Source organism: Lissotriton helveticus, chromosome 7, assembly GCF_964261635.1.
Source record: "Lissotriton helveticus chromosome 7, aLisHel1.1, whole genome shotgun sequence".
Classification (NCBI taxonomy): domain Eukaryota; kingdom Metazoa; phylum Chordata; class Amphibia; order Caudata; family Salamandridae; genus Lissotriton; species Lissotriton helveticus.
The window spans coordinates 1,921,440,174-1,921,512,262 of NC_136068.1; the positions used below are offsets into that span (position 1 = coordinate 1,921,440,174).

The 72,089-nt window shown below is 46.9% G+C and overlaps 1 long non-coding RNA gene across 1 annotated transcript; it reads right to left on the reverse strand.

The window, feature by feature from the left end:
* Positions 1-33,083: 33,083 nt before the first annotated feature.
* LOC144767872 (uncharacterized) lies at positions 33,084-47,063 on the reverse strand. The gene is made up of 3 exons (XR_013598368.1): positions 46,952-47,063; positions 37,133-37,389; positions 33,084-33,180 (listed from the first exon to the last, which is right to left on the reverse strand). It is a non-coding gene; the product is annotated as an uncharacterized LOC144767872 (long non-coding RNA).
* Positions 47,064-72,089: the final 25,026 nt, after the last annotated feature.

Genomic DNA, 72,089 nt, shown 5'->3' on the forward strand with positions numbered 1-72,089 from the left:
AGATGTAGGTGAGCCATAAATTACCGAATTCCACCAAAATTCGGTATTTATGAATCGGTATTTAGCATGGATTGAAAGCAGGTGGTAATCAGGTGCAGCCTATAAAAAAGGGCCCCAAAATGCAACACTGGAACCAGAATGGCGGCTTTCCACGTCATAGCAAGACGGCTAAGGCTACAGGCAGCAGGTGAGAGGGAATGGAGAATGGAGGAGCAGGTCTACAGGCAGAGGATTACACTCTTCCAATTGACAGAGCCAGAGATACTGCAAAGATACAGACTGCACCCCCAAACCATAATGGACCTGATCAGGGACCTGCACCCACTCCTGGACCACCCAAGACCAAGGGCCCACGCCATCCCACCCCATGTCCAGGTGCTCTGTAGCATACACCTCCTTGCATCTGGGAGCCTCCCGAGGGTTTTGGTTCTGCGTTAGGTGGGGTGTCCCAGAGCTGCCTGTCGCGTTTTTTCAGAAAGTTCCTGGATGCCATGATTCAAAGAATGGAGCATTACATCCACTTCCCAGACACTAATGCGGACTTGCTCAGGACCAAGACTGACTTTTACCTCATGGCATATTTCCCACACGTGATTGACTGCATTGATGGGACTGAAATCCCCATTTGCCCCCCAGCTGCCACTGAGTACATATACAGGAACAGGAAGTCATCACACACAATTAATGTACAAGCAATCTGTGATGCCAAGTACATGATCACAGATATAGTGGCCAGATACCCAGGAAGCACCCACAACTCATACATATTCCAACAGTGGGATCTATACCCGCCTGACAGCGGGTGAATTCGGGGAAGGACACCTGCTAGGTAAATAAATGGGTGACACTCCCTTGATAGATGATGCAGACGTATGTCAATGTGTGCCTCTGAGTAATGTATTTTTTTCTTTCACATTAGGGGATAGTGCATATGCACTCCGTTCCTTTGTCCTGACACCCTACCTCAACCCCACAACCCCCAGCCAGAGACGATACAATGTGGCACATAAATCCACCCGGAACATCGTGGAGCGCACCCTTGGGCTCCTGAAGAGCCGGTTCCGCTGCCTCCACAAAAGTGGGGGGGGGGCACGGCAGTACTCACCTGTAACATGCTGTAAGATCATTGCAACCTGTGCAATGTTGCACAACCTCGCAACTAAGAGGGGCACAGAGGTTGAATTGGAGGACTATGAAGACCTTGACGATGAGCAGGCACTACCAGCAGCCAACACAGTAGGAGTACCAACACCCACAGACGGAAGACAGAGACGGGCAGAAATCACACACAACTACTTCTGAGTAAGTATAGAGACAAAGCATGTGTTGTACTTCAATGCACATAGTTTATTTGGCACTACGTTGAAATGACATAGCCACAAATGACACATACTAGTGTGCCTAGCACTACTGGGTGGACGGGGGTTACCTCACCCTCACATGTCCATCTGCATATGGCAGACTCACTGCTTGCGCCCATGAACAGCCCCGCGTGATGCCTGAGGTTGGCTTAGTTCCAAGTCTGCTGTGCCAGCGCCGGCACTCTGGCGTCTGCTGCTCCTCCTTACTTCAGGGTCAGGGGTGCTGCACCTGCTACTAGTGGTATCTGTGTCCCCGATACCTTCTGCTCATGTGGTGGCTGACTGGTTAGTCAGCAGCACTTCCATTGCTGTAGTGACTCTCTCCATCCCCCTTGTGAGATCAGTACAGCAGTGCACCAGCCCCTACTGCATCGCAACTGAACGGCGACACAGCAGTGAAGTCGCAGTTGCAAGATGGTGCATGCCCCTTGTCTGCTGGTGCATTCGATGGCTCTCCCTGCGCCTTTGTGCACGGTCCTCACGTAGTTCCTCACAGAGTGTCATCACACACTGAGACATGTCCCTGACTCCATCGGCCATGTCCTTCATGCTGTCTGCCATTGATGCTATTCCCTTGTTCATGTCAGTGAAATTTGTGTTCAAAAGGCGCATTTGTCTGTGCACTGAACTAATACCTTTTGCCTGCAGGCGCTGCACCTTGACCATTGTGGTCTCAAGACTACGGAAGACATCCTCATCACGGCCACTGACGCTTGCCTCCCGGACCCTACGACGTCTTGTTCCTCCGGATCGGCTGACAGGAGTGGATGAATGACATGGTGCACTTCCTGCCATTGGCTGTCTTGACTCCTCACACTCCCTTTCCTCATCGGAGGATGTTTGTAGGATCCTTTGCGGGGGACCCTCATGCCTCACGGGCCTGCAGATGTCTGACACCTCTGTGTCTGCTGGTGTGTCTGGTCGTTGTGACTCATGTTGTGGTGAGTCAAGGAGCACTGGAGATGCTTCAAGTTGCTTGGTGTCGTCTGCCTCTGGTGTGTCAGCTGCTTGTGTGCAGGGTGCTGTAGGTCTTGCAGTGCTGGGCCCGGCATCCCTGCCTTCTTGCTCACTCCTATCCCTTTGGGTATGTGTCTTCTCCCTCACCTGCAGTGACTTGCGTGATGTCTCTCCTGTGGACAGATATGGACAGTGTCTTAGTGGTGATTTCACCGTGCAATTCACTATTAAATCACATTATTATATCACTATTTCCTGCTCCTCCCATGTCTCTGATTGAATTGTGTGGCATGCCTGACATCATTTCATGTTGACTGCTCTGATGGGTATTCTTATGACTACCACTCCCATAATGCATTGCAGGTGAATACTGAAGTCAGTACTGGATTTTCTCAACACATAGCCACATTGGGGGAGGGACACAGGCAGGGGGTGAGGAATGATGGACATGTCCCTTACCTTTCTTAGCTGCAGCTCGGGCTGAGCTGTCTGCATCACCAATCCCCACAACACACTCTGGCTCCAGTGTGGACTCCACAAGCTCTTCCAGGTCCGTGAGAGCAGGTGCCCTGTTCTTCCCTCCACCTGTAGCATTGGCCTCCTTACTTCTTGCTGCCAATTTTTCTTAGTAATGATCCTTAGATCGTACAATCTCTTCTTGAGATCGTCCACTTCCCTGGTGGTCACTCCTGTTGCGTTTACTTTGGTCTGGATCACCAGCCAGGTGTTCCTCTTAACAGCCTCTGGTACCTGCAGGGACTGCTTTCCAAAGATTTTTGGGTAGTGCTTGACGACCTCCTCCACCAGCACCTGAAGTTCATCAGTACTGAACTTAATCTTCCTCTTCCTCTCTGCACCTTCCCTCTGAGAGTCTTGGGGGTCCATTTGTTTGTCCTGCAGGGCTCAGCTTCACAACAGCCTGTCTCTGTGTAACTGCTCTCCTGTGTGATCAGGTACACTGCACCGGCATGGGTGTGGCCACTTCCTGGTTGTGGGGTGGGGTGGAGGCACAGGATTGGTGTATTGCTCTGTTGGTTGGCTGAGGGGCGGGGTGGAGACACATGATTGGTTGATACTTCAACTGCCTGATATTTTGTATCCCCGACTCGGTATTTACCGAATCGGTATTTAGCGAATCGGTAAATACCGAATCGGTTGATTCAATGCATTCCTATGGGCCTCCGGGCCCATAGGATTGCATGTGAATTACCGAATCGGTATTTGCCGTATCGGTAAATACCGATTCGGTAAATACCGAGTCGGGGTTTCCGAATTTTACCGAATCGGTATTTTTTACCGATTTTTGACCTACATCTCATTTCCCTTTTCTAAAATACCGATTCGGTAAAAATCGGTATTTTAGAGTCGGTAAAAATGAGTTACCTACATCTGGCCCCTAAAGTTAGGACTCCTAAGTTCTGTGAATACCAAAATGAGTAAGTGCCTTCTGTGAATACCAAAATGAGTAAGTGCCTTCTGTGAATGCCAAAATGGTATCAAGTTTAGGATTTTGTTTTAAGTTAGTTCTGTGAATCAGGCCCATTATGTACATTACAGAGTACCATACAGAGAAAAGCAATCAGACACACTTATGTCCCGTGTGTAGTTTGTCCATATTATTACAACAACCATGTGTGAGACAAATGTATGTCAACTTCACTCTAAAAAACTATCAGAAGAACATGTCCATGAGCTGTCAAACTAATTCTGATAGTAAGTAAATCACAGAAGAGCAGTGGCGCGGTGTTGATATTTCGGTGTTGAGTATGTTGGACCATCATCAGGATCAACTGCTTTTGCGAAGTTTGAGGTCCATAAAGTAGTCTCATTCCTCTGGAGGTGAGAAATGGACCAGATTGGATCCATTAACACTAGTTAAACATGATCAACAACAGCAGAGTCCTAAGTTCTATTTTGGCCAAGCATCAGCTCTAGTATGGTGGAAGATCTTTCACCAGTTGGCAGCCGTCAATCAAAGGCACCAGCTCTCCTTCCTCAAAGTTGAAGAAGAGGACTGATGCCCTTACAGTCAGTCACTGCTGCGGTTTCAGAGCTCTGTGCGCCCCCTGCCTCTTCCAACCAGGGGCGGCTCTAGGCTCATGCCGGCCCTGGGCAGGGAGCGTACGTAGGTAGGGCCCCCCCGGAGGAACGCAGGCGCGGAGGCCAGTGAAGAGGGGGGGTCAGGGTGTTTGGAAGTGGAACAGAGCCCGAGGCCGCCAAATACCTGCCAGGGTCCGCCGCGCAAATATGTATCTATCCTCAGAGGATTATTATATACTTGTGGGACACCCCCGCGTCGCACGGCCACCAGCTGCTGCGTGCGCCCCTCCGCTGTGCCCTGCCTCACTGCCGGCTGACCCTGCTGTTTTTCAGTCACTTGTGCTTGTTTCTGCTGTGTTGTTTTCTTGCCCGCGTTCTGCGTTGTTTTGACCCTAATTTGTGCTTGTTCCGCTGTTTTGTTTTCTTGCCCGCGTTCTGCGTTGTTTTTGACCCTAATTTGTGCTTGTTCCGCTGTTTTGTTTTCTTGCCCGCGTTCTGCGTTGTTTTGACCCTAATTTGTGCTTGTTCCGCTGTTTTGTTTTCTTGCCCGCGTTCTGCGTTGTTTTGACCCTTATTTGTGCTTGTTCCGCTGTTTTGTTTTCTTGCCCGCGTTCTGCGTTGTTTTGACCCTATTTTGTGCTTGCTCTCAAGTTCAGGCCATCCCCCGTCCCGTTTCCCGCCTCCCTCGCCGCCCCCGCTTCCCGCCACCACCGCCGACCCCGCCCCTTCTTTCCTTCTGTTCCCTCCCCGCTCCCGCCTCCCAGCTGCCCCGCCCACCCGCGCACTTCGCCTTAAATGGCAACCGTGCGACACAGGTAAGTGTGACCCACTTGTGGGACACCCCCGCGTCGCACGGCCACCAGCTGCTGCGTGCGCCCCTCCGCTGTGCCCTGCCTCACTGCCGGCTGACCCTGCTGTTTTTCAGTCACTTGTGCTTGTTTCTGCTGTGTTGTTTTCTTGCCCGCGTTCTGCGTTGTTTTGACCCTAATTTGTGCTTGTTCCGCTGTTTTGTTTTCTTGCCCGCGTTCTGCGTTGTTTTTGACCCTAATTTGTGCTTGTTCCGCTGTTTTGTTTTCTTGCCCGCGTTCTGCGTTGTTTTGACCCTAATTTGTGCTTGTTCCGCTGTTTTGTTTTCTTGCCCGCGTTCTGCGTTGTTTTGACCCTATTTTGTGCTTGCTCTCAAGTTCAGGCCATCCCCCGTCCCGTTTCCCGCCTCCCTCGCCGCCCCCGCTTCCCGCCACCACCGCCGACCCCGCCCCTTCTTTCCTTCTGTTCCCTCCCCGCTCCCGCCTCCCAGCTGCCCCGCCCACCCGCGCACTTCGCCTTAAATGGCGACCGTGCGAACGCGCAGCGTTGACGCGCAGCGGGCGCGCCGATTGTGCGCCGAAGGCGCGCCAAAGGTAAGCCCGTCTGCGCCCGTCCGCGACCGGACCGCGCCCAGCGCCAGGACCCCTGGCCCCCACCGATGGAAGCTGTCCCGATTAACCTACAGCGCCGCCGATCTCACCGCACTCAACACCGGCCGCATCCCAGGATGTCACCGAGCCGCCCCAAGGCACACCCACGGACCCTTCAGCTGCCACGCCTGCAAGTTCACCTGCACCCGGGCCTGCCTCGCACCAGCACCCGCCAAGTCGAACACCAGCAGCACCCACCTCAAGTGCATCCTGCTCAACACCCGCTCCGTCCACAGACACGCCGTAGAACTCTGGAACCTCCTCGACACCACCGCCCCTGACGTTGCCTTCCTCACCGAGACCTGGATGAACGCCTCCTCAGCCCCAGACATCGCCATCGCCATCCCGGAGGGCTACAAGATCATCCGGAGGGACCGCACCGCCAACAAGACTGGAGGAGGCATCGCCATCATCCACAGAGACACCATCCGCATCACGACCAACACCGACGACACCCTAAGCACCGCTGAACACCTGCACTTCCAGATCCACACCAACCCAAACACCACCCTCAGAGGCACCCTGATCTACCGACCCCCGGGACCTCGCACACGATTCAGCGAGGACATCGCCGACTTCGTCAGCCCGCATGCCCTCCCCTCCGCCGACTACGTCCTCCTGGGGGACCTCAACTTCCACCTGGAGAACAACAGCGACCGCAACACCATCAGCCTGCTCGACAACCTCGCCAACCTCGGACTCAAGCAGCTGGTGTCCACCCCCACCCACCTCGCCGGACACACACTCGACGCCGTCTTCTCATCCAGCAAAGACGTCACCTTCAGCCACGCAACAGGACTCCACTGGACGGACCACAGCTGCGTCCACTTCACCTTCCGAAAAACGACGACCCACCACCACCAGCAACAGGTTGCTCGAAGAAGCTGGAACAAGATCTCAGCCGACCAGCTCACCGCTTCCCTGAGCCAGCACCCTCCCGCCAGCTCAGCGACCCCCAGCCAAGCCGCCGACAACCTCACGAAGTGGATCAACAACTGCGCGGACGAACTCGCCCCTCTGAGAACACCACCCAGCAGACCCTGCAGCAGAAAAACACCATGGTTCACCGACGAACTCAAGAGCTCCAAGAAGAACTGTCGAGTCCTAGAGAAAGTCTGGAGAAGGGAACCAACCACGGACAACATGACCACCCTCAAGCTCGCCACCCGGAAACACCACCAACTGATCCGCGCCACCAAGAAAAATACATACAAAGATCGACTGGACAACAACGCACACAACTGCAAGGAACTTTTCAACATCGTGAAAGAGCTCTCCAACCCCAACGCCGGAAACAATGACATCACCCCGTCGCAAGACCTCTGCAACTCCCTCGCGGCCTACTTCCACAACAAGATCACGGACATTCACAACAGCTTCAACAACCAACCAACGCAAGCCACAACAGCAACAACGCCACCCACCACGACCCTCCGCACCTGGACCCCGATCAGCACCGAAGACACCATCCGCACCATGAACTCCATCCACTCCGGATCTCCGACTGACCCCTGCCCTCACCACGTCTTCAACAAGGCCGACGCGGTCATCGCACCCCACCTGCGGGACATCATCAACACCTCCTTCGACACCGTCACCTTCCCTGAGAGCTGGAAACACGCCGAACTCAGCGCTCTTCTCAAGAAACCCACAGCAGACCCCACCGACCTCAAGAATTACCGTCCCATCTCGCTCCTCCCGTTCCCGGCCAAAGTCATCGAGAAGACCGTCAACAAACAGCTGGCCGCCTTCCTCGAGACGAATGGATCCCTCGACCCCTCACAGTCGGGCTTCCGAGCGAACCACAGCACCGAGACCGCCCTCATCGCTGCCACCGATGACCTTCGAACGCTGATGGACAACGGAGAAACAGCGGCACTCATCCTCCTGGACCTCTCCGCGGCTTTCGACACTGTCTGCCACCGCACCCTAGTACAGCGCCTCGGCAACATCGGAATCCAGGACAAGGCACTGGAGTGGATCACCTCCTTCCTCGACGGAAGAACACAGAGAGTCCGCCTACCACCGTACAAGTCAGAGGCCACCAAAGTCATCTGCGGCGTCCCTCAAGGATCCTCACTGAGCCCCACCCTCTTCAACGTCTACATGAGCCCCCTCGCGGCCATCGCACGCCAACACAACCTCAACATAATCTCCTACGCCGACGACACCCAGCTGATCCTCTCCCTGACCAACGACCCCGCCACCGCCAGAGCCAACCTGCACGAAGGGATGAGAGATGTAGCCGAATGGATGACGACCAGCCGCCTGAAACTGAACTCGGACAAGACGGAGGTCCTCATCCTGGGCTCCTCGCCCTCCGCCTGGGACGACTCCTGGTGGCCCCCCGCCCTGGGCACCGCACCCAAACCGACGGACCACGCACGCAACCTGGGCTTCATCCTGGACTCCTCCCTCTCCATGACCAGACAAGTCAACGCCACCTCCTCATCTTGCTTCAACATCCTGCGCATGCTACGCAAGATCTTCCGATGGATCCCCACCGAGACGCGGCAGACGGTCACCCAAGCCCTCGTCACCAGCCGACTGGACTACGGCAACGCCCTCTACGCCGGAACCACCGCCAAGCTCCAGAAGAGACTCCAGCGGATCCAGAACGCCTCGGCCAGACTCATCCTCGACATCCCCCGACGTAGCCACATCTCCGGACACCTGAGAGATCTGCACTGGCTCCCGGTCAACAAGAGAATCACCTTCCGTCTCCTCACCCACGCACACAAAGCCCTACACGACCAAGGCCCGAGCTACCTCAACAACCGGATCAACTTCTACACTCCCAAGCGCCTCCTCAGATCAACCAACCACGCCCTCGCCGCCGTCCCCCGCATCCGAAGAGCGACAACAGGAGGAAGGTCCTTCTCCTACCTGGCCGCCAAGACCTGGAACTCACTCCCGACCAACCTGCGCCTGACCCAGGACCACCTCTCCTTCAGGAAAAAGCTCAAGACCTGGCTGTTCGAGCAGTAGCGGCACCCCCCCCCCCTCCCAGCGCCTTGAGACCCTACGGGTGAGTAGTGCGCTCTATAAATGACCTGATTGATTGATTGATTATATTAAGGATATATATTGGCGTGGCAGGCCCCTGGGGTTTGGCGGCCTTGCGCAGGTGCACAGCTTGCACATGCCTAAGGCCGCCTGTTGGAAATGGGATCCCTGGCTGGCCAGGGCTGTCGCCAAAGTCAGTCAGAGACCACCACTCCCAAGTCAGGGCAAGGGAGTTACACGCCAAGATAACCCCTGCTCACCCTCTAGGTAACGTGGCGTGAGCAGCAAGGCTAAACTTGGAGGCGATGTAAGTTAAGTATTTGCGCACGCACCCCAGCAACAACACCCAGGCCCACCACAAAGGAAACTCCACACAAGGTTATATAAAAATAGCCTTTGTATTACACCACAACACATTAGCGCCTTGAGACCCTACGGGTGAGTAGTGCGCTCTATAAATGTCTTGATTGATTAGATAAAACACACACTTTACAATGTGCCAGAGGCACGGGCAGAATTTACAGGGGATATGTACAAGACAGGGCCACCTGGACCACTGTCAGGAATCAGCACTTTTAGAAGTAACAGTAACAATACAATACTTGTAGGCCTAGAACTTTGAACATAGAGCCTATCGGACAGTACCTTCCGTCTTGGTTGCGCAGGATAATGCGAGTGATCTCCTTAGTAGGCTTTAGCGGGCGACCGGCTAGCTACAAGCGTTTCTCTGGGGCGACCAATGTGTGCGGCTCAGAAGAGGAGGGGGAGGCAGGATGCGGGCGGCCCAGCGAAGCTCAGGGGAGAGCGGCGCGGCTCGAGGCTTGGACGGGCGGCCGGGCACGAGCTGCCGAGGGGAGTGAGCGAGGCACACTTCAGCGAGGCCCCAGGGGCCCAGGGAGATCAGACAAGTCCCAGCAATTTGTCAGGGAAGGCACAATAGAGTCCACTGGTCCTGGGACTCTGGTCAGGGGGCGAGCTCAGTATCAAGCCCTTGGAATATCACTTAGACCATAACAGAAAATCACTGTAGCACAATATAAAAATAGAGCACACACCCAGTAACTACTGGTAACCAGGACCTCACTAGCACCACCTGTACTAGGAAGAAAACAACCACCTAAGTATCACAATACCTGTAGGGGTGTAAGAACATAACACATGATGCAATGCATACATTCAGAGGTGTAAGGAAGGAGGCACATGATGCATTATCAACACATTCAGAAGTGCAGTGCAGGAGAACACATGATGAATAATCTACCCATTCAGAGGTGTAAGAGACACACATGACGCATCAACACACGTTCAGCGGTGTAAGGAACAAGGCACATGATGCATCAACAACACATTCAGAGGTGCAGAACACAGGGTGCGCAAAACATGCTACACCCAAAAGCAATAGGACATAGATCATAACAGCATCTAAACCTCAGTTAGCGCATAAATCACCTTTAGCGCAGAACTCACAAAGTCCAGGTTGCGCCACTTGCGCCGGAACCTAAACGTAGCAGCTGCCCACTACTTGCTGGGCAGCTGAGGGACAGAACAGAGGGCCTAAACGCTGCAGCTGGCACTAAGTGCTGCGCAGCTGGGGAAAGGCCAGGGATGAAGGAGTGCGCCTCACTCCTAAAGTCCAGAGTACATGTCCCTAGGAAGCAAAATACCTAAACGGTGCAGCTGCCCACTAATTGCTGGGCAGCTGGGGAACAAATCTCGCCTGGGGCTCTCACTAGCCCCTCAGAAACACTGCGCCACATTGAGCCATCTGGCTCTCGAAATAACTGGGCACCTGAGCCTCTCGGGGCTCAGGACACACTGCTGGCGTGGAGCCTCATGGGCTCGAAGAACTGGGGTGCCCCCTGAGCCTCTCGGGCTCTTACGGAGTATAGCCAACGTTGGAGCCTCTCTGGGCTCGTGAACACGGTGGGGGTATTTGCTGGAGTCCCCCCTCTGGGGACTCGATCTGGCCAGGGATGGGCCAAGAGCCTCTCAGGGCTCGGAAGCAATGTGGGGCCCAAGAGCCTCTCTGGGCTCGTGGGCAACACGGGTGGAGTGGGCGGAGTCCCTCTCGGGGGACTCGGTGCAATGTGGAAGGCGGAGTCCCTCTCGGGGGACTCGGAATTAGGGGAGGCCTCACGGGCCTCTGAACAGAACAGGGCTCGCTCTGGAGGGGAGGGGCGGGTACCGGCAATGTGCCCCGACGCCCCTCCTCTCCCTTAACGCACTCACCGGTCTGTCGGCGCTTGGCGGCAGCTCCTTCTCGGGCCGTGGTCGTGCACGGCGGGGCTCTCCCTCCTCATGGGAGCCCCGCTTTCACCAAGGACCCAGCCCGCTTCTTCAGGGACTCCTTCCCCGGGGCAGACATCAGCTCCGGTCTCCCTCCTCACACGGGAGACCGGCAACGGCAGACGGAAGGCTTTACCCGGGCAGGGGGAAGCAGAAGTGGCCAAATGCAGGCCCCTCCCATCGTCAGGCGGCTCGGGCCTGGCTTCCGGTTTCGCCGCGGCGGCGGCACCGGCTCTCTCTCGCTTCTCGGGGGCAAGAGGGGTAGGCACCCTCGAAAGTAAATAAAAGGAAGTCAAGCAAGGTAGGCACTCGCTGGGGCCCAGGGACCTTCCCAATAGCGGGGCAACTGCCGGGTGGGCACCGGCTCGAATAAACAGCGCTCCCAATCGCTGTGGGCATGAAAAGCGGTTCCAAGCGCTAGGGGGTCACGGGACAGCGCTCCCAGCGCTATAAGGGGAAAATAGAGCGCTCTCAAGCGCCAGGGCAGAAATGAAGCGCTCCCAAGCGCTAGAGAAGGAATCCAGGGCCCCCAGGCGCTAGAGGAGCCAACAGTCCAGCAAAGTCCTTCAGCAGTCCAGGGGCTGGGCAGGGCTCAGGGAGGCAAGCCTTCCCCTGAGCCCAAGCAGCAGCACGCCCCTGGCAAGATTCAAGTTGGGAACAAGAACATTTTTCAAGAGGTCACAGCCTCTTTTTATACAGAGCAACCCTTTGTCTAAAGGTGCAGGGTGGGGGAAGAACCAGTCGCAGCTGGTCTGGGAGTACTGTTGATGGCCCAACCACCCCTTTCATTCACTGGGGAGGCTAGGGTCGTTAGTCACACCACAGGGGGGCGGAGCCAGCATTGTCATGGGAAAACCCAGCCTCATTCAGGACACAGGTACACTCCTCCCCAGCCATCAGCATGCTAATCTCCCACTCACCACCGGGCAGACCCATCCAGACTTCCTGGAGCCTGGCATGCCAGCCAGCTCCAGCCAATCACGCTCCAGCACCCTCACTGCATACATGCATCAAGGTCCAGAAGTGGTACTTCCCTACTAGACACATACAAGCCGCACATACCATTGCGCAGCATTCACTCTCACGAGTTCACACATACCAAACTGGGGCCTGCACTCCCCACATATCAGGAACTAACATGGACACACACATTCCCCATGCATTCCTATGGTAGGGCAGGCCTATCTCACTCCATGCACTCAGAGTGCGCACGCACTTTCCACTGGGACACAGTGAAAGTGCGCAGAAACCAAGAAATCACTATTAATTATTTAATAACACCAGGCAAAAAGTTCAGGGGTGAACCTGCCAAACGGGCCAAGTCCAACACCGCCCCTGTTCCAAGATTATTCGTGAGGATGTAGATCACTAAACGTGTGCACTACTGTAGCATTAACAGACATATTTACATGAGGAACTGGAAAATACAGATAGAACGCATAGCTGGTGCAGGAAATCAAAATGCTGATGAATAATACGAAACTCAGAAAAACGATACATTTGATTGAACTTTGACTGACTCTCTCACTATGGGGGTCTATTTTATACATGTCAGAAACAGTCTAACCGTTTCACCTAGGGGAGGACTTATACAATCAAACTGACTGACTTATTTTACTAGACCTGAGCTTTAACTTATACTCCTGCTGCGGAGTTTTCTCTAACAAGGGAGGAGTTGTAGTAATAATGTCTTGTGCGGGACAGTCCTTTAAAACAATGTTTTGGCAGTCCTTCGAATCCTGGGAATCCTGGGAAATGTTTTTAGAAACGGGTTTCAATCCATTGAAAAGTTTTACATGAGAAAGATGGACCCATCCTTTTCTGCCTTCCAACTTGACGGCAGTACGGGTGGTCAAGAGGAAGTGACGTGGCTCCTTCCAACGTGGTTCCAGCGGACTTGATCTGTCGAAATTCCTGATCATCACCAAGGAGCCTGGAACGATTTCATGTGGTGCCACCTCGGTATTGTCTGGAAAGGCGGCGGCAACCGGGCAGCACAGAACGGAAGGCCTCGGACTGGACTGGACTTCTACGACGACGAACTATGAACTTCGGACTTCAGTTACGGGTGGGCCTCCGGATACCTCGGACCTTGGACTCTCGGCTTGGGCTCTGGTCGGGACTCGCCGCGTTCCTCCACCGTCTCGTTCGGATGCTGGACCGCCTCCTCCGTCTCCTCCGTGGGCCTGAGGGATACTTGGAGCAGAAATATCTGCCAGTGCACGGTATCGTTCCGTCACGACTGCAGAGGGTCAGGGGGTCGGCGTGGCTTCACCGACGCGTGGGGAAAGGGCAAGTCCCTATTCGTGCGCCATTATGTCGTAAATAAATAAATATAATAAAAATGTGGAAAAGTAAATTTTGCCATGTTCTGTGTCCCTACGCCTCATCCATCATATGTTATGTGTGCATGACCAATATGCATATGTTATTCCCCATGTCCGATTAATGACGCAATTCCAGTTGTGTCCACCTTTAGTATGCTAGTTTCCAGTCCTCGTGAATACTACGAATATCAGGCCTATGTAAAGCTATGTTGCCACGTTTCCCAGTGTGCACGTTATTCCATTATAAAGTCCCCGTTTCTAGGCCTCAAAAGGGCCCGGACCCTGGATTCAGCTCCTGTCTCCTGAAAAGCCTCGCTGAGGAGCGATACAGCCCCCACCTGTATCCTCGACCCTTCACTTACTTCCTGCCTTGCAGTGCCCGGTGCAGCCTGGCTCTGCCTCTGAGTCTGCCAAAAGTATGTTATGATTCCAGTTATCAGTTCAGTCCTTCTCCTCTGCATTCCTAAGCTACTGAACTGCATCAATAGTTTCCGTCATTGTCTAGCCTTTTCGGCTCCACGTTAGAGAAATACTGTATTAATGGTCATTTAATATTCTTCATCACGCACTACATGTAGAATAATGCATGGTCCAGTCTTAGAATCGAGTTAGCTTTTCCCCTCATGACTCCTAGTTTATATCAACATGTTCCCTAAACATCAGATACCAGATAGGGTTTAGGTACATGTCGCTCCGACCCTCCAGACTCTAGTCTCTGCTCCTAGCACAGAGTTCGTAGCCCCCAGCTTCTCCTAGTAACACGTCATTGCCAGTTTTCGCGCACCATTAGGTTAGAGGTCCCGGCTCCTTAGGTAGCCCCCTCCTATGTTTCCGCCCATTCATGACATATTCTGTTACGTTTGCATCACATGTCTATGTATACTCCCAGTTACACCTCTTTTTACTGTTATCTTCCGCGACTGCTACGCGTCACGCCTTCTGCTCCACCCACTGCTACGCCTACTGCAATGTAATGCTATGTGTTTGCGCTATGTATATAAGTCAATGTATTGTTATTAAAAGTTAGCGCGCTCATCCCAGACCAAGCCCCAGCAGCTGCTGGGTCATCCTATGCAGGTTGTCCTGATCCTGTCCTTATGCTGTAATAAACCTGCAGAAGCTCCTACTACCTCGAATCTTGACTCTTATTTTATTGAGCTATCTGTTATGCTATAAGCCTAGTCAAAAATAGGGTATTATTTATTTATTTACCACATAATGGCGCCCGAATAGGGACTTGCCCTTTCCCCACGCGTCAGTGAAGCCACGCCGACCCCCTGACCCTCTGCAGCCGTGACGGAACCATACCGGCCACGTGCAGATATTTCTGCTTCAAGTATCCCTCAGGCCCACGGAGGAGACGGAGGAGGCGGTCCAGCATCCGAACGAGACGGTGGAGGAACGCGGCGAGTCCCGACCAGAGCCCAAGCCGAGAGTCCAAGGTCCGAGGTATCCGGAGGCCCACCCGTAACTGAAGTCCGAAGTCCGTCGTCGTAGCAGTCCAGTCCCGTCCGAGGCTTTCCGTTCCGTGCTGCCCGGTGAGTACCATTGCTGGGGTAGTATCTAGACAGGGTCAGTCTAAATTGACTCCTGGTCCGTGGGTTGGTGGTACCCAAGCCCACAAACGAAGTGTTCACCTAGGTGGATACGGGTCTTGATGCGTCTCTTTATGAGACCGGTAAATGTCGTACTGTTACAGCAGTGCATCCAGTAATTCTAGTCTGTTCCGTTCTCGAGACATTCTGTTCTGTTCTGTTCTCAGTATTCCAGGTAATATTCTGTTCAAACTGTTATTTATAATGTTCTTCGTGTATTGTAATATTGTGGTATGAGTGTGACGTGATTCCGTGTTTTCATTGTATATTGTATTGTGTCCAGATTACAGTTCAGTTATGCCTATATTTTCCAAGTTACGTCAGTTAAAAACTAGAAAGGGTTTATTAGAAGAAGCAGTTCCTGTCCCGCCTAGGGACAGTCCAGGTCATTTTATGTATCAGAAGCATGGCATAAGCGCCATATTGTATCTAGATTTATGGGTAGAGTATACCAAACAGTTAGAAGAAAAGTATAGATGGCCCGTATCGGGTACATGGGATGCCGAATGTATCATGCGAGTAGAAGAAGCATTATGGAAAAAGAAAGCCAGACAGTCACAGAAAGATGCCATCGAGTTATGGCGTAAAGAAGCGCATAGAAGAACCGAAAAGGAAGTCAGAAAGTCAGAGTTAAGTAGAGAATCCCAAGAACGAGCCCAAGAAAGAGAATTAATCGAGATAGGTGAACGAGTCAAAGCCGAACAGTCAGACAGACAGAGGCATGCCCTTATTAAGGGTATGTATCCTCTTCTTGCCGAGGGCTTGCCAAAAGCGACCCCAGAGGCATCCAGTAATTTCCCGCCACCATTAGTTCCGACCAAGCTACGTCACAAACCGACCGCAGCTGATATTTTTATTTCGTCCTATCTGGACGACACAGTCCCCGAATATGCAAATCCTGTTCGCGCTCCGCCAGTTCCTGTAAATCAGGCACTTCCCGCTCCTCCAGACACCGGAGTACCTGTTACGGTACCCCCGGTCCAGCCTACAGTTCCATTTCCCACTCTGCCAGGACGTAGAGCCTCAGTAGACGACTCCAGTCTAGGGGCCGCAGGAGGAGGTCTTCCTCAAACCCCGCCGCCACACAAGCGTTTATCAGCACTCGAATTACATGCTCAAGCATCACAGCGTACTCCTAAAAGTAATAAGTCTGTCACAGAAATCAGACAAGCCCTTAACGAATGTGTCTATGATCCAGTTCCAGGCGAATATAATATGGTTTTATATTCCTTACGTGTAAGGAGGGTGACCGAGTATCTAGTCACCTTACCGAATATGAAAGAAGATCTAGACAGAATATATCGTTTCATCCGTACAGGGGATGATCCAGAAAGTATTGGCGAGATTATGTCTCAAAGGAAAGCCGAGATTCAGCTCATGATATTAAAGTTCCTGATCAATTGTCTAATAAGAGAACAAGATTACCCGTCTAAAGATTCCGCTGAAATGAGAATCCTGACAAGGTGGAGTGATAATATAGCCGAGGGTAAGCACAAGACCGTCGGTGCCATGGAGAGTATGTACAAGAAAATTCGTAAAGAAATAATAAGGTTACACGAACAGCGTAAAGCAGCACAAGTAAGCGAGAAAGAAAGTATCTCTGATCCTGAAGAGGAAGACGAGAATTCCGCCAGAATAGCGTATGTAGGAAAATCCAGATTTCCAGATCGCCATTTACGTCTAGAACACAAGTCTATTTTTCATCATCCAGCACCAGAACAAGGTTCTCTAGAACAAGTATTTCAAGCTACCGATCACATCCTGAAATCACGAATCGGTTATAGCGAATTAAGTACTATGCATGAACAAGAACTAGCCCGATCAGCAGTCCGATGGATTACTGATTCTACCACTTTTCCAGACGAAATAGTGGCACAAATGTTTCTGAAACTGCCCCCAGCCGAGCAACGACTGGTGGGTATGTATATGATCCAGCACCTCATTACTTTGTATGAGGGTCAACACTCTGATCCAGGTCCGTTACATGATATCCTGAACGAGTTACTCCAGTATAGATGGAGAGGCCTAGGTACCGATTTAATTAGTGTCATTCTAGAACAGCGTCACAAATATAGAACGTTTCTGAACCCGCATTTTGTTCATGTCTCACCCCCAGAAAGTAAACCGTTTTACATAGACAGACAGAATCCGTTACGAGAAGTCCACCCAGTCCAAGGGGCGGGTGGCGATATGCAACGAGTGTTTGTATACACTCCGATCTCAAAGATGGAACTTCTTGAAATGAAGAAATTAATCCCCTGTCATGACAAAGATCCAGCAGGGTTCCATAGAGAATTAAAAGACATGCTCCGTATGGGAGAATACACTTACCCAGATATCATTAAAATGTTAAAAGTCCTGCTGCCCGCAGGGGTGTATGAAAAGTTAAAGGAAAAAGAATGGGAGGTGGGAGAGAAAAAGATCGATTGGACAGCTCTAGAAGCTGAAGACAAGGCACGAGTACCAGGTACCGGTCTTGGAGATAAATGTAAAGAATTACCAGAATTATTGATTCAAGTTTTACCCAGATTATTGACAACGAGAAAAGAAGACTGGGATGCAATCTCAGCCTGTAAACAGAAACAAGATGAAGATATTAGTGATTTTTATTCTAGATTTGAAAAATGTTTTAGTATTAACAGTGGTCTCAAGACAAGTAGTGAGTCATACCCTCACCTTTTCGTTACTAAATTAGTCGAGAATTCAAGTCCACAAATTAAAAATCGAGTTTTGAAAGTCGAAAGCACCTGGCAAGCAAATACCCCGTCCCAGATGCTCCAGATGCTCCAGTACCACCAGAATAGAATCAGGGAAGAGCAAGAACACGAGAGAAAACGTATGAAAGACACGAAAATGAAAGTGCTAGTTGCACAATCTGTTCCTCAAGACAGTCAGAAGAGGGGTCCGAATCAAGCCAGTCATCCTGCAGCTCCCGTTAAAGGGAACTGCAATTATTGTAAACAACCAGGTCATTTTATAAACGAGTGTGCAGTTCTGAAACATAACATAGCTACTGGTAAGACTAAAGAAAGACCACGTCCGCCTAGACAAGAACAAGTTTCACAGATTCCTCAGCCACAGAATGCACAACAGACAGTTACAGCACCGCAGCCTATTGCTGCAACACAGCATGTCACCTCGCAGATGTACCAGTATGCACAGTCTGAGTATCCAGAGTACCAGTCATATTCATGAAACAGCCTAGAGAGGGAGGTAGGCTTGCCTCTCATCGAGATACCTGTAGATCAAGAAGGTCCCTATGTTCACAGTCAAGTATTAGGGAAAGACAGAAAGTTTTTGATCGATACAGGGGCAAGTAGGACCACAATTAGTCACGCCGAAGTTCCAGGGGCTCCGCTCTCAGGCTCAAGAAATATTTCCCTTGGATTTTCAGGAAAGCCAATAGTTAATGAGATTTCAAAGCCAGTCACTCTAGAAGTAGGTCCATTGTCCCGTACTACTGATCTGTTACTTACTAAGTCATGTCCAGAAAACCTGTTAGGCATTAAGACACTGAAAGAATTAGGTGCAGTTATTTGCTGTTCCCCAGAGGGAATACGTCTGTTCCTACGTGACTTCAAGGGTCACTATGTATTACGAGATTTTGATTCAAGATTGTCTAATGTTCCGCAGCACTTATGGGCGCAAGGTCCAACTGATGTAGGTTACATGCAAATCACACCCTATCGTGTGACTCTCAAGCCAGGTGTAGTGTTACCCCGAATCAGACAGTACAGATTGCCACCTGAGGCTGTAGCAGCCTTATCCAAAATTATAGATGAGCTCATGGCTCAAGGAGTAGTTGTAGAAACTGACTCCAACGTATGTAATTCTCCGATCATTCCAGTCATGAAACGTACTGATCCAAATGCACCCCCAGTATATCGATTAGTGATTGATTTACGAGAGCTTAATAAATGTATTATTCCTCAGTACCCAGTGGTCCCAGACATCTCTTCCCTATTAACGGCCATCGATTCCGAAGCCACATTCTTCACTGTCATAGACCTCAAGAATGCATTTTTTAGTGTTCCAATTCATCCAGACAGCCAATTTCTTTTCGGATTCTGTTTAAATGGAAGGAGCTATATGTTTACACGCGCTCCTCAAGGTTTCACAGAAAGCCCTAGTATTTACAGTCAAGCACTCAAGAGACAACTAGACAACATTCACATGCCAACTGACACTGCCCTGCTCCAGTATGTCGATGATCTACTGATCACAGCCCGTTCTGAACGTGACTGCGAGCGAGCGTCACTTACAGTTTTGTATTTCCTAGCCGAGATGGGGCACAAGGTGTCACCTTCGAAGCTTCAATTCTGTGTCCAGCAAGTGGTATACTTAGGACACTTGCTGTCCAAGAGGGGTAGGCAGTTGACACCAGACCGTATCCAGTTAATAGCGAGTCTTCCCCAGCCCAGAACCCAGAAGGAGGTACGTGCTTTTATCGGCCTTACTTCTTATTGTAGACAATGGATTCCCCAGTATGCGTTTCTAGCCAAGCCACTGATACAGTTAACGACACAGGAGGCAGCCGTATCGACTGTCCTCCCTTGGACATCTGACCATACACTTAGTTTCAACGAGTTAAAGAGAGCCCTATGTCAAGCTCCAGTTCTAGCTACACCGAACTACAGTAAGCCTTTTACACTTTTCGTTACTGAACGCGAAGGTACAGCATTATCTGTTCTCACACAAGATCAAGCAGGACAATACAAGCCCTGTGCTTATTTTTCGAGCACATTAGATCCAGTCGCCCAGGCGTTGCCTGCGTGCCTCAAGTCAGTTGCAGCCACAGCACTAGCTATCAGACAAAGTGATTCCATAGTTTTAGGGCATTCCCTGACAGTACAAGTTCCACACTCCGTAGAAGTTCTTTTAAACAGAACACAAACTCAGCACTTGACAATTGCACGTTTAACGGGTTATGAATTGACACTGTTCCAGCCACACATAGAAATCAGACGCTGCAACGTCCTGAATCCTGCTACACTGTTACCATCAGTTAGTTCAAATTCTGACCCACATGATTGTGTGGAAGTAGTTAACATTACGACAAAGCCAAGACAAGACCTGACAGATATTCCGTTACCAGATCCTGACCTGACACTTTATGTGGATGGTTCATGTATGAGAACTAGTACAGGAGAACTAGTCGCCGCGTATGCAGTGACTACTGACACTGAAGTTATTGAAACACACCGTATTGATACCCTGTCCGCTCAAGCAGCAGAGCTAGTCGCTCTGACACAAGCCTGTATACATGCCAAGAACCTGAAAGTTAATGTTTACACAGATTCACGTTACGCATTCGGAGTTGTACACGACTTCGGAGTGCTCTGGCAGGAGAGAGGTTTCATGACTTCTCATGGAACCAAGATTCAGCATGGTCTCCTTATTCAAGCCCTGTTAGATGCCATACATTTACCGACATCTATTGCTATCATGAAATGCAAAGCACATACGAAAGTTACTGACATTATTTCCCAGGGTAATGATCTAGCCGACCGTACAGCCAAGCTTACAGCACAGACTCCAGACAGTCCAGTTAACCTAACACACACTCCAGATCCGATTACATGCATGACAGTTAAGGACCCCACTCAAGATGTCATAGATATACAGTTACATGCTACTCCCGATGAAATCAAGAAATGGTCTGAACAAGGAGGGGTCCAGACAGATCAAGGATGGTTAACGAAGGGTAGAGCCACATGGTTTCTCCCCGATTCTATGGTTCAAGTCATTATCAATACCGCACATAGTCCAGCACATTTAGGAGAAAAAGCTATGTTAGACAGTATCCAGAACATTTGGTTCAACAAGCATTTACGAGCTGCAGCCAAGCAGAAAGTCCGTACCTGTATGATATGTTGTCAGTTTAATCCAGGTAAAAGTGTCCCGGTGGAACAAGGTGGTTTCCAGCCCCCTGACCACCCTTTTGAGGTCCTCCAGATGGATTATATTCAGATGGAGCGATGTCGAGGTTTCAAGTATGTCCTTGTAGTTGTATGCGCTTTGTCCAGGTGGACAGAAGCATATCCAGTCCCAGATTACACAGCCGCGACCACTGCCAAGCAGTTGGTTCGTGAATTTTTCCCTAGATACGGACTCCCTAGAGTCGTATATTCTGATAACGGTCAGCCATTCTCCTCAGAGTTAATGAAGCACGTTTCCCTTTTGTTAGGGTACCAGTGGAAGTTCCATTGTGTACGCCATCCTGAAGCAGCCGGTCTCGTAGAGAGACATAATCAGACTCTGAAAATCCGCATTGCCAAAGTCTGTAAAGAAAAAGGTGTGGACTGGCTAGTAGCTCTGCCAGTCGCTTTGTTTTATATGCGCATGGTCGCACATTCCAGATCAGGTCTGTCCCCGTATGAGGTCGTATTCGGCCGCCCCCCTAACATGTGGGGTACTCCTAGACCCCGAAGTATTACCGATGTTTCATGTAATATGCTGACAGATTACCTAGCTTCCTTGATGTCTGCCCTCAACTCATGTCGTTCACAGGTTGCCGCCGCATTTCCAGACAATACCGAGGTGGCACCACATGAAGTCGTTCCAGGCTCCTTGGTGATGGTCCGGAATTTCGACAGATCAAGTCCGCTGGAACCACGTTGGAAGGAGCCACGTCAGGTCCTCTTGACCACCCGTACTGCCGTCAAGTTGGAAGGCAGAAAAGGATGGATCCACCTTTCTCATGTTAAACTTTTCAAAGGATTGAAACCAGTTTCTAAAAACATTTCCAAGGATTTCCAAGATTCGAAAAACTGCCAAAACATTGTTTTAAAGGACTGTCCCGCAAAAGACATTACTACAACCCCTCCCTTGTTAGAGAAAACTCCGCAGCAGGAGTATAAGTTAAAGCTCAGGTCTAGTAAAATAAGTCAGTCAGTTTGATTGTATAAGTCCTCCCCTAGGTGAAACGGTTAGACTGTTTCTGACATGTATAAAATAGACCCCCATAGTGAGAGAGTCAGTCAAAGTTCAATCAGATGTATCGTTTTTCTGAGTTTCGTATTATTCATCAGCATAATGATTTCCTGCACCAGCTATGCATTCTATCTGTATTTTCCAGTTCCTCATGCAAATATGTCTGCTAATGCTACAGTAGAGCACACGTTTAGTGATCTGCCTCCTCACGAATATTCTTACCGCCTCGCTATGCGCAACAATTCTTTTATCCGTATGTTACACTATTCACACCAGACCAGCAATGCCACTAATTGTTGGGTGTGTGGTCGACTCCCCCCTTTCCAGACACCGAAGGGAGTTCTGCCACTCTTTCCTTATCCATTCTCACATAATGGTTCATGTGGAGCATGGTCCACGTTAACGTCATCTTCAACAGATATGTTTTTTCTTAACAGTATATGTTTCCCAGACAAGAAAGGTTTCCCCCACAGAACAGGTTTAGATCTAGAAAATGAAGTATATAATTTAGGAAATTATTCGTCGAATTTCATGGTCCTGAATGTTCAGTCTGATACTACTCCAGACTTACCTGCTATTTCAGTACTACCTGTCAAAGGTGAATTATGTGTCCGTAGTTATGGTTCCATACATGTAGGTCATAGTGAATGTACTACTGTTATCCAGTATAGTGACAGTGGGAAATCTGTTTTCAAGGCTTCACGTCATTCTTATTTTATTTGTGGTCAAATTGCCTATGTTCGTCTGCCCCTCGATTGGGAGGGAACCTGAAATAACGCGCCGTCTGTTTATTCAGCTATAACCAGACTCCATAAAATTGCCCATCTGTTACACCAAGATCCAGGCACCTGGACATGGTCTGGTTGGTTCTGGAATATAATTTCCGCCTGGGGATGGAAAGTCCTGTCCTTTTTAGGTATTGCAGTAGCGATCATATTTAGCTGCTGCCTCTGTATACAATGTGGCCCTGCGATTTGCAGCATGTGTGCTACCTCTTGTATTCCTAGTCCCAAGCCCCGTTCTAAATCCCGTTCCAAGACAATTCGAGACGAGCAAATGGTACTGTATGAAATGATAGACGGTATCATGAAAATTGATGTTTCCTGATGGAAACGTAGTGACAAGGAGGGAATGTGGAAAAGTAAATTTTGCCATGTTCTGTGTCCCTACGCCTCATCCATCATATGTTATGTGTGCATGACCAATATGCATATGTTGTTCCCCATGTCCGATTAATGACGCAATTACAGTTGTGTCCACCTCTAGTATGCCAGTTTCCAGTCCTCGTGAATACTACGAATATCAGGCCTATGTAAAGCTATGTTGCCACGTTTCCCAGTGTGCACGTTATTCCATTATAAAGTCCCCGTTTCTAGGCCTCAAAAGGGCCCGGACCCTGGATTCAGCTCCTGTCTCCTGAAAAGCCTCGCTGAGGAGCGATACAGCCCCCACCTGTATCCTCGACCCTTCACTTACTTCCTGCCTTGCAGTGCCCGGTGCAGCCTGGCTCTGCCTCTGAGTCTGCCAAAAGTATGTTATGATTCCAGTTATCAGTTCAGTCCTTCTCCTCTGCATTCCTAAGCTACTGAACTGCATCAATAGTTTCCGTCATTGTCTAGCCTTTTCGGCTCCACGTTAGAGAAATACTGTATTAATGGTCATTTAATATTCTTCATCACGCACTACATGTAGAATAATGCATGGTCCAGTCTTAGAATCGAGTTAGCTTTTCCCCTCATGACTCCTAGTTTATATCAACATGTTCCCTAAACATCAGATACCAGATAGGGTTTAGGTACATGTCGCTCCGACCCTCCAGACTCTAGTCTCTGCTCCTAGCACAGAGTTCGTAGCCCCCAGCTTCTCCTAGTAACACGTCATTGCCAGTTTTCGCGCACCATTAGGTTAGAGGTCCCGGCTCCTTAGGTAGCCCCCTCCTATGTTTCCGCCCATTCATGACATATTCTGTTACGTTTGCATCACATGTCTATGTATACTCCCAGTTACACCTCTTTTTACTGTTATCTTCCGCGACTGCTACGCGTCACGCCTTCTGCTCCACCCACTGCTACGCCTACTGCAATGTAATGCTATGTGTTTGCGCTATGTATATAAGTCAATGTATTGTTATTAAAAGTTAGCGCGCTCATCCCAGACCAAGCCCCAGCAGCTGCTGGGTCATCCTATGCAGGTTGTCCTGATCCTGTCCTTATGCTGTAATAAACCTGCAGAAGCTCCTACTACCTCGAATCTTGACTCTTATTTTATTGAGCTATCTGTTATGCTATAAGCCTAGTCAAAAATAGGGTATTATTTATTTATTTACCACAGGGTGTAAGAACATAACACATGATGCAATGCATACATTCAGAGGTGTAAGGAAGGAGGCACATGATGCATTATCAACACATTCAGAAGTGCAGTGCAGGAGAACACATGATGAATAATCTACCCATTCAGAGGTGTAAGAGACACACATGACGCATCAACACACGTTCAGCGGTGTAAGGAACAAGGCACATGATGCATCAACAACACATTCAGAGGTGCAGAACACAGGGTGCGCAAAACATGCTACACCCAAAAGCAATAGGACATAGATCATAACAGCATCTAAACCTCAGTTAGCGCATAAATCACCTTTAGCGCAGAACTCACAAAGTCCAGGTTGCGCCACTTGCGCCGGAACCTAAACGTAGCAGCTGCCCACTACTTGCTGGGCAGCTGAGGGACAGAACAGAGGGCCTAAACGCTGCAGCTGGCACTAAGTGCTGCGCAGCTGGGGAAAGGCCAGGGATGAAGGAGTGCGCCTCACTCCTAAAGTCCAGAGTACATGTCCCTAGGAAGCAAAATACCTAAACGGTGCAGCTGCCCACTAATTGCTGGGCAGCTGGGGAACAAATCTCGCCTGGGGCTCTCACTAGCCCCTCAGAAACACTGCGCCACATTGAGCCATCTGGCTCTCGAAATAACTGGGCACCTGAGCCTCTCGGGGCTCAGGACACACTGCTGGCGTGGAGCCTCATGGGCTCGAAGAACTGGGGTGCCCCCTGAGCCTCTCGGGCTCTTACGGAGTATAGCCAACGTTGTAGCCTCTCTGGGCTCGTGAACACGGTGGGGGTATTTGCTGGAGTCCCCCCTCTGGGGACTCGATCTGGCCAGGGATGGGCCAAGAGCCTCTCAGGGCTCGGAAGCAATGTGGGGCCCAAGAGCCTCTCTGGGCTCGTGGGCAACACGGGTGGAGTGGGCGGAGTCCCTCTCGGGGGACTCGGTGCAATGTGGAAGGCGGAGTCCCTCTCGGGGGACTCGGAATTAGGGGAGGCCTCACGGGCCTCTGAACAGAACAGGGCTCGCTCTGGAGGGGAGGGGCGGGTACCGGCAATGTGCCCCGACGCCCCTCCTCTCCCTTAACGCACTCACCGGTCTGTCGGCGCTTGGCGGCAGCTCCTTCTCGGGCCGTGGTCGTGCACGGCGGGGCTCTCCCTCCTCATGGGAGCCCCGCTTTCACCAAGGACCCAGCCCGCTTCTTCAGGGACTCCTTCCCCGGGGCAGACATCAGCTCCGGTCTCCCTCCTCACACGGGAGACCGGCAACGGCAGACGGAAGGCTTTACCCGGGCAGGGGGAAGCAGAAGTGGCCAAATGCAGGCCCCTCCCATCGTCAGGCGGCTCGGGCCTGGCTTCCGGTTTCGCCGCGGCGGCGGCACCGGCTCTCTCTCGCTTCTCGGGGGCAAGAGGGGTAGGCACCCTCGAAAGTAAATAAAAGGAAGTCAAGCAAGGTAGGCACTCGCTGGGGCCCAGGGACCTTCCCAATAGCGGGGCAACTGCCGGGTGGGCACCGGCTCGAATAAACAGCGCTCCCAATCGCTGTGGGCATGAAAAGCGGTTCCAAGCGCTAGGGGGTCACGGGACAGCGCTCCCAGCGCTATAAGGGGAAAATAGAGCGCTCTCAAGCGCCAGGGCAGAAATGAAGCGCTCCCAAGCGCTAGAGAAGGAATCCAGGGCCCCCAGGCGCTAGAGGAGCCAACAGTCCAGCAAAGTCCTTCAGCAGTCCAGGGGCTGGGCAGGGCTCAGGGAGGCAAGCCTTCCCCTGAGCCCAAGCAGCAGCACGCCCCTGGCAAGATTCAAGTTGGGAACAAGAACATTTTTCAAGAGGTCACAGCCTCTTTTTATACAGAGCAACCCTTTGTCTAAAGGTGCAGGGTGGGGGAAGAACCAGTCGCAGCTGGTCTGGGAGTACTGTTGATGGCCCAACCACCCCTTTCATTCACTGGGGAGGCTAGGGTCGTTAGTCACACCACAGGGGGGCGGAGCCAGCATTGTCATGGGAAAACCCAGCCTCATTCAGGACACAGGTACACTCCTCCCCAGCCATCAGCATGCTAATCTCCCACTCACCACCGGGCAGACCCATCCAGACTTCCTGGAGCCTGGCATGCCAGCCAGCTCCAGCCAATCACGCTCCAGCACCCTCACTGCATACATGCATCAAGGTCCAGAAGTGGTACTTCCCTACTAGACACATACAAGCCGCACATACCATTGCGCAGCATTCACTCTCACGAGTTCACACATACCAAACTGGGGCCTGCACTCCCCACACATCAGGAACTAACATGGACACACACATTCCCCATGCATTCCTATGGTAGGGCAGGCCTATCTCACTCCATGCACTCAGAGTGCGCACGCACTTTCCACTGGGACACAGTGAAAGTGCGCAGAAACCAAGAAATCACTATTAATTATTTAATAACACCAGGCAAAAAGTTCAGGGGTGAACCTGCCAAACGGGCCAAGTCCAACACCGCCCCTGTTCCAACCACTCCTAATCCGGGGCTTCAGAGAGAAGTGCTGTCGAGCAGACGCTTCTGCAGTGACCTTGAGTTTACAATCCCCCGTGGGTGCTGTATTTGCTGTAAAGGACATTATTGGTAAATGTGATTTGCACTGAGTGATATTTTTGGAGCATCGCTCTGGTTTTCTGAGTTGTACTAAAACTTGATGAATTTCTGCAATCTGTATTTTGAAAGGTTTTGATTACTGAAAAGATCTGAATAAAAAACGTGCTTGCTGTGTCTCTGGGTATTGCCTGCAAACTCTGAATTATTTTTTTTCTTCTCTTTTTTCCTTCCTGAAAAAAACGTTGTCACGCTGCTCTAAAGCAGGGGGGTTATTTAATCTGCAAAAACTGGAGGTTTTAAATAAGCTTTTGTTGACCTTCACCCTGCATCCTTGACAAACATCCCTCTGCTTCCTTACCCTGCATACACGCCTGAAGTAGGGTTGCGGGTGCTCCCGCTGCAGGACCCCAAGAACAACCATGCTGGAGTTCAGATGGTGAAAGAGCAGTAGAGGTGCCTTTGATTCTTGTTTTTATCTTGGCACATTCATGCGTCAAAGGCAGAGGTCAAATAAATTGCTGCTTTTTCTCTTAACATGGAAATTGATGTTTACTTTTCTTCGTCTTCAGAGGTAGGGCATTCTGTAAGGTGAACTACCTGCTAATCTTGCTGGGCTATGGGGAGTGTGAAGGGAAAGGCTGAACGATGACCATTAACTGTAACATTCCACTATTTAAATACCTTTAAATGAACTGTACAAATATTTCAAAATAAATCAGCAGTGAGGAAAACCCAAATCAAGCACTTTTTTTGTAATTCTGAAGTGTGATAAAAAGAAAGGGGCAGATTTACAAGCCCCTTGGGTCTGTTTTGAGCTGCCGTTGTGTCACTTTTGTGACGCAGTGACATCAAAAACAATTCAGCCAATTTACAACTTGACACATGTAGGGAGCTGCGTCACAGTGTAAAGCCCTGTGTCACATTATACTTGCATCAGGTTTAAAGTATGCAGGCTTGGCGTTCCCATGCAGGAAAGTCTCGTAGATGTGACGCAGTAAAATCTACAAGATTTCACTGCGCCACTTCTAGCATGCCAGTGCGTCAAAACCTTACGCCTGCTTCGAGCAGGCGTAAGGAGTGACACAGTATAATGAGTATAGGTCTCACCATGCATTGTTGGAGTTGCGTCATGCTGGCGACACGACTCCAGCAATGCGTAACTTTTACTCCAACAGATGCATCAGAATTTCTATTATTATAGTATTATAAATTCGGCGCCTCCATGGTGGTGCAAGAGTATCGCAGGCTGGCGCAGGGAAAGTGACGCATCTCTACAGATGCGTCACTTTCTTGTAAATCTGCCCCAACGCTTTTAATAGGATCAGAACAAATCAAGACACTTTACTTGGTGATGTGAAAATGATTAGCATTTGATGACACCTGAATTTCACACATTAGTGTTTGTGCCCTATGTTTATTTTAGTAAACCTGCATTTCAGTGTGAATTTTGTGACAATTTCAATGGAAAATGTGCTGTCTATTAAAGAAATGTATTTACAACAATATGCTCCAAAATGCACCGCCTGTGGCATACCACAACCTCACCACTCTGTGGCCGAACAGGTGGGGCTCATTTGCTATTCATATTCCATGTGTGATACTTGGATTTTTCACGACCCCTATGACGTCTGCAATGTGACATTGATGGCAGCACTCCCACTCTGAAATGTGTTCCAACACCACTGGCTCTCTGTGTGATGCTGCTTGCAGTTCTTCTTTTAAACCTTTGTCATGTAAGTGCAGGTCTGAAAGAGCTTCACACCAAAAAAGAAAACAAAGGGTTTGTGCCCACCCATCTTCTGTCTTTGTCTGAGCGGCGTTGGCACTCCAACAGGAACCCTCAATGCTGGCAGAGGAAGGCTCATACATTATTGCCACACTTATGTAATATTCATGTTACCTTCATTTTGATTCTTGATTTTCCAGTGCCCCGCTCAGATGGATTATACAGCCTCACTCTGTTTATATATTTTCCTTGTGATGCTTGAATTGTACGTATGGTTGGCACTTTAACCACTTTCTACTCAGTTGGACGGATGATTGAATCACTGCTGCTTTTAATTATGGCAACTAATTAAAAAAAAAAATCCTTCCTTTCTTTTCTCTCTGTTTTTATTATTTTTGTATTTTTCGAGCTGGCATCGGGTTATAAAAGTCGTAACAGTATTACTATCTCAGGCATAATTCTTCATGTCCTGATGATGATCCTTATATTTAACTAGGGGTCGAAACGTCACCGACTTATGTACCTTGACTCAATCGTTATAATTATTTATTTTATGTATGAGCGTTGGTACTAACAGGTTGTGTCTTAACCATTGAGTTCTATTTTGTCACAGGGATATGCCTGAGTTTGGAAACTTGACTTGATTCCTCTTGAGATTGTTCTCCCACTGCTATGTCGTTTACTTTGTATTACTAAATAGAAATAATCTTTCCACTTGGACACCATACGTAGACTCCATTGTATTTCTATGGATATTTAACTGTTTCTAGTTGCCTCATAAGACACCACTGTTCCTTCAAAAAATACTTGCACCCCTCATCCCTTACTACCCATGGGTTTCTCTTGTTGTCCATAAATATAGAATGAAGGCTCAGGCACACACCTGTGCTGCTTACAGGTAACGAGGGCGGCCACCTTCGCCCTCTGGAACCATGGATTGTTCAGACAGGAGGCCTGTGGGGGGACAGGTAACCAGAGCTGCCATCTTCACCCTCTGGAACCATGGACTCTTCAGACAGGAGGCCTGAGGGAGGACAGGTAACCAGAGCTGCCACTTTCACCCTCTGGAACCATAGATACTTCAGACAGGAGGCCTGAGGGAGGACAGGTAACCAGAGCTGCCACTTTCACCCTCTGGAACCATAGATACTTCAGACAGGAGGCCTGAGGGAGGACAGGTAACCAGAGCTGCCACTTTCACCCTCTGGAACCATAGATACTTCAGACAGGAGGCCTGAGGGAGGACAGGTAACCAGAGCTGCCACTTTCACCCTCTGGAACCATAGATACTTCAGACAGGAGGCCTGAGGGAGGACAGGTAACAAGGGATGCCACCCCCCTCCAGTTAGTTCCATTATCCATGGTCCTAGCCTGCGAAACTGCAGACAGGAAATAATGGGCACTAGTCTCACCAACCTTCTCCTGGGCCTAGTTAACAAGGATGGACTAGTAACTGGACTAACTCAGACCTGCCAGAGACTCAGCAGGTTGAGCTGAGATTTGTGAGATCCGTGCTTTGTTTTGAAAAGTCAAAGGCAACCACAAGTGTATTTATATTTTATAGATTTTTTATTTACTACTAACTTGTCAACTTCAGAAACAAGGCAACTATAAATATCAAACTCAAATTGAGCAAGCAAATGTTAATAATGTAAAGAAATAGTACGAATCTAAGATTTTGTTAAAAGCTTACTGGTGTCTGTATTTGAATTTCTGCTTCTTTATACTTGTGTACACCCCTAAACCCTTCCCACCTCTTCTTACATCAGCAAACATGAGCCTCCCTTTGTGGATCCAGAGTTGGGCATTCAGCTGACTGGCATAGGGTCCCCTGGATACCTGAAGGCCCCCTCACTTTCAAAGCCCATCATGAGACGTGCTTGAGACTAGGTTGAATGTGAAAGGAGCAGTGGTGCAAGGTTTCTGCTCTTGAATAGAAGCAGCAGCAGTCGTTCCCACTAAGTAGCTCGATGCAAGCAGGGGGCAACCGTATTAAGGTTTCCTTATGTGCCTGTGTTGTGCATGGCTTCCCTAGGGGGCATCTATCGTTGACACCAGTTTCTAAATCTGAAACTCACTGCTATGACGGGATGTATGATAGTACAACGCGATCATTTTGATTGCGGTACTTTACATCACGGATTTTACAACGCCAGTCGTTACAACGACTTGCGTTGGAGGGTGCGGATTGAGGATTATTATAATTTTCTATTCCAACTCCAGCCCACGTAACAGTAGGAGTGAAGGTGTTGCATTAGAAAATCACAATATTCCTTATCCAAGATCGCCATCCAGCGCAAGTCGTAGTAATGACTTGCGTTGTAATGGCAGCATGGTAAAGGTCGTGCGGTGTAAACGCCTCGTTGTAAACGACGTTTACCCTATGACGTAGCAAAGGTTGATAACAGAACTCATTACCCACTGTCCCTGCTTCTTAAAGGGTTTTCAGGCCGGGCGGAAAGAGCATTCTCTGAGAGCTTCTTAGCACAGCCCTGCTTTTCTGCTTTGACAGAAAGTAGAAAGCACACCTACTAAGCTTCCACGCAGCAGAGTGTAGCTGGACAACTTGCTGTGCTGTGTGAAATGTGCCATATCTACTAATATATATGGTGCACTTCTGCTCTCTCATAGCACTCGCGCATTTCAGGCTGACATGCACCATGGTGCAAGGGTGCCTCTGTTGCAGACAGAATTGTTTTTGTGTAGGAAGGGACACCATCCTGTACTAAAACATTCTCTTGAGGCATTGTCCCCTTTCTAAGTGTGCTGCAGAATGTAGCACACATAGAAACAGGAAAGAATGAGGATAAAATAAATGTTCTCTGGGTTATGCCATCCTTTGGGACTTGTAACTATTTCATGCAACCCCAAATTTACAAACCTTTTAAACCTGGGATTGCGTGGATTCCATGGTGGATGCACAGGAACCCCCATGTTCCACCCTTGTAACGCCTCCCAGAATGAAATGTAATGCAATGCAGGGCAGGGAAGAGGGAGGGATGGGACATGATCAAGTGCAGACAGGGAGATTGATGGGTTGGAAGCTCAGTTGAGGGATGGCTGAGAAGGTCAGTATTGGATCCATGGACCTCTGGCTGGGTGAGACAGAGTTGTGATAGATTCTCCTCAGTGACTCATGTCTGGTGACGAGGAGGTGTTGTCCAGTGGACAGGGACACTAGACGGGTAAGTTGGCCAAGACCAGACCTGCACCGATCACTGGGTTAACCATAAACCCTCTAATGGCAGCGGAATCACCCTCTAAATCTTGCACTGGTGTGATCTCTTGCATGCTGCCTCTCCAATATATGAATCATTACAAGAGAAATTAAAACAAGCCAATCAAAAACACAAGAACAAGTGACAACTTTAATGTAGACTCTAGAAGATAATATAAAGCTAAATGTATCCCGGTTGCAACATATGACGCGGATGTATGGGGTACGCAATCCTGCAATAACATAAAATTATGGAAAACAAGTTCATAAACCGCCTCTTATGTGTTCCAACAAGCACCCCTAACATCTTTTACCACACTGAGGCGGGACTTGATTTTGTTAATGATACCATACATGTCTCCCCCTTGCTGCTTTGGTCTAAGGTTTGGTGCTCTGATGACCTAAAACTCACCAAGGAAATATTACAAGATTGCCTTAAACTTGAGCATTTTGATAAAATCCCATGGCTTCTATATGTTAGGGACACCCTTTTTAAGATAGGTCTGGGCCATATCTTTTTGAAAGTCGAGACTATCGGTGCTGATACAAAGCATTTATTTAAAAAGGCTTATCGTTCAGAATTAGGCATGCTACGAAATAGTGAGAGCGCGGTCTACCATAGGGGAAGGTTGCTTCATCAACCTTACCTATCATACATAGGGCAGACTCAATGGCGCTTCTACTTAACTAGGTTCCGTTTGAACACATTACATTTTTTATTTGCATTTCCACAGCAGGTGGGCTGGTGTGAGAGTTTACCCTTGTGTGCTTGTAACAACAAAGTTTCTCAAAATACTCTCCATCTTATACTTTTTTGTTCCCTGTACAAAGATCCAAGGAGTAGATTTATTAAACCAATTTTGTCATCATTTGGATCCCACTTTTATAAAGAGAGATATGATCACTTACTCTCATTATCAACCCCAGCAATATGTAATGCTGTTCTTAGTTTTATTAGAGTAGCACTTAGCATTGGAAAGCAATACTAATTACTGACAGGGATTGCTGTTTCCCACTTATGTAATTTGTTTAAAGTTGGCACCATTACCTATTATCTATCGTATTGTATTTGTATTGGTAAAATTGTCTTTTTAACTTATTCGATCTCTTTTATATTCATCTGTAAATCATATAATGATAATATTATAATGCTTAGAGATAAGTGCATGATTCTTTTTACATTGTGTATTTTGTTTATGTCATACTTTTATGATTCTGTTTTAATGAACCGAAATAAAGTTTTCGAAAGAAAGAAAGAAAGACTCGAGAAGATACTTTCATTGTTTTAATCAGAGCCTGGTTGGAACAATCTTCTGTTTCACAGAGCAGGAGGCTGAGACCATTGAGGTGGGACCCAGGATTCATTTTATACCTGAAATTAGAAAGAACAAAAGAAGATGTTATATACACATTATTTATAATACCTGTGCTACAGTTGAAGGACAGTTTGTAAAACATGTCCACCGTCCTGTTTGAAATGCATAAGAACAAGTAACTCATAAAACAAACTAAGAACACAGGGCAATCAGATTTATAGTGCAAATTATGATTGCCTTTCGAAGAAATAACTAATCAATATGAGTTTCTGTATTACTAGATGTTTTGTTTACATACATTGCATTTTAATCATCACGCAATCTCAACATTTACTGTTAATTTCACATATTTGATCAGTACATAAAATCCCATTTGCTTCCTCCAGATGTTTGGGAGTTAAGGGCCATATGTATCAAGCAAAATTGCATTCGCAAACAATTTCGGCGTTTGCGAATGCAATTTTGCCAAATGGTATGTATTAAGGCAAAATAAGGAATCACAAAATTTGCGATTCCTTATTAAATGCAATGTAAGAAGCACCAAAAAAGTGCAATTTGGCCTTAACGAATCGCAAATTACCACCAACTTCAAGTTGGTGGTAATTTGCGATTTCTTTAAAAAATGCACTTTTTTGCATTTTTCAAAGTGCAATGTGAGGCACATACATGCCCATAGGGCATGTATGTGTGCCACATGTGCACCCATGCTTATTTCAGGGGTGCATCAGGGTGTCCTTTTGACACCCCTGCACCCTTCAAATTATTCTCAATTTGCGATTCTGAACTTGCGAATCGCATTTTGAGAATAACTTCTCATTTATTCCTATGGGCCTCCTGGCCCATAGAAATGAATGGGAAAGTATTCCTTAATTGCGATTCGCAATTTGCTAATTGCAATTAAGGAATATGTAGGATTCGCAAAATGTATTGCAAATCCTACATACATAGCATTTTGCGATTCTCAAATAGTGATCCGCAAAAAATCGCTATTTGAGGATCGCAAAATGACTTCTTATACATATGACCCTAAATATATTATCCCTTTGTCTTTGTAAACCAGGAAATCATGCTGAAACTAGGGCACAGTATTTAATTAATTTTATCCAGGTGAATGACCCATGTTTTCAGCTGATGGCCGAAACCTGATGTCAATGTGAATTATACCTATTGATTTTCTAAATGTAAGAATATTGTTACAATAACACTTTATGTCATGTTATCAAATGAAAATATTAAGATTAATTCCAATAACACATTTCTAGTGCTTATGTAAGAGCTGAACTCTCAGCTCTGTCCTGGTAATGAAGGGCCCCAGTATCCATGAAGCAAACAGTATGTCCACAAGACAGCTTTGATCACAAAGTTTATTTGTTTCAGTAATTGTATCCCACTCCTGGAAATTCAGGGCCAATTCACACAGTGGTCCAGAATAAAAGATAATTAGTCACAGCAAAAGGCTTTGTGAATCAGCCCCACAGACGACAGAGGGATGGTGCCAACCATGGGGTCGATTATGATGGCGGTGAATCCGCATCATCCGGGCCGGTGGAAGCCACCGCCAGCCCGGAGGATGCGGATTCACCGCCGCGGTCCTTGAAAACACCCACTGCCAGATTATGATGGTGGTGGGGTCAGCGGCGGACAGCAGGTCCGTCCGCCGCTGATCTGCGGGGTGTGGACCACAATATGGTGGCGGTGCCTGCAAGACACCGCCAGCCATATTATGATGTGTGCGGAGACATGCTTTTCCGCGGCGGATATTCCGATGTGGAAAAGCATGTGGACCTTTGCTTCTGGGGGGCCCTTGCGGGCCCCCAGGGTGTTGGGGGGTGGGGGGTGCACATGGGGGGTACCTATGGTACCCCCCTGCATGTGCATGCACCTGCAAAGCATGCATTTTTAACTTTGCGGCGGGTGCTGCTTTAAGCAGCAACTGTCGCAATGTTAAGTATACAGGATGTGACCGCCAGGGTGACGGTCACATCCTAATTCCTATGGAGGGAACGCCGCTGTCCCTGCAGACAGTCCCTCCACCTTGGGGATGGCGGACGGACGCAGGTCCGTCCGCCATCCTAATCGACACCAATGTTTGGGCAATGGAGAGTGTGGTCCAATCTCTGGAGCAAGATACAGAGATAAAATAGGTGCAGCCCACACTGCCAGGCCAGGTCCTCTCTGAATGAGAACACGAACTACCGTAGACTGTTCTTACTGTGCAACAAGAAATCCTAGATCTGTTTCTTCTGGAGAAACAAGAAACCACAGACCTGGTCATACTCGAGAAACAAGAAACCACAGACCTGTTCTTACTGGAGCAACGTGAAACCACGGACCTGTTCTTACTCGAGAAACAAGAAACCACAGACCTGTTCTTACTGGAGCAACTAGAAACCACGGACCTGTTCTTACTTGAGAAACAAGAAACCACAGACCTGTTCTTACTGGAGCAACAAGAAACCCTAGACCTGTTCCTCCTGGAGCAACAAGAAACCCAGGACCTGTTCTTACTGGAGCAACAAGAAACCCAGGACCTGTTCTTACTGGAGCAACAAGAAACCCAGGACCTGTTCCTCCTGGAGCAACAAGAAACCCAGGACCTGTTCTTACTGGAGCAACAAGAAACCCAGGACCTGTTCTTACTCGAGAAACAAGAAACCACAGACCTGTTCTTACTGGAGCAACAAGAAACCACGGACCTGTTCTTACTTGAGAAACAAGAAACCACAGACCTGTTCTTACTGGAGCAACAAGAAACCCTAGACCTGTTCCTCCTGGAGCAACAAGAAACCCAGGACCTGTTCTTACTGGAGCAACAAGAAACCCAGGACCTGTTCCTCCTGGAGCAACAAGAAACCCAGTACCTGTTCTAACTGGAGCAACAAGAAACCCAGGACCTGTTCTTACTGGAGCAACAAGAAACCCAGGACCTGTTCTTACTGGAGCAACAAGAAACCCAAGACCTGTTTTTACTGGAGCAACAAGAAACCCTAGACCTTTTCTTGCTGGAGCAACAAGAAATCCAAGACCTGTTCTTCCTGGAGCAACAAGAAATCCAAGACCTGTTCTTCCTGGAGCAACAAGAAACCCTAGACCTGTTCTTACTGGAGCAACAAGAAACCCTAGACCTTTTCTTACTGGAGCAACAAGAAACCCTAGACCTTTTCTTACTGGAGCAACAAGAAACCTTAGACCTGTTCCTACTGGAGCAAGAAGAAACCCTAGACCTGTTCTTCCTGGAGCAACAAGAAACCATAGACCTGTTCCTACCTGAGCAACAAGAAACCCTAGACCTGTTCCTTCTGGAGCAGTGCTAAGACTGATTTGCAAATGGCTGGGTCTAATCCTAGGTTTCATGGTGGCCAAAAACGATGGACCGGGATGTGGTCTGAGTAATTACTAGAAGCTGAGATGAATTCATGCATTTCATATTTTACTTTTTCGTAATCTTCGTTCTGACGAACTAAGTGTGACGAGTATACCCAGACATGGGTCCCGTGTAATGTAATGTAATGTAATGTAAAAGGACACTTCTATAGCGCTACTTTCACTCCATGGAGTATCTTGTTCACTGTGCCACTGGAACCAAGTTGCACCTGACTGAGGGGACCCAAATACGCCAAAATCAATCTTGGGCCACTCGTATCCTGGTTTAAATGGACCTGGCTCTGTAGTTTTGGCTGTTCTGGTCTGTTTTCATTGCAGCAGAACCAATGCTGAATTGCATATGACTATATGCATCTGACCAGGAACACCTAATGCACCTCACCTCCCATCAGAACGCTGACGAGGAACCCGGGATGCACTATCCCCCATTTGCATGCAGTGTAGTAATTGACCATTACGTTTGCTCATTCACACACCATATACACCGTGCATGTGTGCCCACAAACACATATGCATTTAGCTGAAGGCTCACATGAACATCTGCGTGCATACACACGTATACACAGACATACAAACACACACTCCAACTAAAGTGGCATGTTCCTAGTAGATTGTGCTTCTCACATGGATTATTCCTATTCTTGCCGTCTTCTAAAACTATGCTCTTGGTTCTTTGGGTCCTGGAGGCTTTCCTGAAGGAGGTGGTGGTGGACCAGAGGAGCCTTGTGGTGGAGGTGGCTGTGGCCCTGATCCTACTCCATTATTGCCTCCTTCAGCTGGATTTACTCCATGATATCCATTATCGTGTGCCATGTCTCCCGGTGGCATGGCATCTGGTGCCATGTCTCCCGGTGGCTTGCCGTCACCATCTTCGGGATGTCCTGTGTGGAGAGAAGTAAAAATAATGAAGAAATCAGTCACTTCTTTGTCCAGGTTTTTTGGGGTTTCATTCAGTTATGGAACTACATTATCAGGGATTTCAGAAAAAGGGGATAAGGAGGGTCTAGAGCATGTGAGTGAGATATGTCTATATGAGTATGCATTGTTCACAGGAGACCAGGGAAGGGGGAGGGTTGGGTGGCAGGAGATGGATTGATGAGGGACTTGAAGCAGTATCATCAGAGCCTGAGTTAGAGGTGGACGGTAATGCAAACTCTTGTGGTTTCTGGAGAAGAGGCGGTTGCCTTTTCCAAACCACACACACATAATGTACCTTTTCAACCTTTTGGTTTATTGCTGGCTCCCTCAAGCCTTCTCTCATCTGCTAGAAGCACCACCCTGACTGCATCTTGCAAAACACAGGCCCTGCACTTTGTAATACCCCCTCCTGCTCTGTTGCATATGGAATATAATCCTGTTCTCTAAAGAGTTCTTCTTTTAGCCAATGAAAAACCTCTGAACAATATGTCAATATAGGGCTGGCTTATTGGGTGAAGTTTTCCTGCATGGGAAGTGTCTTTCATAGATACTGAGAGCTGTTCCCATGAGCACCAGGGTCAGTACTGATTAGCATAAGGTGGGCCTCTGTCTAGAGTGGCACAGTGGGTGAACAATGATGGGTTAGAACGCTACTCAGCGTGATTTCAGTGGTTTTACCTTTATAATATATTCTTCCCATCACTGTTTGTTTGTTTGAAGTATCACCATAAGAAGTCAAGAATATTTGTACACGTGGGTCCCTTCCTTGTTACCCACAAAATACAAGATGTACCTTAGTGATGGGTTTTATCAAGGCAAAACGTGGTTTGAGGTTGTCTATCTTTTCTTGCAGAGGGGATGTCACCTGGCATTAGAAATGGACTGTTCCCATGACGGACATAAGATGGACCGCTGTCTGGAGGGGCAAGATACTTTAAAAATATTTTCTTTGTGATTTTAAAACTGGGTGGATGTTGGTGATCTCGTTTCTTTTTCTGGAAACAGCTTGGAAAGGGAATAAAAAATTCCTGATTTAATATGAAAGCCAACATGCAAAAACTTTGCAAACTATGCGTTTTCACAAGAGTTGCAAGAATTTGGTGACCAAAATAAATTGCCACTTAACACATTCATGCTCTTGCTTTAAATTGATGTTAACAAAGAGAATCTATTGCTTTTTTATATTACACTTACTACAGTCTAAGGAGTGCCATACTACATAAAGGCGATCCATTACCCAATTCAATGGCACTTTTTTTTAAAGAAATAATGATCCTGCTAGTCTGTCATCAAAGCAATGACCAACAATCTATCGCCAGATTTCAGCAGCAGGTGCTTAAATTATTAAGCTCTCCTCCTTGTCACAAAGGATACTTCATACCAACTATGGGCTCCATTAGGTGGCGGACGGATCACCACCGCCATGCAGGCGGTGGCTATCCGTCCCCCATCCTTGCCCGTCATATTACAATGGCGGGGGGACCGTGGCGGAGGGGAAGACCGTCCGACGCGGTCGCAAGAAAAGCCTGATATGGTGGCGGTGTCTATCAGACACCGCCAGCCATATTAGGATGGCCTGGGAGGAATGCCTTTCAGTGGTGGCAATGCCGCCACGAAAAGGCATACAGTTCCTGCTTTGGGGGCCCGTTGCGGGCCCCCAGGGTGAAGAGGGAGGTGGGGAGTGCACATGCGGGGTACCTATGGTACCCCCCTGTGTTTCACCGCACAACATGGCAGGCACCGCGCGGTGCCTGCAATGTTGTGCTGTGAAACGCACAACAAGCATTTTTCACATTGCGGCGGCTGGTGCTTTGAGCACCGTCCGCCACAATGTTAAAAATGCGGGATGCACCCGCCACTGTGGAGGGTGCATCCTAATTGGGGGCACGGTTCCTCCGCCCTTGTGGTGGACGGTACCGGCCCCCGACAGGGTGGCGGACGGACTTTGTCCGTCTGCCATCCTAATGGACCCCTAAGTTAGTTTGGGCCATAGTCTAGGGAAGCTGTAGGTGCGGGTACGGTATTATAAGTGGCGCTTAGGCTCTCCGCCACGTATAATTTCTAGAATTTTGGCTTGCACGTCCACATCTGCAAACTCTCGCATTAACAACCAAGCTCAAGTTCCTTGCCGCTCCGCCCTCTGGGCACTAACTCCAATCCGTAACCATTGATCGGTTGCCATAACCCTGCACCACAGTCATCGCGTGGCGCTTCTCACTCATTCACATCCCAGCGAATTGTCCACACGGGCCATGCCCATGTTCCATCATGTCCCCTCGCGGACCATTCCCTCGTTGCAAGTATTTTGGTGTAAATTTTCAGGCACTCCGTTCAGTGTCACCAGACATCACCTTGCGAGTGTCATCTTTTTGGTCAGTTTGCACTAAACCACGTGCATGGTGCGTCGTCTTCACACTAGGGTGGTCCCTGACTGCCCTTCAACTGGCTTTTTGTTGTACGGTTTTGTATTAGACGTTCTTTAATCGCCTTCCCTTCTCCTCATTTCCAACAGGCTATTTTCATTTGATTCAGGCTTGCAATCTAACTGTCCTGATGATGACTTATTATTCTTTTAATGGATCGAAACGTCATCGACTATTGTAAAGAGTTTGCACGTTAATCGCACTTGATAAAATAAGTGCAGTTTCTATTTCTCAGAAATTGTGCTCATTATTCCACAAGCTACCCCATCTTGCCTGATATATTTTTGTCCTAAATGTATTTGTCATGTGTTCATGGAGGATGCAGGATTGTGTCCCACGTTATTGCTGTGTTTTGTATTTTTCTGCTCTTTGATATTTTTGATTTATTAAATAGATTCTTTGGCTGGACACTCACAATATAGTACCAATTCAAGTCAATATTTATCCTAAATACATTACTGTTTCGTTTAAGGACCACTGTTCTAATACTAAACTGTAGTGGCATTCAAAGCACATATGGGAATCAACATGGGGAGTCGCATTTGTTCTACTTCCTTTTTTCTCTGCCCCCGCTTGACAGATCATCCTGAGACTTTCCACACACAACAAGACTCACTATGACATTTTTTTTGGAACAGTTTGTGAACATTTGTCAAATGACAGCCGAGATATAGGCAAGGCGAAAAAAGCTTTTTCTATAGAAACATGGTCTTAACTATAACTACCTACTGGCGACCACCAGTTGGTAATCTATCTATCTATCTATCTATCTATCTATCTATCTATCTATCTATCTATCTATCTATCTATCTATCTATCTATCTATCTATCTATCTATCTATCTATCTATCTATCTATCTATCTATCTATCTATCTATCTATCTATCTATCTATCTATCTATCTATCTATCTATCTATCTATCTATCTATCTATCTATCTATCTATCTATCTATCTATCTATCTATCTTCCATTAATATCTATCTATCTATCTATCTATCTATCTATCTATCTATCTATCTATCTATCTATCTATCTATCTATCTATCTATCTATCTATCTATCTATCTATCTATCTATCTATCTATCTATCTATCTATCTATCTATCTATCTATCTATCTATCTATCTATCTATCTATCTATCTATCTATCCATCTATCCATCTATCCATCTATCCATCTATCTATCCATCCATCCATCCATCCATCCATCTATCTATCTATCTATCTATCTATCTATCTATCTATCTATCTATCTATCTATCTATCTATCTATCTATCTATCTATCTATCTATCTATCTATCTATCTATCTATCTATCCATGTCATGGGTGATATAATATATAATATGTGAGGTAATAAGCAGTGCATTGCGTTGTGTGAGTTACAGTTAGCTCATGTAACTGTAACTGCTGAATTTCTTTGTTTGTGTTTTTTACAATTGAAATGTGAGACTGATTATAACATTCATGTAACCTTAGGTTTTTTCAGAGAATTTCTATATTTTTTTTATTCTATTTCCTAACTATAACATCCCTGTAACCTTTGGGTTTTTTCAGTGAATTTCTAAGATTTTTTACATTATTTTCCCTACCTCTAACATCCCTGTAACCTTTGTTTTTTAGGGAATTAGTAAGTTTAAAAAATAATTGTATTTCCTAACTGTAACCTGTAACTTTTCAGACTAGTTAGACTATGTATCTACCAGATAAGGTGATATCAAAGGTAAGTTACTTGTCCATCTAATAGAGACATCTAACTGCAGATTACTAACCCTTATAATTTTTCCCAGGTGCCAGACTAGTTCCGGAAAGAAATGCAGCCCATTAAGCAGATAAATATGAGAAATTAATTTGAGAAATGAGAAACTCTAAGCAGATGTTGGATCTGATGGAAAATATCTGATCTTGGCTGAAAGCACATTAACCATTAGTGTTAATTTATGAACTGTAACAAGTACAATCTCTCTGCAGGAGCAACAGTAATCCTCGGTTAACATTGATTTGTTTATATTTCTTAAACACTGCTGGCTGGACATATAAATTGCTTTTCAGCAAGGGATTTTATTCCCATAAGCTAATAATATGCACACCCTGCACCTCAGTGGCAGCTGCAGGGGAACCAGATGTAAGGAAAAACTGTCAGTAACAAAATCAGTAACACACTGCGCTGGCCATGATATGCTGGTAATTAATACTGCAGCAGGATGTTTGTAAATCAGTTGTTTGCACCAGGCATATTTATAATTCAGTCCTGCTGTGACTGTGGTTGCGCAGTCCCTCTCCCTAGGCCAATTTCAGCCCGAGGACCCTGTTGTATTCTGTACATGAAGACACTGGTAGCCAGGTTGTAAGTTTCTAAAAGTCTTCTATATTAACCCATGTCAAGAGGTATCAACTAAGGATCAGCCATGTAACAGCTCTTAACCCAACTCCCATATCTCCTACGCCAACCCCACCAGGAGCAGCCTGCCTAGCTGCTCAGCCCATCTCCAACTGTCCCCACTCATCCACACAGGCACCCGGGCATTCCACGCATCACAGGCACACCAACTTTCAGTCACCATCTCTCACTCTGGCTGAGCAGCTAGGAGGACCTAGGCTGATTTACATATACATGTAAACCTTAGGATATAACAGACCCCATGCCACGTAGCCTGGCCTTGTAACGCTGGATGCCCTGGAGCCCCATTTGGAGACTGCTGGGGAGCCTGCATGCCCCTGCAGTCCCTATTGGCTCCCCATCTCCTGTGGGAGCCAGCATTGCTCCCGCAAGCAGGGAGCTGCTTTAAATATATAGCAGCTCCCTGCTTGCGGAAGCAATGCTTTCATCTGTTTCCCTGCAAGCATATTTGCATGCAGGGAAACAGTTGAAAAGTCAGCTTTCTTTAAGAGAGAGCTGTTTGACTTATGTTTGCTTTCAGAAGTCAGCTCGTACCAAGCAAAAGCAAACAGCTACCTCCCATGGGTGGACAACTTACAAATTAGCAGGAGCTAGCCCTGGGTGATGGTGGTCCCCAGGCCCCCATCAATGTGTAGTTTAGCCTTTAGCCCCGGTAAGATGGCGGTCCCCATGGTGGGGGGCTGCGATAGACCCCATACATTCATTTATTTGTGCCCCAGGAAGTTGGAGGCCCCAGGGGCTGTGGACCAAAAGCTATCTTTCGACTAAATTTGCTGTTATTCTGTTCAGCAGTTCAGTTGGCAGGTGCGACTAAAGAGTCTATGGGAATTAACTTGGGTAAACGTGTTTTGTGATCACCCCTTTTCTCAGCCCCCGCTTGATGGACCACCCTGAATCTTTCCAGCCAGCAGCTGAAGTAAGCGGCGTAATAATTTTGAAAATTTAGCAAAGATTTGCTAAAGGGGGCAAAAATGTAGGCAACTGAAAATCACCTTTGTAATAGAAATTTGGTAATTAAGTTCTAACTATAACTACCTACTGGTTACCCCCACTAGGTAATAGATAAATACATACATATATTAGGCTCAGCAATCCTGCCTAATTCCTCTGCCCAATCCCCAGCCCAGAAATTCTATTGATTTTTTCTCAAGCACCCTGCAACAGTACAACTTTGCAAATATGCCTCCAACATCTCCACAGCAGTTTAACAGTTCTCCCTCATTCACAGCTGTCAGCACAGACAGATGAATTTTCTCAGGTTCCCTATTTCTGCCGTGTTACCAGTACGCAAATATTGAAATGCATGAGAACTGCTCCACACACATATGCAACCTGTTGAGGTAAGGCTCCCCTCCCAACAATGCACTGCATTTACTGCCTGAGCTAAGGTGATGCAACAGGTGGTTTGACAGTGTTTGATGTTCCTTTCTCTGTTCACAGGAGCAGCTGCTGAACAGTATGAGTACACAGCGTTAAGGGGCTATGGACAGTATATAAAACTGGTTACAGATACACCAATGAATTTGCATTACAATTACGTCATTCTATCATGCCTGGGTTGGATGGTGTCAGGGACTTTTCACAATGGACTGTTCTAGCTTTGTTTTGGGAATGCTCCAAATGTTTGGTCTTATTCCGCAGCCAGATTCATGATGGGCAACCTCTCCCATAGTTCACCCCTCCCTTATCCTCAAGACTCAACTGAAACAGAACATGCTGAAAAACATCTATTCTTGCACAGTCTCTGGCCAGCAGAACCAGCTGTAGCCTTTATAGCCTGCATCCGGCTTCTCTGTTCGGATGTCTAGGACCAATGATCGCTGTTGGTCATTGACGGAGGCTTTTCAATCTACTCACTGCCAGAAGACATTACCTATGATTCGACTACTCATCACCAGATGACATTACCTATGATACGACTACTCACCGCCAGAAGACATTACCTATGATTCGACTACTCACCGCCAGAAGACATTACCTATGATACGACTACTCACCGCCAGAAGACATTACCTATGATTCGACTACTCACCGCCAGAAGACATTACCTATGATACGACTACTCACCGCCAGAAGACATTACCTATGATATGACTACTCACCGCCAGAAGACATTACCTATGATTCGAATACTCACTGCCAGGAGACATTACCTATGATATGACTACTCACCGCCAGAAGACATTACCTATGATTCGAATACTCACTGCCAGGAGACATTACCTTCGGTATGACTACTCACCGCCAGAAGACATTACTTATGATTCGAATACTCACTGCCAGGAGACATTACCTTTGGTATGACTACTCACCGCCAGAAGACATTACCTATGATTCGAATACTCACTGCCAGGAGACATTACCTTTGGTATGACTACTCACCACCAGAAGACATTACCACCTATGATTCGACTACTCACTGCCGGAAGACATTACCTATGATTCGACTACTCACTGCCAGAAGACATTACCTATGATTCAACTACTCACTGACAGAAGACAATACCTTTGGTATGACTACTCACTGCCAGAAGACATTACCTTTGGTCTCACTACTCACCAACCGAAGACATTACAACCTATGATTCGACTACTCACTGCCAGAAGACATTACCTATGATTCGACTTATCCCCTCCAGAAGACATTACCAATGATACGACTACTCACTGCCAGAAGACATTACCAATGATATGACTACTCACTGCCAGAAGACATTACCTTTGGTATGACTACTCACTGCCGGAAGACGTTACCTATGATTCGACTACTCACTGCCAGAAGACATTACCTATGATTCGACTACCCACTGCCAGAAGACATTACCTATGATTCGACTACTCACTGCCAGAAGACATTACCTATGATACGACTTCTCCACGCCAGAAGAAGACATTGCCTATTATACGACTACTCACTGCCAGAAGACATTTCCTATGATTCGACTACTCACTGCCAGAACACATTACCTGTGATTCGACTACTCACTGCCAGAAGACATTACCTATGCTTCGACTACTCACTGCCAGAAGACATTACCTTTGGTATGACTACTCACTGCCAGAAGACACTACCTATGATGCAACTACTCACTGCCAGAAGACATAACCTATGATATGACTACTCACTGCCAGAAGACACTACCTATGATTCGACTACTCACTGCCAGATGACACTACCTATGATTCGACTTCTCACCACCAGAAGACATTACCTATGATACGACTACTCATTACCAGATGACATTACCTATGATTCGACTACTCACTGCCAGAAGACATTACCTATGATTCGACTACTCACTGCCAGACGACACTACCTATGATTCGACTTCTCAACACCAGAAGACATTACCTATGATACGACTACTCATCACCAGAAGACATTATCTATGATACTACTACTCACAGCCAGAAGACATTACCTATGATTCGATTACTCACTGCTAGAAGACATTACCTTAAGCATGACTACTCACTGCCAGAAGACATTACCTTTGGTATGACTACTCACTGCCAGAAGATATTACCTGTGAATCTACTGTCTCGATCACCATCAGATACTTAATTACTGGACCTGCTTAAAATTTCACTGCACCTTCCATGGTGCTTCAGACATCATATTCCATAGGGTTCCTGGTTTTATGGTGTTTATTTTTTAACATTTCCATCCGTATTTACCCATATTTCTTTTTTTACCATCTTATTTGTTTTTATTTTTACTTTGAGTTTTCTGAATAAATTAAGGAGGATTTTGTATATTTCCACAATAATTTAATTGAGAAATATGGACTCTTACTTTGATGCCTGTCAAGTTTTAACACATTAAAGAGCAAAATATAATAAAACAACACACCTATATGAGAGTATCAGCATTATCCAACACATATATGTTTAGACAAGCCTTGATTTAGGGAATCTCAACCAGTTTTTTAACTTCCAGCGCTGTCTATCTGCCCACACGTTGGCTCGGAATTCATGCACGGAGAGTCACTCAAAAGAAACTCAATGTTCTGAATTTTTCTGCGTTTTAAAATGAAATGCGGAAAGGAAACATTGTTTTCTGTCTGTATTTATCTGTAAAATCATTAAAAATGGAAACTGGGAGCCATAATTATCCAGTGTAAAGACTCCTGTAAAACCCATAAGGGCAGGATTGACCTTATGTCGAGTCAAAGGTGCTGATCACTGTGCAGCTTGTATCACAACAGAGGCCACTATCAGCCCTTTATGAAGTAGAATCAGACTGCCCGAAGCCAGAGTAACTATTCTTGAATGTTTAGGTTTCTTATAGTGCAGTGGTTTGTGAGTGCTCTGTTGTTTGGAATAGATGTTGATGCATTGCAAGCAAATGCAAGTTTTTTACAATTGTGCACATTTATGGGCAGAGTCCTATGACCCCTCCTGCTCTTCATGTACTTCTTGCTAACTGTTGTGTCCTCCTCTGAGGACCCCCCAGATCCCATCTTCTTCTCCCTGCCCATTCTTAACTCAAGAAGAAAGCTCTACATGATGTGATATAGAGACGTGAAGGAAAGTCCACAACTCTCTCTTCCACCACACTCTATCCATTGTCAAGGATTGGCTTCTGATTGGTGCAATTTATCCAGAAATTTGAGGTTTCCCTATCACCATCTTACTCTAAATGAGCCCATATGTTTCTATATATCAATATTTCTGGAGGCAAAGACCCGGCCACTTACCAGGAGCGCCAGGTTGAGGCGGGGCGGCCAACGCCAGGGACAGCAAGGCGGCGAGGAGCAGAAGGACCCTCATGGTGAGTAGCGTCTGTCTCTCAAGAAGGTTTCAAAAGTGATAAGCAAGCGATGGATGCAAACCACAAACCCTGCTGCATTTATACGCAACCAAGGAGCGGCCTCAGTCGCGACACAGGAGCCGCCATGGAAACATTCAAATTCGGGAGCCTATATTTTTTAGATTTGCATCTTTCCATGACCCTCAACTTCAAATGCTTCAGCGTCAACGAAGAGATCAGTTCCAGGAAAGTCAAACACTGGAAACCATGAGAAATCCTACAACAAAAAGAACCAAAACTCCAGTACTCAGGGTCATTACTGGTCCGATTGTTCATAAATTCGCCACCTCTAGGCTTGTAGGAGGTCTTTGTCGACACAGCAGCCAGGAGCTATGGGCCACTGAATGCACAGATCCAATGGCCAGCTCCACAAAGACCGTTGCAAATTAAGAAGGGAAAAAGATTTTTCCACCCCAGGAACAGAGACAGGATTAGCCCTCATCTTGCATATCATCTGATACAAAGAGGTGGTGTCCCCTTACAACAGGGAGGGGCGGCGCTTCATTCCTGGTCATATGCCGAAGAGTGAAGAGCACAGTGCAGTGATGTGTTGTCGCAGTAAAATGGCAGTGAGACTCTCTGGGGACCCCCTGTCCAGGGGTGTGCTACAGAGAAGCACAATTGCAGCACCGCCACTGATCACCAGAAGCCATAAATAATCTAGAAAAAAGTAGCAAATCAATACATCAGATCATCCCTCCTGTATTTGAGCAGATTTGCACAAATGCCCAGGAGTACTCCAAGAAATCTTTGCAAATTATAGATTTACTTGTCCACTCCTTAACCCAATACTTACTGCTACAGAAGTGCCTTAACAATTCAATCTATGAACAAAACATGGCGGTGCTAATGGAACCTTTCTGCGTCTTTTCTGAATTGACTCCAACTCTATTAGGAGTAAATTTATAAGGATACACCGTTAGGCATGAATGTGAATATCCACAGGTTTGCAATCCCGATATCCTGGGAGATGCTTCTCCCATCAGACCACACATTCCCACTTCCACCCAAAACTTCAGACAGCAGGAATGCAACCCCACACATGTATCCAAGTCGCAGCTTCTTCCTCCAGAAGTATAGGGTAGCAGATCCTAATTGTGTGATGCAGAATTAAACTTTTACATCCTCAGAAACCCTATTTTGACCACTGCAGCAGAACCTGACTGCCCAAACATTGTTGTTCTCTGAACCCAATGTGAGTTGTGTGGGTTTGACTTTACTGAGTTCACATTTTTTGGGTCTGGCTCGAGAGCGCAGCTGCCGCCAGATCTTACGCAATCAACCTAGTAAAGAGCTTTTGGCAGCGCTAGAGACAGGGACATTTGCTCCTCCCACTTGTTGGTGGATAGGTGGACATCTTTTGATTGTGCAGAAATTGTGTACTACAACAGAAAAAGTGCTTTCCCTCCAAACAGCTGTGGTCCTGTTGGGTAAACGACCAAAATATAGAATGGACAGAATATCGACTCCAAAATATGGATAGGACAGAATATCGTATTACCAACCTATAGTTAGCCAGGATATCGAATTTGGGGTAGGAAATATCGATTTCCATAATATCGCATTTAAAATATCGATTTCCATAATATCGAGAAAAAAAAATTAGTATTATGTATGGTAGTATATGTGTTAAAATGATGTATTAATTTTGTAATGTATGTTTAATTTTTTTTAAGTAATGAATGTTATGTAATGTAATTTTTGCGTAATTTAATTCCGTAGCGGGTTGTGGGTTTATAGGGGAATAAGGAGAGGAAGTAATTTAATTATAGTAAATTAAATATTCATTTTTATTTATATGTATTGGTAATTAATTGATTGATAATTAATTATTACTTGGTAATTAATTTGTATTAATTGGTAATTAATGTTTCTTAATTGATTAATTGATATTTATGTTAATTGTATTATTTATTATTTGGAGTAAGTTGTGGGTTTATATGGGGGGAAGTAATTTAATTGTAATAAAGTAAATATTTATTTTAATTTATATGTATTCATAATTAATTGATACTTATTAATTGGTAATTAATTTGTAATAATTGGCAAATCATTTTTAATTGATAATTAATTTTTATTAATTGGTAATTATTTTTGATACATTTTCTATTGGCATTGATAACTAATTTAGTTTTATTTTAATATTAAATTACTACTTTCCCTACTGTTGCACTCTCTGGAGTGGGAATAGTAATATTTACCCCTACGCTATCCAACGCTTTACCTACTGTTGCACTCTCTGGTGTGGGAATAGTCATTTTTACTCCCACTCTATCCAACACTTTCCCTACTGTTGCACTCTCTGGAGTGGGAATAGTAATTTTACCCCCCCCCCCGGTATCCAACGCTTTCCCTACTGTTGCACTCTCTGGAATGGGAATAGTAATTTTTACCCCTACGCTATCCAATGCTTTCCCTACTATTGCACTCACTGGAGTGGGACATTTTAACCCTCTCACTATCCAACAAATTCTCTACTTTTTTTTACATTACATTTAGTATTTTTACATTCTAAGCTTTTTTACATAAGTATGTTTTATTTAATTGTTTTTAATATTTAATTAATTTTATATTATTTTTAATACATTTAAAAAATTCGATATTTTAGTTAACTATATTTCAACATCCTATATTTTGGATTCGATATTTTCGTACTTACCTGTTTGTAGATAGGGATTCTATATTCTGTACTTCGATATTTTGGAGTTGATATTTTGGGCATTCTATATTGTGTCCCTCGATAATAGGTCACTGAACCGTTATGTTGTTTGTTTATTCTACTGTCTGAGCCGGCAGCAGTATATCTGTCTAGAGGAGGCTCATTTACACCCATAATGTATCAGGTTTACGGGGCACATTTCAGGGGGCACTCATGTACCATTAACAGCAATGTGTCTTAAATATGTAGGTAGTATGTAGTTAATTTACGGTGTTTTTTCCTGGTAGAAACAAAGATGGAAAAAGGATACTTATGGAAATGTATAGCTGTTTTCCAGACTCAGCCCCCTTCCCTTCCCATCATTACCATTAGACTTCAGAGTGCAGTTGTGTGTTTGAGAGCAGTGTGGGATACCCAGGGCTGCACTAATCTACATGCATTTTTAGGTCTGGCTTGACAGCGCATCTGTTTGCAGACCGTATGTGATAAACAAACAGAGCTTTCAGAGTACCATTGAAACAGGGGCTAAGGCTCCACCCACATGGGGGTTTCCCTGAGTACAGAATTTGATTGGGCCGAATGTGTGTGCTTCCTCTAACAAGAATGCTTGTCTGGCCCTTTTTGTAATGCGGCAAAGCTTATACTCAATACAGCAGCACTGAGCGGATAATGGCCAGTCAATGATGATGGATATTGGCCCGGTCTGTTTATTATGAATTAATATGATTTATTATGATAAAGGCAGGAGGCCTGGTGCATTTATTGTGAAAGGCATGTCTTAAAATCAAAGGCATCCGAAGGTGGATCGTTATTACGCTGTATTAAAGCCTACAGATAGGTGTTTTGTTACGTGGAATCTCACAGATTACAGTAGCAGGCCAGGGTTTAGGTGTTGGTTACCCCCCTGACAAACCGTGGATATGGAAGATTTGTTCTGTGAGAATACTTATCAGGCCCTCTTAGGAGAGCTAGTCATCTGCTCAGCCAATTGTCATTTTTCATAACGTCAGTATTTTACGATTGGGTACCTGATAGTTGCTAAATGGAAAATCGTCCACTTAAAAAAAATAGACCTGAGTTGGCTTTGTTGATAAACAATAAGCCTGATTGGTGCAAGCAGCCGGAACTAACTATAGTTGATCAAGAGAACCAAGGCGCGGTTCCTGCATGAGGACGTAGGGGGCGGAGCACCACCAGTCTCGGAGGAAGGAGAAAGAGATGAAAGGAGACTGGTGGTCTGAGGCTGCGGCACTCTGGTAGCAGTGCAGCAGGCAGTGTACAAACACCCCCTGCGCATGTGTGGTGGATGTCCGTTTTCAATATCGCCCAAGTCACACATGTGCAGAGTGTGTCTGTGAAGCAGTAGTGAGGGCAAGCAGACGCTACCAGAAGCAGCTGGTTTTCCAGGACTTCGGTCGGATTTTCGGCTCGCCCGGATCTCTGACGTAGCTAAGCTGAGAACATTCTTCTAGTTCTAGGATCCCGCCCCCTCCTCTGACTGGATGACTGTTGACACAGTCGCCCTATGACAAGAGGAGGCGGGATTTCAACTACTGCTTTCTGGGCTAGTTTCGTATTTCCCTCCTTCCTTGAACCAGCTGCAGACTGCCCGAGAGAAACCCCGCGATGAAGCTGAGTACTTAATGTGCTTTTGATTTATTTATTTTTGCAGATGTATATAGCGTGAACTCGACCCGAAGGTATCGGAGCGCTTTACACGAGCACCAGTTACGTAGCACAAGGACACATTAATTTTTGGTATGCACGGGAGATAAATGAATTGCCCAGAATCACAGGATGCTGAGCCCATGCGAGAATCGAACCCGGTTCCCCAGCTCCAAATAAAGTCGGCAGCTCTAGCAGTAAAACAAATAGCGGTACTTTTTGACTACTTTCAAATCTAAAGATGCGCTGAATCTATTCTGGGTGGGGGTCGGGGCGTGCTCTGGCCACGACTGAGAACGGCCGCTTCACACTTGGAGCTCTGTGCAGAGAAGGGCTCCAGATGGCAGCTGCAGCACTTTCAACATAGCAAGGGCTCCCCAGCTTGCCCCTCATTCCACCTGCTGGACCCAGCACCCAGTACCAGCATTTTGATGATGACGGACGGGTAACAACATCATGGGGCCACCAGACTTTCACACCTGGCTACGCGCTGACTGAGGCGGGCTGGACCTGCCTCACCACTTTCAAAAGTCACCAGCCGCTACTGGAACCAACAATACTCTGGCCTCAAAGTAAAACCAGAAAAGCTTCAGTACAGATCAAATGACAGACTGGCATAGTGTCTGCATAGTCAGCAAGGCAAATAAAATCATGGAATATATCCCCAAAACGTTATCTTATCTGAAGTTTTAGACAGAAAAGCCACACACATCCATAGTGAGATATGACACAATAGGGTTGAACTAGAAATTCATCCTCCTAGTGAGCCAATGAACATTCTAAAACATAAGCTGCAGTCAGTACGATACATCTAGAGAAATCTGCTTCTACTGCATATTAATGGATGAAATGTGTATAGTAAAGGAGGGAAGTGACATGGTGTTCAGGGTCGGAGTGGGAACGCAAATCAGCCCTGGTAATTAAGTCGGACTGGCCCTGGAGGTAGGGGGGAATGAGGGGGAGGGGTTTGATGGTTGGACACACTGCTGCTGCACTTTGGTTACAGGGGGCCGATTTTGCAACACTGATACGAAACTGGCGCCAAGTAACAAAAAAATGTCACACAAGGGTCAAAAAACGGCCCCTATCCTTCCGGCCCACCTGGAAAACACCCGGTGCCCGCTATGGCCAGTCCGCCCCTGATGGTGTTATGTAATAAAATATACAATAGAGAGTTGAACCCATGAATAGTCACTAGAAAGGCTCAAGAAAAGAACCTTGAAAGTTAGGAAGACAGAAACTTGCTGAAAGGGGTTTCTTAGAGAGGAACACAAATGAATACAATGTATTAATACAGAAACTATGTACCAAGTTCCATTTTGCTGATTTTCTTAAAGGAAAAACACACAGAGAAACAGATACACCTGGAAAAGCTTGTTCACATAAAATAATAGGGCACACTTAATTCTGCAAATATGAATAGATGTCTGTGGAAGCTGGTTGAGACCCCCCAGGCTAACTCGTGCTTATCTGAATTAGGTATTAATTTCCTAATTAATAAAAACCCTCTAACAGCTCCATGAAGGAACGGCTGCCTGGAGGTAGGCTCTCGAGGAGCTGTGAAGGAAGAACTGGATGACAGCCCCCTGTAGAGTCAGTGGAAAGGGAAACAAGGGAAGCCTACTCACTTGCAGCCTGGGTGAAAGTTTTTTACAAGAAACAATGGCTCCTGTGGGCAAATGTATAAATAATTATAGTTAAGAGAAGGCACAATGGCAATGAGGGTGATTGAAGTTGGAAGCCAAGAAAGGAAGCTGTACATACACAGTATGAATATATTTGTAATATCAAGCAAAAAATGGGTTTCAATGATTTATACACAATTGCTTAGAAGCATTATACACACACATATATAATCAAAAGGTGATGGAGTGTCCCAAGTGAATTTAAAAAAAAAAAGAACCTAAACTACTAAAGTGAAAGATAGTAATATGCTGATGACATCAAGGGGTCGATTCCGATTTGGTAAAAAGCGCTCCGAATCGTCGTACGGAGCAATTTTTTCTGTACGAATCGTACCCGTAACCGTCCCCGTACGAACAACGTAGTACGATCCACACCCGATGCAGCTATCCGTACGATTCTTACCAGGGACCGTACGAATGAAATTCCCGTACGAATCGCCCTCGGAAGCCGCTGTACGCGACGTCCATACGTTTCGCGGCTGCTTTCTACGACCCGGCAAGTACGATCCGTGTTGTGTATGCTCCGTACGACCCTTTTTCTACGGGAGCTGGAAACTGTCGTACAGTCAGAGTTCGCCCCGAAACAGGTACAGAACGGCCCCCCCGGGTACGGTGCGTACCCCCCATGATCGCAGGGGTACGTGCCGTACCCCTGCGATCATGGGGGTACGTGCCGTACACCCAGCGTACATGGGGTACGTGCCGTACCCCATGTACGCTGGGTGTACGGCACGTACCCCCCATGTACGCTCGGTGTACGACACGTACCCCCATGATCGCAGGGGTACGTGCTGTACCCCTGCGATCATGGGGGGTACGCGCCGTACGTTGTGTAGGTGAACGTGCGCTTTTCCGTACGAATCGACGTGGACCGTACAAATCGCGTCCGGGTCGCCCGATCGGGATCGGAATCGTCCGGTCGTACGGCGTCCGTACGAGTCGTACGGAAACGGCTCCGGATGCGAGTCGTACGGACGGTGATTTTACCGGATCGGAATCGACCCCAAGGTGTCAAATATACATATATGTTACAAGGAGGCGACCAAATAATAGGTATAAGCAAATTAACTACAGCAATTTGCAATGTATAAACAACTGCTGTAAGCGGTCTGCCTCTTTTGCTTTTTGTCGACGACGTTTCGACCTGATTGGGGTCTCAGGTCTCTTCAGGACTGTTCAATGTGGGGCACCTGTATAGGGCTTGCCTAGCTCGCGGGGAGTGCAGGTGTGACACCGTGAGTAAGGTTAAAGCAAAGGAACTTACAGGGATCCCGGCCGGGACCCCTGTTGTGGGTCTGAAGTGAGCAGGCAGTCGGGAGGTGTGGTCGGTCTGTCTAGATCCGTATGATGGATAATGGCTGATTTTGTAGGAGGACATGTACACAGACGGTGCTGGCTCTTAATACTGCCGTTTGGAATTGCGGACGAGAGCCGTGAGGAGCTGGACACAACGGCTGGAGATGGTTTCACTAACCAACAAGCAGGACGCGAAGAGTCACCAGATAATATCCATCATGAGAACCCAACCACAAGGGTGTGGAGCAATGGCAGCCAAGGAGCCTGTCAGTGCCCCCCGAAGACAACACCATGATCTGCGCCCAGACCTCACGCCTAGCCTAAGACTGAATGCTGGACACAGCCACAGAAAACAGAGCAGGGACCCTAAACTGTTGCACAGCAACCCTCAAAGCCATGTGGCAGAGGGTATATATGAGTGTACGTACGACCGCACGTAGTCTTACGCACACTGCCCAGATATCTGTGTGTCCTGTATTATTTTAGGCCCACTCTACAGTGCCTACCTATGACAGTTGGTCCCACCCACCCTCTCTGGTGGTCATAACAGTGCCTGCCTGCCAGCCCTGCGGTGCCGGGGCGCTCTCAAAGACTGTCACCACTGCATCCAAAGGACTGGGCAGTGGGCACAGCTCACTGAAGCGCCAAGGATTCCTCTTTGCGCTGTGACTCTAATGAAGGTGGAGGGTCAAGGGTTACTCTTGACTAGCCTGGGTTGGGTGGAAGCCCTGGTTGTTACCTCTGAGTACCCGAACACCGCACTATCAGCTAGGTGAGGAGCCCGTACACCAGGACAGACGCAAGGACAGTGTGCTCCTCCATCCCTGCGCCACTGGAGACTGAGCAGACACCTGCCCAGATACCAGGACAGACGCACGGACAGTGGGCTTTGCCGTCCCTGGTTGACTGGAGACTGAGAAGACACCTGCCCAGGTAACACCAGGACAGACGCACGGATAGTGCGCTCCACCGTCCCTGCTCCACTGGAGACTGAGAAGACACCTGTCCAGGTACAGACTTCTGTGACGTCAGCTCGGACGCGTTTCATTGGATGCCCTACTTCAGAGGTCCATGCTGAACACTAGACCGTGAGGGAAGGCTCAGCATCAGAGCAGGTATTTACAAACATGCATTCGTAACAACAAATCGAGGGGTCTAAATCCCGCTCCCTCCTCTGGTTCTTAAGAGACTCTCTGCGCTGGATGTAAATGCTTGTGTTGTACCTGCCCCTGGTAAAACATATTATAAACTTCACCTTTGAGACAATAAAAGAGCCCCTGTGTCTTTCTTGTAGCCATTTTTAGGTCTTGTCTGTGACAGCCCTGTATGCGCGCTCACTTGTGAGACATTGTATACAACATAGAGCTTGAAGCCCGCCCATTACTTAACATGTCTTGGCTTTATTGTCACTCTTATTTGCTGCCACCTAATTGGCCAGGGCCAACTGGCTTCACTTTCTCTTCTTTCGGCTGGAGCATGGACCAAGTACTGATTGCTGCAGCTTGATTGCTGTCCTTATGCTGATCGCGCTGTGATTCAGACACTTCTTTTATTTTTTCTTCTTCCCTCAATCCTTGTTGAACCCCTTTGTAGCTAACTTTTACTGTGCCTCACACACTTCAAACCAGCTCTTTCATCCTTTGAAAGGGATGTTTATTGTGACAACAGATGTTATCTTCTTCCAAATGTATTTTCACCAACACATTGACAATCGCTTTCTTTATGTGATAGGGATTTTTCTATTTCACGCATGGGGAGGTTAACTGATTTTCTCAGAACCACAGGGGTGTTGTGCTGAGACCTAACAAGCATTGGCAAAGCCAATAGGTCTCGTGTTTGAGACAATTGGCTCTGCCGTTGCCTTTTGTTCATATTGTATAGAGTGGGCATTACCGACTTTGGAATTGGTGTGTAACCTTGCTGTATAGCAGGGGGGCTACTGTGCAGCATGAGTTAAAATAATAATGAATAAGGACTATGATGCATCCAACACCAATACACTTAAAAAAAGCTCATTAACCCTTGATGCGACATACCGCTTTTTTATATTCATTTCAGCCACACTGCACAGGAACCACACAGCTGTACAGCACGGCTACAAAGCATTGCAAAAGGCCAATAGCTATCATAGGTGAGACCTATTAGCTTTGCCAATGGTTGTTTGGTCAGCCAGCACTGAGGCCAGAATTTACTCAAAGACGCTCATACAACACATAACGGCACTTAAAAGCGCCAACGATCGAGTGCTAAACTTTCATCCTCCAAAAATATTTTGCGCCAAACGTTATGCACCAAACTCACTCTGCACAGTGGAGCGCTCGGCTCCCTCTAACTCATTCAAAAGGGGTAGACAGAGCAGGAACAGTGCACATAGACTCCACACAAAGCCAGATTCACCAGCAGAGGGTGACACAGCGTTGTGTTAGCGCTAGCACCAGATGAAACCAGGCGCGAAGAATGGGCACGGTGGGTCCCATGCGGCGTGCCTATGGGTAAGAGTTGTCATGATGCCTTCATATTGAAATTTACCCTGAAGCACAAACCTTGTGCAAGGCACCAATGGGTCATCTTGTGCCATAGTGCAAGGCCTCACATTGTGCTGAAACTGCTTTTTAAGATTGAGTGCAGCCAAAGACCTCATCGGTGCACAAGTCTTGCTAAACCTGCTGCTGCACAATCTTTCTTCATAGCAGTGAGAAGGACACCGTTCTTTTACTGTATTACAGCTCTCGGTGTCATTGGAACTGGTTTTGGTGTCTTTTAAGCAATGTTTTTACACAGATGGTACATAAAAAAAGAAGACCAAGTGACCCCTTTCACCATTCGGACCATCACAGGACCTGGTTTATCCTTCTGACTTCACCTCGCTAAAATACTCGATTGCTATTCATTATAATCTTTAAGGTGACAGTGTCGTAGGCGTACTTCGCTGATGCTGGACAATGGTCAGAAGGTGAGGCTAATGGTCTGATTTAATGAGAACCACTGGTTGAAGGAAAGCGCCCTTCTTTGTCATGGTCACCCCCACTTTTTGCCACTGGTACTGATGTTTTTTGACTGATGTGTACTGGGCCCCTGCTCACCAGGCCCCTGTGGCAGTGCTTGTTCCCTAAAACAAGGTAAAATGGTCTAATTGGAACACGCTTTGGCACCCCTGTAAGTCCCCAGTAAGTGGTACCCGTGGTCTCTAGGGCATGGGTAAGGGCTGCAGCTTGTATTATGCCACCCCAAGGGAACCATACAACCTGCATGCAGGCTCCCATTGTAGACTGCGTGTTACTGGGCAAACCATGAGTGAAAATACGACATGGCACACTCGCTGTGTGCCATGTCAAACATCACTGCCTGTAATATATGTGAGCCACTCCTACAGCAGGCCTTGTAGCCCTAAGGAAGGGTGTATTATATTACAAGTGAGGGCATACCTGCCTGAGCAGATATTCTCCTGTGCTGTCTAGTTCAATTACTAGATGGTACAAGTGAACAGGGAAGCCATCCTGAGCAAGTGTACTGGGCACAGGTCACAAGTTCCCCTGCATGATGGCTTCACTGATAACTATGGTGTTTGGTATCAAACTTTGTCTTAATAAATCTGTGCTTCTGCCCGTACAAGATTTATCATGAACTGCAGCCAGAGGGCACCTTAGAGGTATCCTCTGGAAAACCTTCCACTATCTGGTGTGCTGGCTGACTGGCCGCGTCCACCCGGCCATGTTTCTAACCCCCTGCAGGGGAGAGCCCATGTTCTCTAAGGCCAGAAACAATGCCTGCTCCAGGGGAAGGTGTTCACACCTCCTCCAGCAGGATGGCTAGAGATATAGCATTTCAGGGGCTTCAAAGAGCATGCTGACTTTGATACATGGCCCTGACATCCCCAGCCCAGGAGATGCCATCCCCTGCCCTAAGACACATTTGGCAGCAGGACTGGCGGGAAATTAGCTATATTAGTAGGCGTGTTACACCACCAGACTAGTCACACCCCTAAGGTGGGCTACCTCATGTGCTCGATGGAAGAAGAGTTCCATAATTTTTTTGTGGGTGGAATTAGGAACTCTGGGACATGGTTATGCCCACATCCCACAAGAAAGGGTCATATAGGGAGTGTAGTGACCCCAAATGTAAGAGGTCCATTAGTTACTACCCTTCACCCCCATTAATGCCCACAAATGTAATCCTTAGGTGGCCCACTAACACCAGGAACTCAGATTCACCTGACTAAAGAATAAGGACAAAAAAGGGCCAAAGAACGTAAGAACTGAAGACTGGCTCTAAACTTGCCGCCAAACTCTTCCTGCCTGCTCCTGTCTCCACAATTGCAAAGACCCGACTCGTCCTGCAGCTGTGCATCCTCCGAAAGCCTTGGAGGGCTCCCAGCACTTTGCAAACCAGCCAGCATCTCCCTTGAAGTTGAGGAACCACTTCCCTACAACCTCAACGTCTGGTTCACCGATCTGCTAACCACCGGATCCACTGGTGCAGCAGCCACCCAGGAGGAGGTCACTGTGCTACAGGTGGTCAGATCCGTCTCCTCACCAAGTGTGGAGATGTCTGGACCCCCAGGAGCTGCCCTGCACCAACACCTGGGGTACCAGACTATTTTCAGCAGCAAGGGCTTGTTTGGTGTCTAGCCCGGACACCAACACCCCCAAGACAGACCGACAGACGAGGGATGTCGGCACCAGAGAGGCCATCATCGAGTAGCCCTGTGGTCCTGTTTTGTCCCCATTTCCAGGTTGACCTAAAAAGTGAGAGTCTCCAGCGCTAGCATCCTTCTGGACAAAAACACCTTTGCACCCGAGCGCCACAGCCTGAGTCCGAACCTACTGACTGTGCATCCTTGGTCCAGAGACCCTCAACAACCGATCCCCTCTTTTGGTTCCGACAGACATGTCCACGAGTCCTCACTTGCAGCATTTTTCTGTTGCAGGTTTTCTCCACAATAGTGTTTGAAGCTACCCTTGCAACCACCACCTCTGCGCCTGGATACTCCAAGGCAGGTGAAGTGAAACTGCTGGTGGTTCTAAGAACCTTGGGCCCTGCTTATCTCAAGTCCAGAAGAACTACCCTGTAACCCGATTGCAAGTACCCCTATGCAGTGCATGTTTTAGAATAACATTAATACCTTCAAGCTTCAATCTGACAGTTGTATTTTCTGTGTTTCTGAAGATCTCTAACTCAAAAAAGTACTTACCTAAACTCCCAGATCTTAGTGTCTAAATAAATATCTAAAAATCAATGTTATTTTTTTCTAAATGATTGTATTCTTTGTTATTAAGTGTGTGTCTCATTTTATTGACTCTGTGTGTACAACAAGTGCCTAACACTCCCCTCTGATAAGCCCAAGGCTGTTCGACCACACTACCACAAATAGAGCACCGTAGGATTGTTAAAGCAAGTATCTGTACTCTAATAAGAGTACCTGGACTCTCTGCACTGGGCACCTCATTTTATTCCACTATATAGACATGGCTCCCTTGCTCACTTTGCCACTGGATTCAAGCTAGCCTGGCTGATGAGGGATGTTAACACGAACCCAGTCCCAGGATGCTTGTTTCCGGTCCAAGGAAGTCATGGCTGGGCAGTTCGGGCTGGACTGTTCCCATGAGGCACAGGGTCAGACTGGTTTGCATATGACCATGTCTGAACTGGGGTGGCGGAGTGAGCTAAAGAATGATGATGGATTCAACCCAGATCTGTGACTGGCGGTGAGTGTCTGAAAAGTTTCAGCGCTCCGTCCATCATCTCCTTGTGTTTACACTACATAGAAAGCCAGCTTCCTACACTGGTCCACCTATGGCTTCTTGTAAGTTAACTGAAGGACCAGTTCCAAGCTGGTTTCCATTGGTTTAGTCTCTGTTGTTACATGACGAGCTGGCTGCCTGCAAACCTACCGGAGAGTCACGTCCTGGAAGAGGGTTATCAAGTGCTCTCTGACTCCTCAATCACCTTTAGATACAATCTTTTTTGCCCTGGAAAATCTTATTAAGGAAACCAAAACTCTACACTTTCCTACTTGCAGCCTTTTAATATGTCATGAAGCTTTCCTTGAACTACTGTGCAATCAACGATGAGAAACTGATACGGAAAAGGAAGTGGTGGACAAGAACTACAGGTAGAAGCAAAACTGAAAGTGCCTCTTTATGGGTGTTTATTATCCTATGCTAGGTGTTTTGTAGTGTAAAGCGGAGACTCCTAGCAGCCTCGCCTGGTACCCCATCCCTCTTCAGAGGTCAGGCTTGCTTGGCAAACCAGAAATTCTATGAGCACAATATTTTATTAGTTTCCCATTATAAATGCCTGTAAGAATGTATTTTGGTCTATTTATCATAAAAATAGTGCTGGAAATTGCACGTATAAGCACCTTCTGTTTTTTACATGTTCTCAGGGATAATTGCTTTGGTCGCTTGTTAGCAAAAATATGTGAATGTTCCTCATGCCACACAACTTTCCTATTCCATCCAATAGCTGCCACTGGCTCACTTTATGGGATCCATGCCCTTGTATCCAGAGAGATGCCATTTTTCCTGTCTGGAGGCCAGTTTTTGGTTCCCTAGATTTTTTGACAAATTTTACTGCACAATCAGCCCCCAAGTGTAAGACCCAATACAAGGCCCGTGTTTGAACCAGGGGGCACCAGAGAAGGAAGGGCAGGAAGCAGAGGCCTCACAGCAAGTTTACTTCACTGCCACTTTCTGTCTGGGGAGATGCCTCGAGAGAGGAAGGTGTTAACGATGGTGAGTGGAAGTGGCATATTTACGAGAAAATGTCAGAACTGCGCCACATTTGGATCCATGGACCTCTGGGTGGGTGCGACAGAGTTGTGCTAGACTCTCCTCAGTGACTTACGTCTGACGACAAGGAGATGTTGGGGCATATTACCAACGATTAGCGATATTTATCGCTAACTAGGCTTAGCAACGAATTTTTTATCGCTATGCATCGCCGGAAATTATCGCTGAGATAACTTGCTATTAGCAAGGTTTATCTCCAAAGCAATAATTTTTCCGGCGATAGCGTGAATATCGCTGAGAATACAGCGATATTCACGCATTAGCGACAAAATGTTCTTAGCCATGTTATCCACCTCCCATTGGATAACATGGCTAAGAACTGGTCTGAGCAGGCGTTCGTTTTTGGAGATATTCGCGCTTAGCACGAATATTTCCAACGCTATGCCTGCCTTGCTAATAGGCGATAGCAACGTTATGGACTGCTTTCAGTCGCTAACAGGTTGGGTACGCCCACTTTGCATGTCATTAGCGATAAACATCGCTGACATGCAAAGCGGCCCCAAACCGCTCGCTATCGCCTATAAGCTGTTGCTAACATCAGTTAGCGACAGCTTGCTAATGAGGCGATAGAATTATTGCCGCTAAATCTGCGATAATTGTCTATCGACCCCCTTGGTAATATGCCCCGTTGTCCGGTGGACATGGACTCTACACGGGGAAGTTGGCCAAGACTAGACCTGCATCGATCACTGGGTTAACCATACACCCTCTACTGGCAGCCGTCTCCCCTCTAAACCCTACACTGATGTGAGCTCTTCCATGCAGCCTCTCCAATTTGTGAAACATTACAAGAGAAATTAAAAAAGCCAATCAAACACACAAGAACAAGTGACATCCTTAATGCAGAGTTACAAGATGCTTTATTTGTTTCAATCAGAGCCTGGTTGGAACAATCTTCTGTTCCACAGAACAGGAGGCCGAGACCATTGAGGTGGGACCCAGGATTCATTTCATGCCTGAAATTAGAAAGAACAAAAGAAAATGTTATCTATACATACCTTGTAAATATTGTACTACATTTGAAGGTCAGTTTGTAAAAGATGTCTATTGTCATGTTTGAAATGTATAAGAAAAAGGAACTCAGAAACCAAAGTAAAAGCACAGGACAATCTGATTCACTGTGCAATAAGCATTGCATTCAAAAAAAGAACAATGCAATATGCGTTAATTTATCACTACATGTTTTGTTTACATACTTTTCATTATCATCGTCACAAAATCTCCAAATCACATTTGCTTAGTCCTGGTGTTATGGAGTTAAATGTATATGACTCCATATAAATCTATTTAATATGCAGGATGTAGTACCAACAGGCATCCATGATATGCCCCACCAGGGACAGAGTTTTTCTAATTAAATGTTGCCAAGTTACTGGTTTGACCACACTCTTTTTAAAGGATGATGACCCTTTGTATTTGTGAATCTAGGGCACCGAGTTTAATGCATTTTATCCAGATGAATGACCAGTGATTTTAGCTGATGGCCGAAACCTTATGTCAACGTGTGTTATTCTTATGAATAGACGAAACTTAAATAAGAGTAAGGTTACAAAAACACTTACTGAAATTAAATATTAAGATTAATCTGTTTAACATATTTTTTGTCCTTATGTAAGAACTGAACACTCAACTCTGTCCTGGTAATGAAGGGCCCGTACCCCGTAAGCAAACAGTATTTCCTCAAGACAGCTTTGACCACTAAGTTTTGTTTCTTTGAGTAATTGTGTCCTACTCCAGGAAATTCAGGGCCAATTCACACGGAGGTCCAGAATAAAAGTTATTTAGTCACAGGAAAAAGCTTTTTGAACCAGCCCCAGAGATGAGAGAGGGATGGCGCCAACAATCTTTGGGCGATGGAGAGTGAGGTCCAGTCGCTGGAGATAGATACAGAGCTAAAATACGAGCAGCCCACACTGCCAGGCCAGGTCCTCTCTGAATGAGAACACGAGGAACCGTAGACTGTCCTTACTCGAGCAACAAGAAACCACAGATCTATTCTTACTGCAGCAACAAGAAACCCTAGACCTGTTCCTACTGGAGCAACAAGAAACCCTAGACCTGTTCTTACTGGAGCAACAAGAAACCCAAGACCTGTTCTTACTGGAGCAACAAGAAACCATAGACCTGTTCCTACTGGAGCAACAAGAAACCCTAGACCTGTTTCTACTGGAGCAACAAGAAACCCTAGACCTGTTCTTACTCGAGAAACAAGAAACAATAGACCTGTTCTTACTGGAGCAACAAGAAACCCTAGACCTGTTCCTACTGGAGCAACAAGAAACCCTAGACCTGTTCCTACTGGAGCAACAAGAAGCCCTAGACCTGTTCTTACTCGAGAAACAAGAAACAATAGACCTGTTCTAACTGGAGCAACCAGAAACCCTAGACCTGTTCTTACTGGAGCAACAAGAAACCCAAGACCTGTTCTTACTGGAGCAACAAGAAACCCAAGACCTGTTCTTACTGGAGAAACAAGAAAGCACCGACCTGTTCTTACTGAGCAACAAGAAACCACAGACCTGTTCTTACTGGAGCAGTACTAAGACTGATTTGCAAATGGCTGGGTCTAATCCTAGGTTTCATGGTGGCCAAAAACGATGGACCGGGATGTGTTCTGGGTAATTACCAGAGTCTGGGATTGATTCATGCATTTCATATTCAACTTTTTTGTATACTTCATTCTGATGTTCTAAGTGTGACGAGTATACCCAGACATGGGTTCCGTGCTCACTGTGCCACTGGAACCAGGCTACACCTGACTGAGGAGACCCTTATAGTACAAACTCAATCTTTTGTTGCTCGTATACTAGTTTAAGAGGGCCTGGCTCGGCAGTTCGGGCTGCACTGTTCCTGTTGGAGTAGAAAGAAGGCTGTTTAACATATTTTAGTCCTTATGTAAGAGCTGAACCCTCAACTCTGTCCTGGTAATGAAGGGCCCGTACCCCGTAAGCAAACAGTATTTCCTCAAGACAGCTTTGACCACTAAGTTTTGTTTCTTTGAGTAATTGTGTCCTACTCCAGGAAATTCAGGGCCAATTCACACGGAGGTCCAAAATAAAAGTTATTTAGTCACAGGAAAAAGCTTTGTGAATCAGCCCCAGAGACGACAGAGGGATGGCGCCAACAATGTTTGGGCGATGGAGAGTGTGGTCCAGTTGCTGGAGATAGATACAGAGATATAATACAAGCAGCCCACATCGCCAGGCCCAGTCCTCTCTGGATGAAAACACGAGGAACCGTAGACTGTCCTTACTCGAGCAACAAGAAACCACAGATCTATTCTTACTGCAGCAACAGGAAACTACAGACCTGTTCTTACTGGAGCAACAAGAAACAATAGACTTGTTCTTACTGGAGCAACAAGACACAATAGACCAGTTCTTACTGGAGCAACAAGAAACCCTAGACCTGTTCCTCTTGGAGAAACAAGGAACCCTAGACCTGCTCCTCCCGGAGCAACAAGAAACCCATATAGTACAAACCCAATCTTTCGTTGCTCGTATTCTGGCTTAAGAGCGCCTGGCTCGGCAGTTCGGGCTGCACTGTTCCTGTTGGAGTAGAAAGAAGGCTGATTTGCATATGGCTCTATGCATATGGTCAGGAAAGTCCAATCCACCATATTTGTCATCAGGGCGATGATCAGGATCCCCGATACATCATACCCCACCTGACGCAGTGTAGTAATTGCTCATTACATTAGCTCATACACACATCATATACAGCATTTATGTGTGCCCACAAACACATTTGCATTTAGGTGAAGGCTCACATGCACTTCTGCATGCATGCATATATGTACATACACATACAAACACACACACACGCTCGCTAACTAACGTGGCATGTTCCCAGTGGATTAAGCTTCTTCCTACATGGACTGCGCTTCTTCTTACCGTCATCTAAATCTAAGCTCTTGATGGGTTGCCTCCTGGTGGATTTACTGGTCTCATGCTTATAGGTCGTGGTACACCGACAGGGCCTCGCGGTGGCCCTGATCCTTTTCCGTTATTTCCTTCACCTGGATTTACTCTGTGATTGCCATGATCGTGTGCCATGTCTCCCGGTGGCTTGCCATCTGGCCGCATGTCTCCCGGTGGCTTGCCATCACCGCCTTGGGGAGGCCCTGTGTGGAGAGAAGTAAAAATAATGAAGAAATACGTCACTTCTTTGTCCAGGTTTTTCAGGTCTTCATTCGGCCCCAGTGGGCATTCAGTTATGGAAATAAATTGTCACAGGGTTCAGAAAAGGGAGACCAGGAGGGTCTAGTGCATGTGAGTAGCATATGTCTATATAAGCATGCAATGTTCACAGGAGACCAGGGAAGGGGGAGGGTTGGGTGGCAGGAGATTGATGAGGGACTTGAAGCAGTATCACCAGAGCCTGAGTTAGTGGTGGACGGTAATGCAGACTTCTGTGGTTTCTGGAGAAGAGGGAGGTGCCTTTTCCAAGCCACACATTGTACCTTTTCAAACTTTCGGTTTATTGGTGGTGCCCTCCGGCCTTATCTCATCTTCTAGAAGCCCCACCCTGACTGCATCTGTCACACCCAGGCCCTGCACTTTGTAATACCTCCTCCTGCTCTGCATATGGAATATAATTGGTCTAAATCATGTCCTCTAGAGGGGTCTTCATTTAGCCAATTAAAAACCTCTGAACAATATGTACATATAGAGCCGGCTTATTGCCACAACTATTGACATCCAATAGGCTTTCCTGGCAGGCTCCAGACTGAGTCTTCCCTCTGGAGTAGGGGTGAGTGAAGTTAACCTGCTTGGAGAGTGTCTTGTATAGATACTAAGAGCTGTTCCCATGAGCACCAGGGTCAGTACTGATTAGCATAAGGCGGGCCTGTGTCTAAAGTGGCACAGTGGGTGAAAAATCATGGTTTGGAATGCTACTCAGCGTGATTTGAGTGGTTTTAACTTTTTAAAATAATCCCCCATCACCTTTGTTTGTTTGAAGTATCACCATAAGTGGCCATGGATATGTGTAGACTGAGGCCCCTTCCTTGTTAGCCACAAAATCCAAGCCATACCTTAGTGATGAGTTGTAACAAGACAAAAACAGGTTTGGAGTTGCTTATATTTTCTTGCAGAGGGGATGTCGCCTGCAATTAGAAATGGACTGTTCCCATGACGGACATGTTCAAGAGTGATTTACATAAGACAGGCCTCTGTCTCAGGAGCAAGTTTACTTTAAAACTGATATGTTTGTGATTTTGAAACTGGGTGGACATGGGTGATCTCTCGTCTTTTTTCCTCAAAACTGCTCAGAAGGGGCATGAAAATTCCTCTGTTAATGTGAAAGTCAACATGCAAAAAATTACAAAGTATGGGTATTAATTGAAGAATTCACAAGAGCTGCAAGAATTTGGGGCCAGAAAAAAATTGCCACTTAACACATTCATTCTCTTGAAAAGATTCTTCATTTCGTCAGAACCTGGTGGGCTGTGTTTTGAAAGAAGGGAGAGGGGTACATACAGTTTCCTGAAGAAGGAAGTGATGTGATCATCTGAGCATACCACTGAAACATGTTATCCATCACCATCTCTGCAAGATTGTTTGATGTTTTTTCACCCTTTATATGACACTAGCGTACCCGTCGCGCGTTGTTGCGATCTCAGAAGAGAGGAAATTCAAGTAAACTTGTTATGATAACATTCAATTTACATTGTGTCATTTTTATTGAAACTTATTCATTTTAATATGGAAAAAATTTCAAAGTGTCGTTTTAATTCTATTTATTTATTCAAGTGCTTGTGGACACACGATATTTCTTTTTTTTCCTTCTGGTGCGTACACGAATAAATCAGTCATTTGTCAGTATGTTTGATACATTGTGATCTCTGGGGACTGAGAGAAACAGACATTCACATTTCTAGGTCAGAGATGCAAGAAAGTATCCACTGATTGAAAGTGAAATGTACTACAGCCGACTGTCTCTGCTTTGTTTACGCGAGCGTCCCCTAGAGATCTACCTCAGTTTGTGTACTGAAAGACAATGAATTGCCCAGTGGGCTCTGTCTTGTGAGGTCATAACATAGTGCAAATGTAGCTACTGTCACACAAGACATACATGTGGCTTGCAGATTCTCTATGTGGTAATGCTTTAGTAAAGCAGCACTTACCTTCGGTGGTGTAAATGCTCATCTCCTGCCTTACATTGATATTAACAAAGAGAATACCTTGTAAGGTCGAGCATCAGCGCCCATGCGCTGTCTGCAAGACCTGCTGTGATTACTCTACAGAGCGTAATTACAGCTGCTGCTTGCCATTGGTTCTTAACTCCATCCCTTTTGTTTCCTGGCTCCTTATTGGCCGGTGCTCCAGATACATCACTTCCGTTTGTAAGCAGGGGAACCGGCAAACTACAGTTTCCTTACACAGTAAGGGGCAGATTTACAAGCCCTGTACGCCACTTTTGTGCCGCTGTTGCACCACTTCTGTGACGCAGACGTGGCGCAAAGCTAGCGCCATGCTGCGGGGTATTTACAACGTGATGCATCTAGGGAGATGCATCACGTTGTAAAGCCCTGTGCCACAAGAAACCTACTGCAGGTTTCATGTGGTCTTTCCGGCACAATGTGGGGGCGTCCCGGCGCAGAAACACCCCAGAAAAGTGGCTGAGTGAAATCTACAAGATTTTACTCCGTCACTTTTTTGACCCCGCTGCATCAAAACCTTATGCCTGCTTGTAGCAGGCGTAAGGAGTGACGTAGCACACCTAGTATAGGGCGCCCGAGCAGTGCTGGAGTTGCGTCGCGCTTGCGACACAGCTCCAGCACTGCATCACCTTTACGGCATCAGATGCATCACGCATCTGTCTATTCTTGTGCCACGGTGCGCCGCATTGTAAATGCGGCACATTCATGTTGGCGTAAGAGGTTTCTGCCGTGACGCAAAATAACGGGCGCATCCCTGCTGATATGCAGGGATGCGCCAGTTATTGTATATCTGCCCCAAGGTCTTTATGTATTTATTTATGGACTACTTTTATTTTTTCACAAGCGCCCCATACTGCGCTTTCACTTTAGTGGCGGCCCGCTACTTTCTTTAGACTGGGCTCGTTTAAACAAAGGTGCGCGGCCGCTAGCTAAGTGGAATGCGAGACCAATTGCATTGCAATTGCTTTTTGTATCTGCGCTCGGCGCACTCTACCGTAACCTTTATACTACCGTTGTGACGTCATCACTGCCTGTAATGCCCCTCATTACGTGAACGTCTGTCAGCACTGGGTAATTCTACTTAGATCTCCTGCCCCATCTGTTTTCCCAACCTTTCTAAAACACTCGGGAATAAAACCAACACTAAAACAAACTCCCAGGGAAAGGCTGTATTTTGTACTCGCGGCGCATTCATATTCTACGAGCGCTTAAGCGAGCGTGCAATAGGATTTACTAGCGCATTTTTAAAAAACTTACCGCATTATTGTATTTTATTTTAATATCGTTTATTTTGCCCCTGCTTTTAATTCATCCCTTTGCCCACACACTTGCACAATAATTGTGTCCCCACCGCTGTTCTGAGCGGACAGAATTGTGGTTGTGGTTAGTGCTCGTGGTGTATTGCCGCCATCTTGGGGGTAGCCGGGGAGCTCTCGTGGTGCCATCGGGCTGAGCGCTCCAGTGCTCAGGTGGACGGTCAGGTGAGCCTCTATTTAAGGTGACCACTTTCGCAAGCTTCTCCCAGGGAAAGGCTGTATTTTGTACTCGCGGCTCATTCATATTCTACCAGCGCTTAAGCGAGCGTGCAATAGGATTTACTAGCGCATTTTTTAAAAACTTACCGCATTATTGTATTTTATTTTAATATCGTTTATTTTGCCCCTGCATTATTAATTCATCCCTTTGCCCACACACTTGCACAATAATTGTGTCCCCACCGCTGTTCTGAGCGGACAGAATTGTGGTTGTGGTTAGTGCTCGTGGTGTATTGCCGCCATCTTGGGGGTAGCCGGGGAACTCTCGTGGTGCCATCGAGCTGAGCGCTCCAGTGCTCAGGCGGACGGTCAGGTGAGCCTCTACTTAATCCTCCCACTACTCGCGCAGCGGTGACGCGCAGCGGACACGCCCGACTCGTGCCTGAGTCGAGCCAGAGTCTTGCCCGTCTGCGCCCGTCAGCGCTAAGGAGGCGGGTGAGGCGGGAGACTCTGTGCGAACACTGCCATTCGCCTACCCACATCCAGGTATGTCTAGGGAATTCTTGTTGTCCCGCAAAGGGCCCCATGTACCCTGTCATGATGTTTTACATCCTGATAATTGGCTTGGCCCTGTCTGTTGTAGTCGGTGTAGGCTCACGCTGACCCCTGAGCCTACCCCGAAAACATCCTCGTATTCCTCTGTCCTACGGGGAGGATTAATTAACGCACGATCTCTCTCCAAGAATGCCCAGAATATTAATGATCTTATCGTGGAGACTAACCTTGACTGGCTCTTGGTTACAGAAACGTGGCTAAAACCCTGGTGTAATCCCGATTTAGCCATAGCTCTCCCGCAGAATTTTCTTATCCAGCACTTGGATAGAACTGAATCACGGGGAGGGGGCCTAGCTATTATCTACCGTAATTCTCTTAAGTGTTCTACTCAAGAATTGGCGGATATTAAAGGGGCAGAGGCGTTAGCCTTCTCTTTGGGCATCCATGACTCTTTTACCTTTTCTGGCGCCCTCATCTACCGCCCTCCGGGACCCCCAATAAAGTTCCTGGAAACTGTGGGCGATGTATTGAGCGAACTTGCGCTCATATTCTCCCATTTCACAGTACTGGGCGACTTAACCCTGCATTTAGACTCCCTTAAAGAACCTGGAGTAGGCTGCTTTATGGACATCATTGATGTGCTTGGTCTTACTCTCCTGAATCATGAACCCACTCATCTAGCAGGACATCTACTGGACTGTATCTGCTCTAATTCCATCAGCCTGAGAGTTAAATCCCCCAGCCCCCAGACTTGGACCGATCACTTTCTCATCCCTTTCCATATTGTATTAAATCCTACATCTATAATCACTTTTATAATAAGTACTAAAAGTCCCGAAGATAAACACACTCCTAACTGGAAAGAACTACCCAGTAGACCTGATGTTGTAGAACAATTAAAAGCCAGTATACCGGCTCTATCTGGCCACACCTCTGCAGATAATGAGACCTTTTGCGACTGGATTGCCAGAGCGGGGGCCTTGTTAAGATCAACCAGCAATAATAATTCAAGAACCATTAAGACCAAAAAGAGTGCCCCTTTGTTCTCATTGGCCTTGAAATTAGAACTGGGAGAAGTAAGAGCTTTGGAACGGAGGTGGCGCAGAAATTATGATGCCACCGCCCGTAATACCTATAGGTCAGCGAGACAGAAGTATCATGCTGGAATAAAGTCAGCCAAGAAAACCCATTATTTACAGGCCCTTTCCACGGCGGGCCAGGGACAAAAAGAAATCTTCAAGATTGTAAAGGACTTTATGAATCCATCAGCTCTATCGCAGGAGATTCCTCCGTCCCAAGATCTTTGCAACGCGATATCTGATTATTTTGACAATAAGATCCTTACCATCGTGAGGACTTTTCCCTCAGCACCAACTATGTCGGTGGTTTCTGAACTGACAGAGGAGATGAGGACCTCTGCCCGCCTGGAGGAATTTGCCCCGGTCTCTCTTGAAGAGACCTCCAAGGCTATTCTGACCAGCAAATCTGGTTCCCCTTTTGACCCTTGTCCCCCTCTAGTTTTACAGACCCTAGTAGAGATGGTTAATCCTATAATTAATAGGATTATTAACTCATCATTAGCCACGGCAATCATTCCTAACGATTGGAAGCTTGCAACTGTCAAGCCGCTCCAAAAAAAGGCACTAGCCGACCCTACCATTCTTTCCAACCTGCGTCCCATCTCCCTGCTTCCTGTGCTATTCAAACTGGCGGAAAAGTTCGTCAATAGTCAACTGACGAGCTTTCTGGAGAAGAATAACATTCTCCACCCCAACCAGTCAGGGTTTCGGTCAAAACACTCTACCGAGACGGCCCTGCTATTTACAGCAGAGACCCTGCGAGTGGCCATGGACCAGGGAAAGAAGGCTGTCCTAATCCTACTTGACCTGTCGGCAGCCTTCGACACGGTCTCACATAACATCTTAGTGGACCGGTTGGCTGCCGCAGATGTAGGGGGGCAGGTCCTGGCATGGCTCAGGAATTTCCTCAGCAATAGACGCCAAGTCACAGTGTTGGGTCAATACCAGTCTGAAGCAAAGGTCGTCAGCGCAGGGGTCCCCCAGGGCTCCAGTCTAAGTCCTGTACTTTTTAATCTGTACATGGTACCCCTAGTGAAACTGATCGCATAATTTCAGATCAGTTCAATATCATACGCTGACGACACCCAACTCATCCTGGTGTTGGACAGGGAACGGCCTGGTGCCGAAGAAGATCTTAAGGAATGTCTAGCAGCAACATTTAAATGGATGACTGACAATCATTTAAAATGTAATGCTGGAAAGACAGAAATCCTGCCATTTGGGAATCACAATCTGTTCTCCCCAAAAATGTGTTGGCCTGCGGATGCAGAAGCCCCTCCCAACACAATGACATCTGTGCGCAACTTGGGCATCAAGTTCGATGACCAACTATCTTTTAAACATCAAGCGGTGGCTGTAGCTGGGACGTGCTTCCAGATTGTAAAAGCTTTGAGGGAGTTTTTTGATCTTCTCCCGTTGTCGGCCAGAAAAACGGTTGCAGTGGCCCTAATAAATTCCAGGTTGGACTATTGTAACGGCCTATATGCCGGAGCTAACAAAACCGTTCTCCATAGGTTACAAATGGTCCAACATGCAGCGGCCCGCCTTGTATTACGTTGGCCCCGTAGGTCTTCAGCCTCAGCAGCACTTAATACACTCCACTGGCTTCCAATAGGTAAAAGAATCCTGTTTAAGATCCTTATAATTACCTTCAGGG